The following is a 72,089-nucleotide window of genomic DNA, read 5'->3' as shown; positions in this document are numbered from 1 at the left end:
CCCTTTATATATAAAAGCAATGTTTATGGTCATTCAAAGATGCATATTCCAGATCAAGTGCCCATTTCACCAAGTAAATCTCAAACTTTTAGAAAACATTTGTCAACAAAATTCACACTGAAAAAAATGTTTTAATGGCTTTAAATGAATTATATAACATTAACAAATATTTGAAAAATACTAAGGAGTGTCACGTATCCAGTCCATAGGCTCTGCTCGGTATGAATAAGAATTCAAAAACATTGGTGGTAACTCTACGGCACCCAGGCACTGATCCAATCTACATCAAGGGAACATCCTTAGTCCCTTAAAGTTTCATGAACAATATTACATAATCAATTTCCACCTGAACTTTTCAAAGAATTAGAAGAGTCTTGATATCATTCGATATGGTGGCCTCCAAAATGGATCATTCAACAGGAATGTATATATTCTACTGGCCTTCTTATAATTATTAGAAAGTAATAGGGGCGCCTGGGTGGCTCAGTTGGTTAAGCGGCCGACTTCGGCTCAGGTCATGATCTCGCGGTCCGTGAGTTCGAGCCCCGCGTCGGGCTCTGTGTTGACAGCTCAGAGCCTGGAGCCTGTTTCAGATTCTGTGTCTCCCTCTCTCTCTGACCCTCCCCCGTTCATGCTCTGTCTCTCTCTGTCTCAAAAATAAATAAATGTTAAAAAAAAAATTAAAAAAAAGTAATAAACAAATAAATAAATAAATGATATATATAAATAATAATAAATTAATAAAACTAAAATAAAATAAGAAAAATATTAGACAAGGAGATAAGACAGAATATTCAGTCCACCATCCTTTTTCTAAGGGTGATAAATCTACAATTCTACTAATTACTGAAAGATGTCAGAGAAATTCTTCTTTTCCATTACGTATGCCCCTGTATTCATTATGGAAAGGAAGATCTTGCTGATAAAGGTCAGTACTTTCTTTTATGAATATATCACATGACTATCAAAGATTGAAATGTGGTCTGGCTGTCATATTTTTATAAACCATTTGTACAATAAATCTTCATAGACAATTTTGTTGCAACAAAATAATTACTACCTAGAACTATCTCCACGCAAACTTTTTTTTTTTTAATTGGAGACAGTGGGGGAGAAGGGCAATGGAAGAGAGAGGGAATCTTAGGCATGTTCTACACGTGCTCCCATGACCCTGGGGTCATGACCTGAGCCCAAACCAAGGGTTGGATGCTGAACCCACTGAGCCACCCAGGCACCCCTCTCGACACAAACTTTTACATCAAATGTATAGCTCCCTTCACTCTTTAAGAATAAAACAAGCGATAAAGTATATATGGGGGCACCTGGGTGGCGCAGTTGGTTAAGCATCCAACTCTTGATTTCGGCTCAGGTCATGATCTCACAGTTGATGAGTTCAAGCCCCTTGTTAGGCTCTGTGCTGACAGCGCGAAGTCTGCTTAGGATTTTCTCTCTCCCTCTCTCTCTGCCCCTCTGCCACTCATTCTCTCTCTCTCTCTCTCTCTCTCTCTCTCTCTCTCTTTCTTTCTCTCTCCGTCTCCCTCCCTCTCTCCCACCCCTAATAAATAAATAAATAAATAAATAAACTTAAAAAAAACCCTATATAATGAGGACTAAATAGGGGAAGACTTTGTTCTATGTTTAACCTTATTTATAATATTCTTACCATCCTAGATTTGTATGGATTTGTAAAAGCTGTGAGTAGAGAGATAATTCTGTTCTATCTGCTTTATAAATGTGGAAATTAAGGCCAAGAGAAGTCAAATGATGTGACAGAAAGACTCCAGAATTTAGACAATGTAAGAAGCATATCATATATGTATATGTACTTCAATCTCATAAATGACCCACATTATTATCTCTATTGTACAGATAAGACATACTGAGGCTGGGAGAGGTTAGGTAAATATCAAAAGGCCAGAAAATCAGCAAGTGGCAGACATAGGGTTCAATCCCAGGTTTAATTCCAGGGTCTGAGCTTTGAACCCTTATGCTATCTGATTGCTAATTTCCTGACTTCGATTAATGTTCAAGATTCAGTAATAGGAATAGCATCTCTTTACCCTCAGTTTAAAAGTTTTCTGGGCTTCTGGGTGAAGACAGCAGATTGAACATATGCATCTAACTGTGCTCCCTCTCCAAACCCTACTAAAATAACAGTAGAAAGATTTTTTTTTTGAGACATAAAGCCATAAGGATGAGGAGAATCAAATGGAAAAAAAAGCAGCAAATAAATTTCAGAAGCTGTAAAGCAAAAGGATGGGTGTAACCAATTTAGCAAAGCTAAGAAAGCTGAATCCTAAACTGGTAGTAGGAAAAGCCAAGAGCCGAGCCAATCTAGATGCTACAGATTGGTGGCGGTGGGGCTCAAAAGTGCGGTGGCTAAAATAAGGAGAATTCTCTGAGAGGGTTTCAAGAAATTGTCAGGTGCCAAGATCTGTTCCTCACTCCCCCGGCCTTGGCACAGCCAACAACTGCTCTTCCCCCACCCAGGCAGAAGGCTGGAGTTTATTCCCTGGAGAGAGTCTCTGGATTAAGAAGCTGCAGGCACAGTTAAAGAAGTATCCTGTTCACAGGGGAGATTTAAACGAACGCACATCAGTATGGTGAACCCATCTCCCCACCAAGTCCTCTTCTCCTGTTCAGGTTCCAGAAGAGTGGAAACTAACACTGCACATGAAGCGCCAGGCAAATGATTAGAGAACCTTCTCTGAGGACTCTGAGCAGCCCACGGAGAAAGGATGCTGATATTGGAATTCCTCAGTGACAAGGCCTCAAAACAATGGAACAGAATAGAAAAGCCAGGAATAAACCTACAACTATATGGTCAATTAATCTTCAGGAAAGCAGGGAAGAATATCCAATGGGCCAGAGACAGTCTCTTCAACAAATGGTGGTGGGAAAACCAGACAGCAGCATGCAAAAGAACGAAACTGGACCACTTTCTTACACCATACACAAAGACACACTCAAAGTGGATCAAAGCCCTAAATGTGAGACAGAAAATCATGAAAATCCTAGGAGAGAACACAGGCAGTAACTTCTCTGACATCAGCCGCATCAACTTCTTACTAGATACGTCTCCCGAGGCAAGGGAAACAAAAGCAGAAATACACAACAAGATAAAAAGCACAGCAAAGGAAATGACCAACAAAACTAAAAGGTGACCATTGGAATGGGAGAAGATATTTGCAAATGACATAGCTGATTAAGGGTTAGTATCCAAATCTATAAAGCACTTACCAAACACAACATCCCCAAAACAAATAATCCAGTTTAAAAATGGGCAAAACACATGACCAGATATTTCTCCAAAGAAGGCATCCAGATGGCCCACAGACACATGAAAAGATGTTCATCACCACTTACTATCAGGGAAATACAAATCAAAACTATAATAAAGTATCACCTCACACTTTTCAGAAGAGCTAACATCAAAACCTCAAGAAACAACAGGTGTTGGTGAGGACACAGAGCAAGGGGAACCCTCTTGTTCTGTTGGTGGGAATGAAAACTGCTGCAGCCACTTTGGAAAACAGTATGAAGGTTCTCAAAAAGTTAAAAATAAACTATGACCCAGCAATCGCACTACTAGGTATTTCCCTCCAAAAATACAAAAACACTAATTCAAAGGGATACACACAACCCCTTTGTTTATGGCAGCATTATTTACAATAGTGAAATTATGGAAGCAGCCCAAGTGTCCATCGACTGATAAATGGATGCAGAATGTATATATATATATACCATGAAATACTACTCAGCCGTCAAAAAGAATGAAATCTTGTCATTTGCAACGACACGGGTGGAGCTAGAGAGTATTATGCTAAGTGAAACAAGTCAAAGAAGGACAAATACACTATGATTTCACTCATATGTGGGATTTAAGAAACAAAACAAATTAGCAAAGGGAAAAGAGAGAGAGAAAAAGAGAGAAGCCAAGAAACAGACTCTTAACTACAGAGAACACACTGATGGGTACCAGAGGGGAGGTGGGTGGGGGATGAGGAGTCGAAGGAGTGCACTTGTCGTGATGAGCACAGGGTGATGTACGGAAGTGTTGAATCACTACATCGTACACCTGAAACTAACGTAACACTGTATACTAACGAACTAGAATTAAAATAAAAACTCAGGGGCACACCTGGCTGGCTTAGTTGGTGGAGCCTGCAACTCTTAATCTCAGGGTTGTGAGTTCAGGCCCCACATTGGGTGTGGAGTCCACTTAAAATAAAATAAAATAAAATAAAATAAAATAAAATAAAACTTGTTTTAAATAAAATAAAATAAAAACTTAAAAAGCCAAAAAAGAAGAGAAAAGAGGTGTCAATAGCTCATACTACAGAGAACTGCATAATCCGAAGCCTGACTCATGTACTCTAAGAGTCTTAGCAGTTTTTAGTCCACATACTTAAATATTAGCAAAAAATGTAGAAGTTAGAGCCCAAAATAAACAGAAGAAAAACAATATGCAGGAAACAGAAATTATATGGGGAGAAAACATGCAAAGAAGAAATCAGATTGGTGTCCAACTTCTCACCAGCAACACCGGAAGCTGGTAGGCAATGGAGCAATTACCTCAAAATTCAGGGTTTTTTAAATAGAAAAACCATATCCAACTGAGAATTTTATCCCCAGTCAACGATCCATCAAGTGAAAGGGTAAAGATATTTTCGGACACGCTTGGCTTCAAATAATTCACCCCTCATAAAATCAGTCCCAGATGATGTGCTCCACAGAAAGGAGGGGGTTACCCATCAAGAGGAAAAGGGATCCAAGAAACTGCAGAGTCCAAGGGGACACCGAGATAATCGTAAATGGATGCGGCAAAGTGACATCCGTACCTTGGAATAAAGGGCCATCTGTCCACACTGGAGTAGGTCAGGCAGCCGCAGGAGACTCCTGGAAAATGCCAACCACCAGGAAGCCTGATGCGTCTGAACATCTCAAAAGGAGTTTTGGAGAATCAGAGCAAAATTTGGGGTTGAATAAGTGGTAAGTGTAAGAAAAGCAAGCAAGCGGACAAAAAGATGTGAATTCTAACTGCCAGGAAAAAATTAAATTTCATACAGAAAATGGAAAAGTAGTCACAGTTTATTACATGGTATTACATGGCTCAACTATGAATAGCATTTCCATAACACTAATACAAAAGAATGAATATTACGCTAAATAACATTAAAATATAACTCTATTGGGGGGCACCTGGGTGGCTCAGTCAGTTGAGCATCCGACTTCGGCCAAGGTCGTGATCTCGCAGTTTGTACATTTGAACCCCACACGGGGCTCTCGGCGGTCAGCCTGTCAGCACAGAGCCTGCTTCAGATCTTCTGTCCCCCTCTTCCTGCCCCTCCCCTGCTTGCTCTCTCCCCCAAAATAAATAAATATTTTAAAAAATTATAATATATAGCTATATATTACTCTATTGGAACATGGTGGGGGTGGGGGGAGGGGAGTAAAAAGAAACAAACTTTTTCTACCCCACTAAGAAGTCAACATAATGCTTAAAACTAAAAACTCAAGGAATAATACAAACACTTTATTTAAAAACATGTAAGTAAACGTGAAATGAATCAGCAAAAAGGAGGAGAGGACTGGCTTCGGAGCACGGAGATGTGCAGTGAGAGCAGGATCCCTGTGGTGCATGGTGAAGCCAATCGTCACCTCACACTAGGGCACATATAACTTAAAAGACTAAAATGTAGATAAATGTTTTTAAATGGTATAATATGTTCATTCTCCCCCCCTCTCTTTCTCTCTCTCTCCTCGCCACTCCCCTCCCCTCTCTTCCATCTCTGTCTTTCTCTTGTTATAAACCTTATGTCAACCCTGCCAGCCAATCAGATGGAAAAGAGGGTTGGTTTTAAATACCAAGTTGATTTACTCTGGTAAATCAGTAGAACTCCAGTAGACAAAAAAGATCGCTTCCTTTCTGGCACTCTGTATACATGGGCCCCAACTTTGCTGGAAATGGAAATTCTAGTTTTATCATAAAACAGCTCCTTTAATGATTTATCTTTCACCCCTGTCTGCAGCCTCCTGTATTTCTTTCCACCGATCTTCTCCATAGAAACACTGCACAATCACATACGTTGAGTTATGACACTTCTTCCAGACTTTATTCCATTTATATTTCTTCTCACTTTGTTCTTTCCCTTTAGCAGATGCCTGTGTTCATATTTGACCTACGCAAGGGGTGTGCGGCCAAAGATAGTCCTCGGTCGCACTGTGGCCGGAGACAGATGGTGGGTGCCTTAGGGGACTCAGGTTACATTTCCAAGGCGTTCTCATGTAACAGTGTGTGCCTTTGATCAAAACACTGGGAAACACAAACCCTCACGTCCTCCTCAGCACAAACGCAGCCAGGACCCTGTTCTCTTGGCCCAAGGAAAGGAAGGTCCGCCCTTACTCCATGGGACGCCATATGCGGTAAACACTCACGTTGTCAGGAGACCCGCGGAGGCACAGGAGGACTTGGGCCGGACAGACAAGGGTCTCTGCAGGAGGCGGGCAGGGACCCCCGGAGGGCTATTTCCCTAGTGTGTGCTATCCCCACGGCAGCTGCAGCAGGGCCTGGCACACAGTAGGCTTTCATCAGATACGTGTGTGGAGTAAATTGCTGAGTAAACTTGCCGCTGCTCTGCCTGGCATGCCCTTGACTTTTCTCAGATTAACACATTCGTGCTCATCCTTCAAGATTCAGTTCACTTATCTCTTGTACAGCTTTCTTTGGCCCACTAAACCCTTTCCTCTCAGTTTATCCGCACTTTGAACAGATTCCTGTTGCTTGTAGTTATACCACGGCACTGCAGTTACTTGTGTGCCTGTCTGTCCTCCCTGTAAGACTTTTAGTGCCTTGAGAGCTAAGGTTTTGCCTTATTTATTTCCGTATCCATGATGCCTAGTGGAGTGCCTGTATATTCATCCGTTCGTTCAACAGGATTTCAGGACTTGTTCTGTTCCAGGCGCTAGGATGGGCTCTGGGGATACAGCGGTGGAGAAGACAGAGCCTCCCATGCCCCCCAGGCTTCCACCGTATTCAGGGCTGCAGACAATTACAATCAGTGTGGCCAGTGCAATGACAAGGGTTGTGAGCGCGCCGTGGGATCCCACGGGAAGAGCGTCACGACCAAAATCTGAGGGATCGGGAAAAGCTCCAAGGGGAGGCTCCCCAGAAAAACAAAGAACATCTCAAGAAAGAGCAGGAATTAGCCAGGAAGGGTGGGAGTGAGTGTTCCAGGAAGTGCCGCAGGTGTGGGGAATGGAAGAAAGCAAAGAAGAAAGGAGGGAGGAAAGGACGGAAGGGAGGAAGGAAGGAACGGGAGCAATGGCAGGAAGCAGGAAGGGCTACTGGATTACTCATTTGCCTCGTCATATCCCTTATTCTGCAAGGTGGCCTTACCAAGAGTCCTAAGTCACCAGAGGCCACCTGCCACCGCATCTGATTTGGACAGTCTGCTTTCACTCCCAGTCACAGAAATCACTGGCTCCTGTAGAGCCAAAAAGGACCTTCAGACCTGGTTGTGTAACTCTTGTAGTACAGATACGAAAACCGAAGCCCACAGAGGAGAGTCATAACAACGTTTTGCTTTTTCTTCTCTTCTTACAAAGCATCTTCACCCCTATCCGGCCCTGTGAGGCAGCACCAGTGTTCTTCACGCCTCAGGAAACTGAGGCTCGAAGGGAGCGAGCGGCGGAGCTAGGAGCCAGGTCTTCTGGCGTCACACTCGGCGCTCATTCTGCCACACCTCAGCTCCTCTACCAAAGTCACACCATTAAGAACAGGGCCAGCGGTAGACTGGACTCCTCATCCAAAGCTCCTTCCAGAAGGCAAGAGTGTCCTGACATCCGATACGGACTGACCACTGCTAACTATCACGGTGTGTCCCATTACAAGAATACTTGTGCCGAACGTCTCGTTCACCAGCAGCCTGAAGGACGCTGAGATGACTGGGGTTTTTACCTCATCTTGCCTTGATTTGGTGTGAGGTTATAGGTCAGCCTTGTTACAAATGAAAAAGACGGTTAATTTTCACTATATAAAACTGTAAAATTTCTGTAAAAGCAAGACTATAAACAAAGTTAAAAGATAAGCCAAAGACTGGGGCAGGGGGCGGGGATATGAACTGCACATAAAAACAAAGTAATAACATCCAGAGTTTGGGAAATTCCTGAAAGCCAGTAAGAAAAAGACTTATAAACCAATAAAAAAAAATGGGCAGAGGATATCAATAGGCAATTCACAACAAACAGGAAACGTCAATGGCCAATGTACACATGGAAAGTGCTCACTGTTAATGAAGAGAGGCACAGTAAAACACTAAGATAACAAACCTTCTACCCCAATCAGATTTATTTTTAAAAAATTATTTTTTATTTAAACATTTTTTTAAGGTTTATTTATTTTTGAGAGAGAGAGCATGAGCAGGGGAGAAGCAGAGAGAGAGGGAGAGAGGGTCTGAAGCGGGCTCCACGTTGACAGCAGTGAGCCCGCAGGGCTCAAACTCATGAACTGTTAGATCATGGCCTGAGCCGAAGTAGGAGGCTCAACCGACTAAGCCACCCAGGTGCCCCCAGATTTATAAAAATGTCCAGGCCTAACAACGATGACGATGGAACAGCCAAGAATTTTGCTCTGGGAAGGAATAAAACAATATACACAAAAGCAGCAAATGCTCTATGGCTGAGCAACTAATTCCATTTCTAGATACACAGTCAGATAGATGGGTGACAGATGATAACAGATAGCTAAATTGATTGATTGATTGATTGATATTAAAGAAACACGCACACGTACAGAGGTATGTATTAGGGGGGTTCAAAGAAGTGTTGTTTGACATCAAAATGTTTAGAAAGCAAATTTCATAATGCTATATACTATATTACCATTTCTATAAATTAAAATAATTATATAACATTTAATACATATATGAGCAAAAGTGCAAAGTCCAGACTGAACCTATACCAAATTTATAATGGTTTCCTCTGGGGAAGGACAGGAATATGGTTAAGAAGGGAACACGGGGGCGCCTGGGTGGCTCAGTCGGTTAAGTGTCTGACTATGGCTCAGGTCATTATCTCATGGTTCCTGAGTTCAAGCCCCACATCAGGCTCCGGGCTGTGGAGCCTGCTTCGGATTCTGTGTCTCCCTCTCTCTCTTTCTCTGCCCCTCCCCTGCTTGCTCTCTCTCTCTCTCTCTCTCTCTCTCTCTCTTAGAAAATGAATAAAACATTAAAAGGAAGAAGAAGAAGAAGAAGAAGAAGAAGAAGAAAGAAAGGGGAAGGAGAAGAAGGAGAAGAAGGAGAAGAAGGAGAAGAAGAAGAAGAAGAAGAAGAAGAAGAAGAAGAAAGAAAGGGGAAGGAGAAGAAGGAGAAGAAGAAGAAGAAGAAGAAGAAGAAGAAGAAAGAAAGGGGAAGGAGAAGAAGGAGAAGAAGAAGAAGAAGAAGAAGAAGAAGAAGAAGAAGAAGAAAGAAAGAAAGAAAGGGGAAGGAGAAGAAGGAGAAGGAGAAGAAGAAGAAGAAGAAGAAGAAGAAGAAGAAGAAGAAAAAGGAGGAAAGGGGAAGGAGAAGAAGGAGAAGAAGGAGAAGAAGGAGAAGGAGAAGGAGAAGGAGAAGGAGAAGGAGAAGAAGGGAACACGGAGGGGGTGACTGGGTAGCTCCATTCACAGAGCATGTGACTCTTGATCTCAGTGTCATGAGCTCAAGCACCACATTGGGTGAGGAGCCTACTTAAAAAAAGAGGGGAGGGGGGACCATAAGGGACTTCAACTTTGTTGGGCTTTTTTATTTTTGCCTTCTTTTTATTTGAGTAGAGTCGACACACAATGTTACATTAGTCTCAAGGGTACAACATAGTGATTTAACTTCTCTACGTGGGATGCTATACTTCTGGGCTTTTGTTTCCCATAAAAATAATTTTTAAAAATCTCAATCTAAAACTTAACAGTATTTTATAATTCTTTGTTCATTTCGCACCAAAATTATTTTCCCAAACATTTTAAATAAGCCTGACATTTCACAGGCAATTCTCAAATACTTGCCCTGACAACTCAGTCCTCATCTGCTAAAGAAAGAAAAGGTGTATTAGACCACTTCTAGTATCGCTTTCAGCCCTGACACTTAACCTCCTACAAAGCCTCAGAGGCTTTAAAGAGATTGTGGATGAGTGACCTTTTGTCTGAGTAAATTCTGGAAAGGGGCTAGGAATATACTGTCAGCTGTTACAAGGGAAGGAAGCCCTGGAACTTTTTTTTTTTAATTATGGAAGCTGCTTCTTTTCTCAGCGGCATCACCCGAGAGGCATTCCCCAGTCAGTGTTTTATCTATTTATATTCTGGGAACCCTATCTAAATTAAGCTTCCACACTAGGTTTAAACGGTGATGGGTCTGAGCGTTCCGGTGCTATTTCTTTCCCCCTACCCCTAGCCAAATGCCTTGATATGAAACTTCATTATCACCAATTCTGGTATAAAACACTAAGCTCTGGGGCACCTGGGTGGCTCAGTCTGTTAAGTGGCCAACTTCGGCTCAGGTCATGATCTCATGGTTTGTGGTTTTAAGCCCCGCGTGGGGCTCTGTGCTGTCAGCCCAGAGCCTGGAGCCTGCTTTGAATTCTGTGTCTTCCTCTCTCTCTTTGCCCCTCCCCTGTTCATGCTCTGTCTCTCAAAAATAAATAAACATTAAACATTTTTTTAATAAAAAAATTTAAAACACTAAACTTAAAGGTTTGGTGACCATGTGTTGAACCCCAAAGGAGAACTTGTGATTTGACACAGGTCTGATGATGGGACAGGATATTTGCCATCAGCATGATCCCAGCAAGTTGCCAGGCTTGTGGGAGACGAAAGGAACCAGGTAGCAGGTATGACAGGAAGCCTGGCAGAACCAAGGATTTTATACCTTCAGATGCACACAAACACTTCTGGAGAAACCCACTAGGGATAAGTTTCATTCAACCAAGAGAGAACTAAGAAAACTTTAGCAAGAGGTCTGATGATGAGCATTTAACGTATTTCATTGTAGAGCTAGGAATAAACCAAAGCTTGGGAAATAAGCAGAATAGTATGTGAACAAAATAAAAACAATGTAACTAAAATAACAAGAGGAGGGATGCCTGGGTGGCTCAGTCGGTTGAGCGCCCGACTCTCGAGGTTAGCTCAGGTCATGATTCCAGTCATGGGATCCTCAACACGGAGCCTGCTTGAGATTCTCTCTCTCTCTCTCTCTCTCTCTCTCTCTCTCTGCCCCCTTTCTCCTGCTTGCACAGTCTCTCTCTCTAAAAAAAAAAAAAAAAAAAAGAAAAAAAGAAAAAACAGGAGAAGAGACAGAGGAGAAAATAGAGAAAAGATAACTGACTGAAAAAAGAAGATGCTTTTTCAAACTGAAACATTATTTGTTTTAAAAAGAGGAACTAGGGTTGTTAGAAAGGATTTTAGAACAAAGATAACTGTTATATGCGCCCACGTCCATTGCAGTATTATTTACAAATAGCCAAGATGTGGAGGCAACTTAAGTGTCCATCAATAGATGAATGGATATGAGTGCCTGAGGGTCTCAGTGGTTGAGCATCTGACTTCAGCTCAGGTCATGATCTCACGGTTCATGGGTTCGAGCCCCTTGTTAGGCTCTGTGCTCTCAGCTCAGAGCCTGAAGCCTGTTTCCGATTCTGTGTCTCCCTCTCTCTCTCTCTGCCCCTCCCCTGCTCGTGCTGTCTGTCTCTCTCTCTCTCTCTCTCTCTCTCTCTCTCTCTCTCTCAAAAATAAAAAAACATTAAAAATAAATAAATAAATAAACATTTTAAAAAAACCAGATGAATGGATAAAAAAAGTGTGGTGTATATGTACATACATACAATGGAATGTTATTCAGCCATAAAAAGGAAGGAAATCTTGCTATCTGCAGCAACGTGGATGGACATTGAGAGCATTAGGCTAAGTGAAATTAAGTCAGACATAGAAAGGCAAATGCCATCTGAACTCATTCACATGTGGAAGCTGAAGCCAGCAACCAAACAAATGGAACTCATAGATCCAGAGGATAGACGGGTAGTTGCCAGAGGCAGGGGGGAGGGCATGGACAAATGGATGAAGGGGATCAGAAGGTATAAACTTCCAATTACAAAAATAAGTCATGGGGATGTACAGCATGGTGACTATAGGCAAGTTCTCATCACAATAAAAAAAACTGTAACAGTGTGTGGTGATCATTTCACAATATATAGAAATATCGAATCTTTATGTCATACACCTGAAATTAATATATTACATGTCAATTATATCTCAATTAAAAAACAAAGGTAACTATTACAGTGAATAATACGTTCCAAATACCAAAAGAAATGTCTTCATTTTTATTTATTTTTTATGTTTATTTATTTTGAGAAAGAGAGAACATGGGCATACGAATGGGGGAAGGGCAGAGACAGAGGAAAAGTGAGAATCCCAAGCAGGCTCTGTGCTGACAGTGCAGAGCCCGATGCAGGGCTCGAACCCACAACCGTGAGATCATGACCTGAACCAAAATCAAGAGTCGTAGCTTAACTGACTGAGCCACCCAGGAGCCCTGAAGCAGGTTAATATTCTGCATATTCAAACAATGAAACTAAATCAGCAGGAGTGGGGAATACCGAAAGCTGAGTGTAAGCAGAATCAAATCAACTCAACTGTATTTCAAATGAATGAATGAGAAAGAGAGACAGAACAGCAAACAAATCCCAAACTCCTTTTTTGGTAGGTTTGTTTTCATCATGATATGGATGCAACTATTCTGAATCTACTTATTGTAAGAGAGAGTAAATGTGATTAAAGGAGAGACAGAATCCCAAGGAGGCTCCATGCCATCAGCACAGAACCCAATTCGGGGCTCAAACTCATGAACTGTGAGATCCTGACCTGAGCCAAGGTCAAGAAAGAGTAGGATGCTTAACCAACTACGCCACCCAGGCACCCCCTCACCTTACATCATTAATCAAGGTAAATCCCAGGTGTGTTAAATAACTATATGTGAGAGGTAGACCCACAAGGCAAACGAGAAAAAAATGTCAGAAAATAGCTTATAAAGTTAGGGAAGGACTTCTTAAACAAGACCCAGAAAGCAAAACCATAAGGAGAAAAGTTGATGAGATGTGACTACACCAAAATTAAGGATTTCTGTTCAACAACGCACACCAAACATTAGAAAATGTCTGCCACTTATAAAACCAACAAGGAATTAATTTCCAGGTTGTACCAGGAACATCTGAAAGCATACAAGAAAAAGAAATGGCATCCAATTTTTTAAGTTGAAAAAAATGAATAAATAATATGATTCCCAAAATAGAAAACACACACACACACACACACACACACGCACAAATGAGTAGCAAATATCTGCCCCTCAAGTCAAGATCTTCCTGTTCCTCCAACACACCCAATATTATTGTTCTGGCTATTGAGTCTCTGCACCAGCCACTGCCTCAGTCTTCCGTGTTTTCTACTAAAATTTCCTCTGAATGACTCTGTCTTGCTATTCAGATTCCACCCCCCTGCACCTAACATAGCCTTCCCACTACCTCCCCGTCATTATTTGTTTACTCACCCTGTTCATTACATCTTCATTACATCATTGCATACTGATTATTCCCTGACATATTCTTCTTTGTGTTTTTTTTAAGTTTATTTATTTATTTTGAAAGAAACAGAGACGGCACAAGTGGGGAAGGGGCAGAGAGAGAGGGGGGAAGAGAGAATCCTAAGCAGGGATTGCTGCCAGACCTGGGGCTTGAACTCATGAAACCTCAAGATCACGACGTGAGCTGAAACCAAGAGTCATACGCTTAACTGACTGGGCCACCGAGGCGCCCCACTGACATATTCTTCATCTGTATGCTGATTCCTCTCTCTAGCCAGATGGTAAGCCCCATGGAGTAGAAAGTTTGTGTATCTTGTTCAATCTTGCATGCCCAGTACTTGGCACAGAGTTGGTATTCAATAAATTTTTGTCAATAAATATGTGAATGTATTAAAAGGGTAACACAATCCCTATTGCTGGCTTAATGAGCTTTCCAGACAAGGATGTTCAATCATAATTAAATGACTAATTAATGGAATTTTGCTAAGCACTGTTAAGCATCACATGAAGAACTGGACGGGACAACCATTTAATAGGCTCCTTCTAAAAATATTTTATGACTCAAAGGAACACAGTTCCCTTGGATACTTTTGTTTTGACCACACTGCCTAGACCTCATTATTTTAGCCAAATGGATTAAGCCAATTGAAACTCAACCCTCTTTAGGACTGTGCACTTTCTAAACACCATCACCCAGAGGGGCCTTGATGTGAATTCCATCAACAGGAGGTGGTATTTGTGCAGAATATTCCATGAGGCAGACATATTCTAACCACAAATCTTTGTGACTCAAGGTCACTGACAGCTGCTTCCCACTCTACATTCTGTGGAGTGACAATCACCACGTGATGGTGGAAAACTCCTACTCTTTGCTACCAGGTTTCATAGGAGAAGATCCAGTGAGTTTTTGATGATCAGGTCTCAGAAAGGTGTGGGATAGCACGGTACCACACCTTTTGTGAAGGCACAGAGACCTTGATTTAACAAGTTGCTGAATTTATTTCAACAAAATACTTACATGCTTAGAAAATCTGTCATACAGTTTCTCAACATGCCGTGCAATTTCTAACGATCCATTTTAGTAACCTTTGCTTGCCTGGTGTAACATGAGTCACGTCCCTGGGGATTTGCAGGAAGTCTATTTATGAGGTTTGGTTTTGTTTGTTTTCTTTTACCTTAGATGAAGAGTTAGCAGAATCCTAATTCTTAACACAGTGTCGTAACAGCCCATGCAAATACCACCCTTTATATCTATTAATTCTTTTCTTTTCTTTTATTTCTATTTTCTTTAACCTCCTTATTCTTTTCCTTCATTCCTCACCCCCGGTCACAAACCATAATGTATTTTACATAATGTTCTCAACCAGGTATATATCTCTCATGAAATTTGTGCTTTTAAAATAACTTCAATCTTTTTCTTACTTCTGTCACTTCAGCACCATTTTTAAGAAATATCCATTCCTGCACGAATATCCAATTTAAAACTTCTGTTTCAGTTTGTAGCCACTATATTTTAATTACCTATCCTCTTGTGCAAGTTTTATTGCTACTGTCGTCAGATTCTTATTTTCTCTATTATTTTAAAGTGTGTTGTTGCTGACCTAGAGAAACAGTGTTGACTTTTACTATTATTTGACCTTGTAGCCAACAATTTCACCAAATATTTGGATTAGTTCTGATATATTTGCTTTTGTTTGTTTCTTCATGTTTATTTTTTATTTATTTCAAGAGGGAGATCATGAGCAGTGAAGGGGCAGAGACAGAGGGAGAGAAAATCCCAAGCAGGCTCCATACTATCAGTGCAGACTCCAACACGGGGCTCAAACCCACAAACCATAAGATCATGACCCGAGCTGAAATCAAGAGTCGGACACTTAACCTACCGAGCCACCCAAGCACCCCTAATTCTGATATATTTGAATGTTGAATAGCTTGGTTTTACCTTGTCTGTTGAGGAGTAAGAATGCCTTATCCCCTTCAAGGTCCTTCTAGCTGGACTAAGAATCAAAATGACACGAGACAGACTAAGAGGAGAAAATCAGATTTAATTTTGTGCCTACAAGGAATCCACACAGACATGAAATTCCAAAGTCAGTCAGGCAAAATGAGGAATATGTGTCATTCTGAACTACTAAGCAAGGAGGTAGGGGTCTGGGACCGCAAAGGGAAGGAATACAATTTGCAGAAATATGAAAAAGAGTAAATATGAAAAAAAAAAAAAAAAACAGGACACAGAGGATTTTGACCAACAAGGCTTGCTAGGTTCCTCCCTGTCCAGCATACCGAGCTCCTAGTGTGATGTGCTTGTCTGTGGTGATGGCTCCCTTCCTGGAGCAGGTCCTCTATCTAAATTCTTTTTAGACAGCTGTGGGGGGACATAAGGAGCTTTTCCTGAATCTGCTGGGGTTTCGGTTGCCGTTTAACTCAAAATAAGCTTCATGTCAAAGGGACCCTCTCGGGGTGGACTGCCATTGGCCTCCACATTTTGAGTGTTTATACCTCTCATGCTATTGTTTGTTTGTTTCGGCACTGGCCAGGACTTCCCTTACTATATTACAATGTAGCTGGGTCCCAAACTGGCCCTGTACACAGAAGGCAAGGAGAGACCACAGAAAGAGGCAGGCCACTCCAAGTGGGCAGGTGACCCTTTTAATAGTTAAGAGTACTTACAGTACAGGTAGGCCTCCACACCTACCCGCCTTATCTTAAAATTTTGCATAGAAGCCTTACCTGGGGGCGACTTGGTGGCTCAGTCAGTTCAGTGTCTGACTTTGGCTTAGGTCATAAGTTCAGAGTTTGTGGGTTTGAGCCCCACATTGGGATCCCAGCTATCAGGGCAGAGCCTGATTGATTCTCTGTCCCCTTCTCTCTCTGCCCCTCCCTTGCTCTTTCTCTAAAATAAATAAACATTAAAAAAAAATGCGTTAAAAAAAAAGAAGCCTCAACTGGGTTCACTCATGGATACCATCCAGATGATCTTAACAGTGTATTGCTCTCTAGAGGCCGTGTCCTTGAAAATGGCGCCCACTGTGGGAATGGTAGGCAGAAGGTACATCCCAAGGAAAGGAGAGGGGGTGAGGTGCTTCTGATTTCCCAAGCCCAGCTCTTGGGTCATCCAGAGGTCACATCTTCTGGATTACCTCCTCCAACATGAACAAGGTTAATCATTGCAGTAAAAGACTGGAAAGAATTCAAATGCCCTTCAAGAAGGAACTATTTGGATAAACTATAACACATCCACATCATTTTGTAGAACACGATACAACTATAAAAGGAAATAAGGGGGGTGCCTGGGTGGCTCAATTGGTTAAGTGCCGACTTCAGCTCAGGTCATAATCTCGAGGTCTGTGGGTTCGGGCCCCACGTCAGGCTCTGTGCTGACAGCTCAGAGCCTGGAGCCTGCTTCAGGTTCTGTGTCTCCCTCTCTCTCTCTGCTCCTCCTCCATTCACGCTCTGTTTCTCTCTCTCTCTCAAAAATAAATAAACATTAAAAAAAATTTTTTTAAGGATATAATGAATAATGTTATAGTCTATGCTATGGAATAATCTCTGGGATGTACTGTTAAGTGAAAACACAAGACTCAAAACAGAGTGCATGGTGCACTTCCTTTTACTTAAGGAAGAGATGAATTACAAATGAGACCGAGAGAAAGAGGGAGAAGTTGCCCCTACATACTGTTAAGAATGATTAACGAAGACAATTTAGGTGATACAAACAAACTCTACTTAGCACTTTATGAAGCGGGCAGTCTCCCTCTTCAAAGTCCTGGAAAACTGCAAAACAGGGTGGAAGGCAGGACTCCTTTATAGGATGAAAAATAAGAAACAAAGATGTAATGACAGAGCCCAGCGTTGGCTTGGCCATTGAGGATTGGCTGAGCACATAAGCTGTGTTTTGGTCAAGCAGAACACTTGCAGGGAAAGGAAAGTTCTCTAAGTTTCTGTCTGCTGACGTGGCAACCCCAGGGCAGAAGAGCTCCATCTCAGGCCTAGAAATTTATTTCAACCAAACTCTCCAGGATTTGGGGCAAACCAGAGTACAGCCAGGGCCTCCACTCTTCATACTTGTAGTCTCTTGACCTGCCCTTCCAACTCGGTAATTCCTGCCTGAATTCATTCTGCTTAGTGCCACAGCTGTTGAATCCAGTCTTCAACGACTGTATTTTTACACTCATGACATCTACGTGGTTCTTAGTTGCTTTTTGTCCCTGATTCATATTACCAATATCACTTCCTATTTCTTTGAGGATATTTATTTTATTTTTAAAAAATTTTAAACATTCACTGTTGAGAGAGTGTGAGCGGGGGAGGGGCAGAGAGAGAGGGAGACACAGAGTCCGAAGCAGGCTCCAGGCTCCGAGCCGTCAGCGCAGAGCCCGATGCAGGGTTCAAACTCACAAGCTGTGAGATCATGACCTGAGCCGAAATCAAGAGTTGGGACACCCAACCTACTGAGCCACCCAGGAGCCCCTAAGCTTATTTCATTTTAAAATCTTAGTCCAAGTTTTACATTAATTCTGTTTCCTCTAATATAGGTCATTTGGGTGGTGTTCTTTCTTCCTCTCTTCCTTCCTTTCTTTCTTTTTTAAGTTTATTTATTTTGAGAGATAGAGAGAGCACAAGTTGGGGAGGAATAGAGAGAGAGCAAGAGAGAGAATCCCAAGCGGGCTCTGCACTCACAGTGCAGAGCCCCAAGTGGGGCTCAAACCCACCAACCGTGAGATCATGATCTGAGCCAAAATCAAGAGTCTGACCCTTAACCAACTGGGCCATCCAAGCATCCCTGGGTGGTGTTCTTTCAAACACACGAGACTCCTCTGTTACCATGATACTGTGGCCTCTGAGAAGTTAAGGCCCAGGCTCTTGCTTGTCTCATTCCCGGGGAGTTAGGGGGATGGTTCTATTTCTTGTACCTTCACCAGGTGACTCTGACCTGATTTCCCGCTTATTGGAGAAGCTACATAAACCCCTCCAATATCTCCCCTGAAAGACGTCTTTTCTCTCTACATTGTAATTATCCAGCCCCAGATGTGTGGGGTGTGATAATTGTGACTGATAATAATTAATATATATTTGGTTTTTGTCCCCCTCCTAAGCACCTGAGCTCTTAAAATTCTTGTTATTTCCTAAGTCATGAGGGTGATAAAGGGGAGAGGACATCTTTTGTGATGCATACAGGTCCCTCTCAACCACACTGTGTTTATACTAATGAGATCACTCTTGGGGGTGGATTGGGGTATGGCGTGCAGGTGATGGCAAGGACCCACCAGATGGAACCACCGGTGATGAGAGTGGTGAGACTGAAAGTTCCTGACCTCTAGGGAGGGGAGAGGCACTGGAGATGGAATTCAACCACCATTGGCCAATGATTCAATCACTCGGGACTACGTAATGAAGGTACCGTTAAAAAAAAAAAAAAAAGAAAATGAACTGAAGGGGTTCGGGGAGCTTTCGGGTTGGTGAACACCCGGAGGTGCTGGGAGGGTGTCCCCTCAACCGAGAAGCTCTGCACCCCTTCTCACATAGCCTTATGCACTTCTTCCATCTTGGCTGTTCCCGAGTTCTCTCTTTTTATGAAAAACCAGTAATCTAGTAAGTAAATGGTTTTCCTGACTTCTATGAGCCCTTTTAGCAGATTATGAAACCCGAGGAGGTGGTCCTGGGAACACCCGACTTCCAGCTGGACGGTCAGAAGTACACAACCTAGGACTTAGGGCTGGTGTCTGAGAGGAAGTGGGGCAGTCTGGGAGACCGAGCCCTTTAAGCTGGGCGATCTGATACTAGGTAGATGGTGTCAGAAGAGAGGTGTGAGTGTGGTAGGAGAGAAGAACGCTGCATTTGCCTTTAGGAGGAGGTGGGAGGCTCCATCATCGGACCGCATCCTTGTTAACTGTGCCTCCCCCAGGTCCGTCACCCTGCTGATATCCCACTGTCCTCCCCCTGGACTGGAGCTGCCATCGTTCTGTTCTATGATACGAGACCCCTCAATGATCCACGCAAGCAACAGACGAGATCATAACCAAGTTTCCCTCCGCCATCCTACCTGAGCCCGGTCTCCTTTACTCCTTGCGGAGTTTTCCTTTCCACCCCAGGTCACCATCACTCTGCAGCTCCCCAAGGCTCTCTGGTGGAGTTCTTATGCCTTATGCTTCAGTGCGCCAAACCCAGGGCTTTCTTCTCATTTTGGTGGCATGTCTGTGGTTCAGTTAGGAGAGCCTGCAGCCTGCCGGTTCACCAGCGTGTCTAGAACCAGAAGTAGCCTCCGTTCCTTAGCAGCATTAGGGTGAAGTCTTCTCTGACCCGTGATTTTTGAAACTACACGTTTTAATCCTGGTTTTTTTTCCGATTAGCGATTTGATCTTGGGCAACTTCTAAAATCTCTGCTTCTTAAAAATCTCATCTCAGGTAGTAACTCTGAGACTACATGCAAAATCATTTATGAAATGTGTCCTACGGTGTAAGCAACAGAGCCAGAAGCAGCATAGTTTCTACTCACCTATCTATTAGCTTTTGTTGCTTAACAAGCTATCCCAAATCTGAGGGCTTAAAACAACCACAATTTCTTTAGGTCCCGATCTGTGGATCGGTGATCTGGGCTGGGATCAGCTGGGAGTTTCCGGGAACGGGCTATTGTCAGCTTGAACAAAGGAGGTCATGGAGTCACCCGTCTCTCATCGACCAGCGGGCAAGTCTCCTACACGCGACTGAAGCCAATGTGGTCTCAGCTTGGAATCGGTATAGTGTTGCCTTTGCTGCATGTGGCTGACCAAAGGAAGTCACACATTCAGTCCAGACTCAAGGGGTTAGAGAAAGTCAACCCTACTTCCAAAGCCTTGGCTACACAGAGAAAAGCAATCTCCACTGAATTTGCAATTCACAAGCGCGTGAGGACACAACCTCCAGAGACCGACTGCCTGGGTTGGAATGCTGTTCCCGTCACTCGGTGGTCTGACCTTGGACATGACTCGACTTTTCTGTATCTCAGTTTCCTCATCTGTGAGAGGAGGTAATTACAGCACATCTCATAGGCATGTGGTGTGGTTCAGAGTCCCCGCTGATGAAGTGCTTAAAGCAGAACCTGCCACAGGAAGCCTAGGTGTGCAGTGTTTTGATGTGTATTGAAGTTTGTCTTGCCCTTGTCTCTCTACCTCCTTGCCTGTGCTCCTTGAGTTCCATCCCGTTCCCTCCTGGAACAAGAGAGCAGTCGCTGTGCCCCCCCCCCCCCCCGCTCCCTCCAAAATGCCACCCATCCCTAAGGGTCTCTAAATGCCTCCTTTCCTCCGTCTCCCTTTCTCCCTTTTTCCTTTTAATCCATGTTCCAACATCACACTTTCTCTCTTTGATAGCAGCTGTCACATTCCACCTTGCATGGATTACATGTTTATTCATCCGAAAACAACGAGCTCCTCCTATGTTCCAAGCAGAGGATACAGGACCATGAACAGAGATACACAAAGTATCTGGACTGCAGTGGAGAACAGAGTTGTGCACATGTCTGTCTCTTCTAGATTATGCCTCCTGAAGGCAGGGATGAAGTCACACCCGCTTCATCTTCCACATTCCCTAGTCACAGTAGCCACACAAGAAGCTTTAAGTGGATGGGGCACCTGGGTGGCTCAGTCGATTAAGCGGCTGACTTCAGCTCAGGTCATGATCTCACGGTTCAGGAGTTCGGGCCCCATGTTGGGCTCTGTGCTGACAGCTCAAACCCTGAAGCCTGCTTCAGATTCTGTGTCTCCCCCTCTCTCTCTGCCCCTACCCTGTTTGTGCTCTCTTTTTCAAAAAATAAACATTAAAAAATTTTTTTCAAGCTGTTAAGTGGATTGAAATATATTTCATTGAATTAAATTGAACATAATGTGATCACATTGGCAATGCCTCATTTGGGTCACTAGTTAACCCTCTTTTTTTTTTTTTTTTTTTTTTTTTTAAGGTAGGATCCACACCAACCCATGGAACCCATGGAACCCAGCAAGGGGCTTGAACTCACAACCCTGAGATAGAGACCTGAACTGAGATCAAGAGTGATGCTCAACTGACTGATCCAGCCAGGTGCCCCAACCCTCTTTTTGGTTGCTTGTGACCAGAAGGACAGCTAGATTGCCCTTACATTTTCAACAATGTCCTTTCCCAAACCATTTCCTCAAGCTTTCTCTATTCGGGCTGTGCAATTAAGACAGATACTTTCTCCAGCCAAAGCCAGAAGGGTCTGCTTCCAGAGCAAGTGACTTACAGCTTTTCATAGAGTCTGTGTGAACAAAGCCTCTCCTTGCCTTGTGCCACTTCCCGTAAGAAGAAATTTATGTCAGTGACTCAGTGCTATAATAGACACATGGGGTTACTGTCAGTGAATGTGACAGGACTGAGCTCTGACTCTGAAAATACCGTCACGTCCCGAATCACAGAGTATTTGGATGGTACTAAGCCTGTAGGAGCCTCTACCATGGAGTGATTTGAAGTCGGCGTAGTACAAAATAAAAATGAACTGAATCATAAAATAAAGGTAAAGGAACTCACAAAGGACCGTTTTTTCCCATGACGGCTATTCTTAAAAATAGAAATTACCAAATTCAGAATGTTTTTTCTAATTTACGGGGGTGGCTGGCAGGGTCCTAAGCGTGTGCATCGTCTACATATTTAATACGCCAGAATGGGACCAGCTGTTAGTACTCATGTAATACACAAAAGTTCAAGTGAGGAAATTTGAAGATCTAATTGGCCTTATTAGGCTGTTCATGATGAGGTAGCATCTCAACCAGCAAGTAGGGGGGAACTCCCAGTTGTATAAAATTTAAGGTTTTCAAAGGAAGGAGGGTGGGACAAGGAAGTTAGTAGCAAAAGAAAAGACTGTTCCCCTCTGAGGGCACCGTCCCTCAGGGGGACGGCAGGAGGTCTCATTAGGCAGATTACCTCATTTTCCTTTGGGGGATGGAGAGGATCCAAGTGATACATTACATCATGGGTGCTGACCAGAAAATTCCTGACTGACCAGTTAAGACTACATTTCTGGGGCGCCTGGCTGGCTCAGTCGGTGGAGCCTGTAACTCTTGATCCCGGGGTTGTGGGTTCGAGCCCCACACTGGGTGTAGAGATTACTTAAACATAAAATCTCAAAGACAACAACAATACTACACCTCTGGGGGAGTTTGGAAATGCAATCGGGTTAGGTATTAAGCGCCATCTTGGTGACGTGGCCTGGCGTAAGTGACTCCATCTTGGACCTGTGGTTTTCTGATACTCCTATTTCACAAAACCAAGATGGAGAAGTAGGGTAAGGGATTTAACCAATGTCGTAAAATTGGACCTGAAACTCCTGATTTGCATCTTGCACTCTTCTCAATAGAGCATACTGCACAAATATCAAAGGTGTGTGTGTGTGTGTGTGTGTGTTGGCATCTGAAGTGGAAAGTCTCCACAGAAAACCAGGTGGCTCCAAGGTGGCTAGGCTTCTGAAGGTCTAGGCTGACCTGCTATCTCTGTGGACGCACTTGATGGGAGTCTGGGGATCTAGGCCCTTAGGACTTGGCTCTCAGAGTCGAGCATCACCCACAGTACCCTGGGCCAGTCAGGGAGCTGGTTCTGGCCTCACTGCCGTGGAGCTGGGCTTCTGCTGCCATGGACAGAAATCCAGAATCAGGCTTGCTTTTCAGGGTCAACAGGAAGCAAGAGTGCTCGTCCCTCTGCTGTGTCCGGATTGGAGGCTGGGAAGAGAGTGTGAAGGGGAGGCCAGTTGTTCACTCCTCCCGTTAGAGGGCAGATTTCAGTCTCACAGATCGGCAATAAAACAGCTCTGAAGGCAGCCTTACCAATCTTTTAAGAGTCTTAGTTGCTGATGCTTGCTGGGGGAATATGAAGCCTCCAAAGTAATACAATCTCAGTCAGATAAATATCCTTTTACCAGTTATTAATTATCAGAACATCAATGGCAGGATTCAGCTCAACAAAGTCCCAGGGGCCTCCCATTCCTGTGTAACTCCGGTATTTATTTTCCGAATTTTTCATCATCTCAACACCACCACCTAGTGTCCACTTCTTTGATTTACCAGGTGCCTCCTTACCGGTTCAAGCATCAAACTCTGGTTTTTTCGGTTTGGGGGTTTTGGTTTTTAAGATTTATGTATCTTTGACAGAGAGAGCACAAATGGGGAAGGGGGGGGGGCGGACATACGATCCGAAGCAGGTGGTGAGCTTGATGCGGGGCTCGAACCCACGAGCTGTGAGATCGTGACCTGAGCCCAAGTCGGAGGGCTCAACTGACTGAGCCACCCAGGCACCCCTCAAGCATTCAACTCTTAAGACAGGAAGAGCAATATTCTCTGCTTGGGGAGATGTCTATGACATCTTGTTGAGTGAAAAAGAAAGAAAGAAAGAAAGAAAGAAAGAAAGAAAGAAAGAAAGAAAGAAAGAAAGAAAATCACAAGGTGTTATGTACCATATAGTTCCATACATGTAGACTTGTATGTGTGTATATGTGTGCAAATTTTATTCATGTGAGTACATGCATAAAAATCTGGAAAGACGTTCTCCAAATTACTGATGGTGACTATCCCGATCTGGAGGAATTTTTGTTACCTTCTTATTCTTACCTGTATTTCTTCAGTTTTTCGTAACATTAACCATTTGTGTAAACAGGGGGAAAACAATTTTTCGAAGACCACATGAGCTCCCTAGATGAGAATCCACCCAAATTATTATTTTCTGAAATGATATATTCAGGAGAAACTTACTGAGCATGTACTATGTACACTCTTCTGATTGTGAGGTACACCGGAAAAGTCGGGTGACATCCTTCTACCAAAACACTAGCCACGTTTTAACGAGCATTTACTCCCTGCGAGGCGCTGTGCTGAGCATTTAAACAATCCTGTAGGTAAAACTATTGAGGTTAAGAACACTGAGCTCAGAGAGCTTAAGGAACTTACCCCAAGTCACCAAGTTATAGGAGATTCAAATTTTAGGTCTTTCTCCAAAGCCCAAACACTCAACTGGTACCCAACTCCCCTCCAAGTTTCTAAGAAATTCCCCCATGCTATCCACAAGCATGGATACAAAAGGGAGTTCGTATTTTTGAACACTAAGTACCAGGCACTTCTTTAATCCTCATAGGAATCTATGAAGAAGACATTTCTTAGAGTACAACCACATTACAAATAAGCAAAAGGTCATCCTTATATGATAACTTTACCTAAGGTCAGAGATAATGGCCCCAACAATGAGTGTGTCAAGCACTTGTTAAATGCCAGGCTGTGTTCTGAGTCTGTAACATGTACTGAGTGGTTAAAGCTTCCATGGGGCAGGAGGCATGATTACCCTTTTCATTTTGCAGATGAAGAAAAGGCTCAGGGAGGTTAAATGACTCGCCCAAGACTGCACCTAGTAAATAAAAGAGCTGAAGTTTGAACATAGGTTAGGTTTGGCAAACTGCATAGCCCAGATCCTGCCCTCTATTGGATGCTTCCCCGGGCTCAGGGTACGACCAACCCATATTTGAGAAAAATAATGGAAACATGAGCCTGCCGTCATCCCCATTTAACAGAAGAGGATCTGGGGCCCAATGACTTGAACACTATCACTGTCCACAGTCCCTCAGCTAGTTGAAAAGATTAGAGTCCAAAATGGCTCTGGTACCCCTGTTCCACCTTACGCCTGGATGTAAGTGTTTGTTAACCACAGACCGTTGGTGTATTAGTGTCCTATGTACTGTGTAACAAACAGCCACAAACTTAGTGACTTGACACAACACGAATTTATTATCTTCCAATTCTAGAGATCGTAAGTCTGAAATGGTTCTTGCTGGGTCAAAATTAAGGTGTGGGCAAGGCTATGTTCCTTTATGGAGTCTCCAGGGGGAATCTATTTTCTTGCTTTTTCCAATTTCTAGAGGCTGCCCATCCCCCGTACTTCATGGTCCTGTTTCCGTCTTGTCCCATCACTCTGACTCTGTTTCAGTATCTTCCCTGACCCTTCTACTTTCCACTGTCACTTATAAGGACCCTTGTGATTACATTGGACCCACCCAGTAATCCAGGATATTCTCTCCATCTCAAGATTGCAACTTGATCACATCTGTAACATGTAGGGTAACATATTCACAGGACTTGAACTTCTTTGGGGAGTCATTATTCTGCCTACCAGAAAGTACTGATCTTTAGAGATTTTATTTATTTGAAATTACAATTTAAAAAATTCATACTTATACTAGGCTGTTTTTATCACAGCAACGATAAGTCCTTGAGGAAGTTGCTATTTGGAGTGCCAAGGTCTCTTCTCACAGAGAGCAGACCCAAATTTCCTGGTGGGTTTGGCAGAGAATCCTAATCCCCTGGGAGAATGAATTCTAAGGGTTGCAGGTCACATCCCACAGCCACACTTCTGGACTGTAAGCTGCTCACCTCCGTATCAGGGTCCACGTGGAGCTTGCATGCCACCCCTTTTGCGCAGGACCCCCTCCACAAGCCTTGTGGTTTCCCATCCCGAGGTACCAGGACAGGTCACAGCTGGACAGTGGAAGGGAGAATTGGGTGGATCAAACGGAACAAGGAACAGTGCAAGATGAGGTAGGTCTGAGTGAAAGGAGTCAATGGGCATAAAGATTATTGGACACCCATTAACCAATATTACCAGGCACGGCAGAGAATGTTTTCACCACCCTAGAAAGTTCCTTCATGCACTTTTCCAAGGACCCTTGCGCTACCCGGCAGCAATTAACATTCTGATTTCTATTTCCTGTCAATTTTTCCCCATTCTCTTTTTTTTTTTTTTAATTTTTTTAATGTTTACTTATTTTTGAGACAGAGAGAGACAGAGCATGAACAGGGTAGGGTCAGAGAGAGAGGGAGACACAGAATCCGAAGCAGGCTCCAGGCTCTGAGCTGTGAGCACACAGCCCGAAGCGGGGCTCGAACCCACAGACCGTGAGATCATGACCTGAGCCGAAGTCGGACGCTTAACCGACTGAGCCACCCAGGCACCCCTTTCCCCATTCTCTATAAATGAGTTTTTCCTGTCTTTGAACTTTACATAAAAGGAATCATACAATATGTACTCTTTTCTTCTTCATTTCTTTCACTCAATATGATGTTTTTGAGACTTATTTACATCATCACATGTATCATAAGCACATTCTTTTTATCAGTGAGCGGCATTACATTTGTGAATACACCAAAATTTATTGATCCTTTCTGCTGATGCACCAACGTTTTCAAATTTTTGCTATTATAATTAAAGTTGCAACAACCAATCTTGTAGAAGGCTGTTGGACAGACAACTTTCACTGTCTCAGAGGGCCCTAGGCAGTAGCCCCCATGTTAGCACAGCAGGGCAGTATATAAGTAATGGGGGAGACCTGGTATATGTGTCACTTGAACAGTCGTACCTGAGGTCTGGTACTTATAAGCAAACTTCTTGAACCAGTGCTTGGCTTGTCAGAAGGCAGGGAAATAACGGCAGGACAACAGGACATTCCAAATGGAAGGATGTAGCTGCAGGGCGCCTCGGTGGCTCGGTCAGTTGAGCGTCTACCTCTTGATTTCAACTCATGATCTCATGGTTTGTGGGATAGAGCACCACGTCAAGCTCCACACTGAGCATGAAGCCTTCTTGAGATTCCCTCCGCCCCCCTCTGCCCCTCCCGTGTGCGCAAGAGCCCTCTCTCTTAAATAAGTAAATAAACTAGTAAATTTCCTATTTAAAAAAGTGAGGAATGAACCAATACCAAGAGAAACCAAAGAACGAAGGATGAAGTTGATAGGGAGGCCTTCCACTACAAACCTGCTGATACCTTATCCATGTAACCCCCTTGACTGGATAGAAGAATAACCTAGACTCTCAACCCTAGGGATTCTCCAACGCATACTTCCTAAGTTAGACCAGAGGTGATGTTAATTAAGCAGGTAGTTGAGTGATGCCCGGATCATGGGCTAGGAATGTCAGGTTGGGACAAATCTGTATCTCTCAATCTAGGAAGTCACGAAAGGTACTGTATCACACCACCCATCCAGCATTGGGGTTTTGCTGGGCAGGATGTGGGGGCAAGGAAATGAAGAATGTAGGTGAGGAGGGACGAAATCCAAGCAATCAATCACAGACTCTGGGCAGAATAGGGAGAAGAATATTCTAGAAGGGGTGAAATGAAAGCAACCAAAGAACGAGAGTTCAGAAGGGCTGGAAAAACAAACAGGTATGCTGGGTTTAGGGATGTAAATTGTGCTCAGAATATAAAATATGGGAATACACGAAGCACTTCTAAGTGATAACAAGACACAGATGTATCACGAGAGCAGCAGAGAAATTAAGGTAACAGTCATTGGCATGGAGGCCATAAATAAACTGTGCGATTCAAGTGTGGGCAAGTCGTCCACATGGGCACAGATCATCCAAGTTATGGAGGAAGTTGGGTGGGAAGATAGTAGCCAGTGTCAAAATCCTTAGTGAGGGCTTATGAGTGACGGGGAGGCAGGAGTTGGCTGACCAGATGGAGAGAGAGAGAGAGAGAGAGAGAGAGAGACTAAAACGAAATATGGGGGCACCTCAGTGGCTCAGTTAAGCGTCTGACTCTTGGTTTTGGCTCAGGTCACGATCTCATGGTTTTGTGAGTTCGAGCCCCACGTTGGGCTCTGCACTGGCAACACGGAGCCTGCTTGGGATTCTCTCTCTCCCTGTCTGTCTGTCCCTCCGTCACCTGCACTGTCTCCGTGTCTCTCAAAATAAATTAATAAAAACTTTGGCGAGGGGGGGGAATGCTAAATAATGAAATGGGAAGATAATAAAATGTACAGTTGCTTTGTTGGAAATAAATTTTATTGCTCTGAGAAAAATCACAAAGTAATCATTCTAGTGGGCCAAAAATAAAAACAATACTGTTGGCAACAAATTTTACTGCTATGTCAATAAAGCACAAGTAGTTATTAATCCCCATCAGAGAAATGATTACTAGTAAATGTTATACTTCAAAAGGAAAATCGCTAGATTTTTCAAAGTTGATGGTTTATTCTTAAATGTAAGTCATACTAAATTTAATATAGTGGAGTGACTGTGCAGATGACAAATCTGTGGGTTTTTTTTTTTTTCTTTTTCAGCCAGGAAGGCACCAGAAAACTGCTCTACCTACCTTTATTGACAGCAGCTTCCCTTCCAAAGGGGATGGGATAGCATAGACTGAACATAGTTATTGCCCCCGAATTTGGTGTGGACACAATGGAATACCTTGGAGAATCGTCTCTAAAAAGGTGAGTTACTTTCATGTCTTTTGAAGTAGCAAGGGATACATCCCTTAGGAGGACCTGATGGTCTACTTGGGGGAATATTCTGTGTTTTGAGGATTGAAAATTTAAAACTGCTTGATCCCTGAAAGTGTAGACCCCTAGACAGGAAATAAAGTCAGTAGCTTTGGGCAAGAGATATATATTAAGTGCATGAGCTCAGCTGACACCTTACGAGATGACTGTTTGAATTTGAATGCTAAGTATTAAGGACTGTGAGCCAGATGGCCAGGCTTCAGCAGGTTCAGGTCGTTCCCTGGAGAACCACAACGCACCATATCAAGTCTGGGCCCACCTGGATCGGCACAGGCCCCACCCAGAAAGGAATCCAGAGATTCCTTTGTCATCCCTTTGTCATCCAGAGAACCATCTTCTCCATGGTAATACCGTATATTTGGGAAGAAAATCAACAGAGCCTCACAAAGCAGAAACCAGTGCTCCTGCCTATGTAAGTTGGACAAAAGCACCCTTCGACCATCACGAATGTGGTGCCATCCACAGTCCCAGGGGCATAGGACTCTCACCTTCCCTAGTCTCTTCTTGTCCCATGCATCCCTGTCTTGGGGATCTCTGTGGGTATCCTCCCATAACCCAGCCAAACTTCTTCCTAGATTAGCATGTCATCCCTGAACTTCAGGCAACTAGAAAGTGCCCTTCTGTCTACAAACAAGTCTCCCAGCCAGGGGCTCTGCCTGACCTAGAGTCTTCCTGCTCTACTCCCCACAAAGAGATGGGGCATAACCTAAGTTCGTGTATCATGACCCAAGAGTTCTTGGGAAGTACACTATGCTCCCCAGCCAGCTGTGGCTCTCAACTGGGCCACACACCCCTGTTCTGGCATGGCTCACACTGTAGTGAGCAGATCAAGAATCAGGCCCTGGCCCTCCCCGTCTTGTCAAATCCTCCGAATTACCGTATGCCAGTTGTGGCCAATGAAGGTACCATTTACACTCAACCCAACAGGTGGACCGGAAATTGAAGTTCTACAGGAATGCCTCTAGCTGTGTGTCACGGGTGGGGGCAGACTTCCTGGGGCAGCTGCTATCAGTCCTACGGACAAAGCAGTTTCTGGAGAAATAAGATGTTGGAGGGTAAGGCTGGGGAGGAGCTGCTGACGGAGGGGACGATGGTCTGTGTCCCTCCGCACCCCCATTTAAGGTGCACGCATTCACCTGCCAGCCTTTTCACAAAGACCAAACTGGGTAAGCTCTCACGTGGGCTCACAAGACCGAGTGAGAATAGACATCCCAAAGAATGGGAAAACGTGAAATACTTGGGCCGGAGCGGGAGAGCACGGTCACTTCGCAGAAACAAAGTACCATGTGTGGTCGGGGAAGGTGGGACTCCACGTGGTAACTCCAGACACTAGCACCGCTAGCCCCCTCCATCACACCTGGTGTGCAGAATCTGGCCTCCCCACTGGGCAGGCCACAGGCAGTCACTGCTCACCGTGGGTTGGTTGTATGGCACCATCTGTATGCTTGTTAAGGTCACTTGGAGCCAGTAATTGTTCAAACGACTTCCCTTCCAACCTAAATTCCTTCTCCAAAAGTATCTGCACTTCAGGATTGCTTGAAGAGGACAGTATTTCAACCAAGGAGTGAAGTGCATGACAAAAGCCATCAGGAGCAGGAAGTCTGGGACATTAAATCCTACAAGTAAAATTCTGCTCTTCTGGAGAGCCTTTACTCCCCTTGAGATACCATTTCTAGATTGCCAGACGTCTCCGAACGCCCTAGGACTGTGGGAGAACTGCACGTTCAGCATTACCTAATTTCCTCATAAATCACTCGCCTTTTAATCAGCTAAGTGGCTATCTGCTGAAGTTCCCTGATTTATGCGTATCTTTTGAGGGCTGAGGATGCGTCCAGATACTAAGTGATTAAATGTGGATGAAAATGGCACATCACCATAATAATGACAGAAAAGAGAGTCGTGACTAGGCAGACAGAAGACCTCAGAGCCCATGCAGACGGCGTCGTTAAAGGGCAGGCTCCAGAGCTGCAGGGAAAACGGCACGATCAGGCTGGCTTTTACATGAAAATCTTCCCAGCTCCTCTCACTAGACACGCACCTGCTGGCTCAGCAGCTCCAGGGGAACCGTAGCCCCTCAGAATTCAGTGTTTCAAGAGCCATGGGGGCTGCAAGCTGCCAAGCTGAAAGAAATCTTGGCATCTGTGTTCCCGCAAGCCACCAAACTCTGCCCTGCAAGAGAGGCTTCCACTTCTCTGAGAATTCTATCCTTCACCTGCTCATCAAAGCCAATCCCTGCTGAAGGCAGTCATCAGAATACCCTCTTTCAAAACAAAACACTTCGATTTAATAGGATATTACGGAGGTACTATAAAATGACAATGGTTTATGTCACAGGTCTCTGTAAGGAACACCTGTTAAAGCGCCACCTGCTGGGCACACCACAGATAACACATACAAATTCTCCACGAGCCACTGGTCCCAGAAGGGTGAGAAATGTTAACCGCCTGTCCACAAGAGAACCTACTTTCAGAGCGCAAACAGTGAAAATGGCACCAGCAAAGACCGCTCTCCTTCCAGTGTTACCACAGTCCAACTGCACAATTTATTACTTCTGTACGACACTAGAGAACAACCTAGCAGCCCTATTGTAACATTCAGGAGGGTTTTTTTAATGGTATGAATATCTACAAAAAAAAGATCGAAACATCAATACTGTTCTAATAGGCTGGAAAAGTAATTACAGGAGGTTCTCAATGTAAGAACGTATTGTGTTTCAAAAGCTTGTGTGTGAGCCGGATATCTGAAGACACATTTTCCATGGAAGTGTTATTATGGAGACCGGGAAGTGACAGTCTTCATGAACTAAATATTGAAGCCAGGACGCACAGCTTTGTGGTACCATTATTCAATTGCTGAATGTCATTCACAGCATTGCATCTCTGGAAGACCGAATTCTAAGGTTTAATTCAGGATGCTAACACGGGAATTCCTTTGCCCCTGCCTCTCCAGAGGGAGCAGGAGATGAGAAAAAACACCAGGTTTAGGGGGATGGGTGGAAAGGGCAGGGCAGGGCAGGGTAAGATAATACTGCCTAAAAGTATCTGCATAAAAACCCTTACTTTAGATCAGTCTCCCCTTAAATTCTCTGAACTGGGACCAAAGACAAAGTTCACTTAACAAATGCCCAAGAGGTGAGATGACCAAGGTCTAGAAAGATGAACAAAAGCCACAGTGGACCTGAAAGAGCTCAGCCCGTGGTGAAGAAGGGCAGGTAAACAGCAAGCGCTCAGTAAGTGCTACAAGAAGATATGAACAAGGGCCCCGGTAGCCTACAGGAGCAGAGGCCCGGCCTGGATGGCCTGAAGAAGGCTTCAGAGAAAGAGATGACAGTTGAGCTAAACCTTAACAGACACGTGGGATGCTGTCACCGGAGATTCTCCATTTCACTGTCCCTACATACAGGTTTATGCCAAAGCAAGATATTTTTAAAAGTTTTTTTTATGTTTACTTATTTTTTTAAAAAGTTTATTTATTTTTGACAGAGAAAGAGAGACAGACAGAGCATGAGTGGGGAAGGGGCAGAGAGAGGGAGACACAGAATCTGAAGCAGGCTCCAGGCTCTGAGCTGTTAGCACAGAGCCCGACACGGGGCTTGAACTCACAAACTGCGAGATCATGACCTGAGCTGAAGTCAGACGCTCAACCGACTGAGCCACCCAGGCGCCCCTGTTTATTTACTTATTTTGAGAGACAGAGAGAGAGAAAGAGAGAGAGACAGAGAGAATCCAAGCAGGCTCCATGCTGTCAGCGCTGAGTCTGATGCAGGGCTCGAACCCACAACCCGCGGTATCATAACGTGAGCCGAAATCAAGAGTCAGATGCTTAACCGACTGAGCCACCCAGGCACCCCCCACAGAAGGATATTTTAAGAAATAATGTACTAATCAAACTGAAAGTCTTCCCCAAAGGGCCAAACACTGTAACCTAAACTTGTCCACTCATTGGTAGCTGTGAACGGTACAGAGCAAAAACCAACCATTAGTTTTAATCAGCTGCAGAGAATAAAAGTTTATTTCACTCAAAAAAGTAAAAAAAAAAAAAAAAAAAAATTAGAGGTGTCTGGGTGGCTCAGTCAGTTAAGCATCTGACTTTGGCTCAGGTCATGATCTTGAGGTTCACAGGTTCAAGCCCCATGTCGGGCTCTACGGTAGTACTACAGAGCTGCCTTGGGATTCTCTCTCCCTTCTCCATTTGCACTCGCTCTCTCAAAATAAATAAATACATTTTAAAAATACATATTTAAAAAATTTTTAATTAAGATAATTCAATTTTAAAAAGATTATTCTGGCAAATAATGATCTGTGGGTTCACTCTGAACTTCCCTCCATCCCAACACAGCCCCAGACAGGTCTGCCACCTTACAGAAAGACATGATCCTAAAATGTTAGATATGGAGAAATCTGGAATATATAAAGTTATTAAAAAAAATTTTAACATTTACTCATTTTGGAGAGACACAGAGAACAGAGCGTGAGTGGGGGAGTGGCAGAGAGAGAGGGAGACAGAATCCAAAGCAGGCTCCAGGCTCTGAGCTGTCAGCACAGAGACCGACGCGGGGCTCAAACCCACTGACGGTGAGATCATGACCCGAGCCGAAGTCGGACGCTCAACAGACTGAGCCACCCAGGCGCCCCTAATAAAGTCATTTAAAATCCAGAAGGGGAACTGGTTAATCAAAGAAACCACACAGTGAATGTATTTCCATGACATCAAAATCTTTTAATAACATGAACATTTACCCTCAATTTCTTTATTACATTAGAAAAAAGTTTACATACACAGTCTTTGTAAAGTGGCATAGTGATAGATGATGTCTCATGGCACGTTACAAACACTTGGTGAGAAGTAGTGTGGCACCCTCTTTGAACAACAGAGAGAGGGTTCCTCAGTCTACTGTATGGACCCTTCTTTCCTACATCTACGATACTCACACTTGTATCTCGGGATTTCTCAAGGGCTACCCCACCCATGCCGCCATATGCAATCACCAGACCTCACTGTGGTATAAAGGCCACAAGGCTTGTGGACAACGACTGTCTCAGCGAGACAAAACCCAGAAGCCTCTAACTGTGGAAACCTACCCCAAACCACACCGACTCCCCCAACTTCTGACTGCCCAGCCCCGCTGGACAGCCCACTTTCAGGCCCTGTCCTGAGGCTGGATCGTGCCTGGTTGTCTCCCCGCAATGCTCTCCCACCTGTGCCTCCGAGACCCCAGTACGGGGACACAGCTTGTCTCCCTGACACTAACAGGTATTGGTTCTCAAACAGAGACACGATCCAAGCCACCCTGTCTTCTGTTCTATTTTCATAGTTCTACTTTTGATACATTATTTTGTATTCCTTTGTAAAATTTAACCACTGGATCCAGTCCAATGCTACGGGGCTCACTCCCCACCTACCAATTTTCCAAGTGTCCCCTCGGTGCTCAGCGGGCTCTGCTTGCCCCCGGCGACGGCTCCCGGCTTCCCAGGAAGCCTCAGGCGTGTGCGCCCCTTCTTGTCCAGCTACAAGGCGGCCGAGGGGGTCTCCTGCAGGTTCTCCTCGAGCTTCAGTCCTAGGTTGTCGATTCCGATGCTGGTGATGGGCGGCACGCTGCTCTCTGCCGGCTCGGCTGTGCGCGTGGGGGTAGAGCAGTAGAGGACGAACCCCACCATGATGACGGTGAAGGACAGGAGGTAGAGCCCCGAAAACTAGGAGGAGAACAGGCTACGGGTCGTGGTCTCCGACAAACACACGATGGCTGCCGCCCTTTGCCAACTGTGCTTTCAGGGTGACCCTCTCACAATCCTTTTTTCCTGAAAGTTGCCTAAGGAGACACTCGCTCATGCCCCAAACCCTCCAGTACGGATGCCGGTGATCTTACGCACTCTGGTGTGGGGGGCCGGGCCCCGGTGCCAGGCTGAGACCGGGTCGAGCAATGTTCCCCGTTGACTCAAGCCAACCCGGTGGTCCCCCCTCCCATTCATGTGGGAGGCCGGGCCCCGGCGCCAGGCTGAGACCGGGTCGAGCAACGTTCCCTGTTGACTCAAGCCAACCCGGTGGTTCCCCCTCCCATTCCCCCACTTTCAAGGGCATACGAAAGCCTTGTCAAGGCTGAGAAAGTTAATTCCTGAAGCCTGTGGTCTGCAGGTGTTGGCAGTAATGCTACCTCCCTTTTTCTACCCCGAGTCAGATAGAAACAAACATGGGAATTGTGTTTTGCTAGCGATCTTATCAACAAGGTCTTGTGACCTGTCTAGAAAATGCACAAGAAACACAGAACTAAATGTTTTGGTGGGCAGCGATTATGTGAAACCTGTTTATTCTTAGAATGACCCAACCCATAAGAGTCTGGTTATAAAAGACTGTGTACAGCAACAATAAAGCCGTCACTTGGGCCATCAGCCCAGGGGACCCTCCTGTTCCCAAACTTTCTCTTCTCTCTTTTTTTCTTGCATTCCCCTACCCTCAGGACCCTGACCTCGGTGTTTGTCGCGCCGGCCGCGACACTCTGGCCACAGCAGCTGGCGCCTCAGCCAAGGGGACCCTTGGATCTCTAGAGAATGGAAATTTTGCCTCGCTCTGTGATAACCCAGCTGTACTCCCACCTTGCAACCAGTCCCACTCAGTGGAGAATCGAAAGTCAGCCTGGACACCATGAGAGAGTCAATTTCAGACCATAAGCACAATTTATAATACTGATGTGAAACAGAGGAAGATAGGACCTAAGATACAATGTGGATGTACAGATGTGACAAGTTCTCAACAACCCTTCATGTGTGAGAATGTGGTGAAATCCATTTTGGGGGCACCTGGGTGGCTCAGTCAGTTAAGCGTCTGACTCTTGATTTCGGCTCAGGTCACGACCTCATGGTTTATGGGTTCAAGCCCCACATCTGGCTTTGTATTAATAGCTCAGAGCCTGGAGCCTGCTTCCGATTCTGTGTCTCCCTTGCTCTCTGCCCCGCCCCTGCTCATCCTTTATCTCTCTCTCAAAAATAAGTAAAAATAAACTTTAAAAAATGAAATAAAATCCACTTTGTTAAAATATAATAAATTATCTTGTCCCTGCAGGCAAGTGTTACATAATCAAATTTATGGTGGACTGAGCAGATTCAGATTTTTAGAGCTCGAAAGACCATTTCTCAGCAACGCCTCCAACCCAAAGAAGTCACTGCTGTAAAGTGCAGGTGGACAAGCACAGGGAAGGGAGCCCCTACAGGAGGAATCCCCTACCCTCTCTGCTCCCAGAAGGACTGATTACAGCAAGAACCCGTTCTGACAGACACACCACCGAGACATGGAGTTCCTGGTGGCTTTCTCCAACCTGCCCCTCTCTGTTTAGGAAAACAACTACCCAGAGCAAAATGCAGTGAAGACACAACACTAATTCACTGTGTATTCTTACCAAAAATGGCCTGACATACCCCCAAAGTTTAAATAAATATGCACTCTGTATATTCACTCTCATTGGAGTTGAGGATCCATACAAAACGTCAAGTATTAAGGAAATTAACATTGTTTTTAACAGCACCAAAGATAAAACACAGAAAGAGAAAAGTTAAAGACTGACCAAGGATGGTGCAGTAAAACTTAGGGAAACTAGGCAGCACGATTTATGTGTAATTAAGTGCCTAGGACCATTTTTTTCCCTTGCAACAAGCGAACTCAACTTATGAATGGTCCTGCTAACCTGATTTTAAAGTTAAGAATGGGGTGTGCTATTTGCTCAAGCCAATAAATATTTTTAAACTAGCTGAGATTTCATAGTGTACCCCAAAGAGTTCTAATGTCTAAAAAGAGTTCTAATAAGGGGGTGACAAACAAAAACAATCAGAAAACACAACAGGTTGGGAAAGGAGATGAGGAGAAAGAATCTAGATACACTCCCAAAGGGGGAAGGAGGAACTAACCAGGGGTGTGAAATGAGCGTTAAGAGCATTGCTGCTCATCTCCAGCAGTGGGCTTCTGCCAGTCACCATTGGTTTCCACACGTTAATTTTTTAAAGGCTCTCGATTACTTCTTCCCCTAGAGACTTTAGAACTCTTTAAGGAATGGAACAGCCACAGCCCTCGGCAAAGTGCGGAAGCCTTCAAAGTCAATGACAATGATGCAAAGTCAGTGTTGATGTCAGGCTGAACAGCAGAACCTGGCTTTAGTTCTGGGATCAATACTCAGCACGATCCTCAACACACAGCCGGTATTTAATAAATATTTGTTGGGGAGAAAATATTCAGAATATATTAGGGAAAGTTAAAGCTATTTAGAGTACCCTAAACGTTTAAAGTCAGTGTTATAAAGCCAGTACTTATGTTCGCCTATAAAATGTTCACTGTTACTTGTGGGTAAATCTACATAACTTGGTCAAAACATGTCCTCTTTGGTTTGGTGGTTTTAAATGTTTAGAAGAAAAAATAACTTTTCCTTTTAAGAAGGAGGTGATCAAATGGAGACACTTCTCTTAGAGGGGAGAGACTCTGAGGAAACGGGGTTTCCTGAATTAGAGGCTCTTACCTTCACCTTTTTTCTTACTTTGAATTCTACCCTTTGTATCTGGATCTATGCAGGAAGTTTCTTGTAGCTCCTCTGGTCAGTAAGTATTTACTCAAGATCAATTCCAGAGGAGGCAAAATTTTTAAACTTTTTCAACTCTCTGATTTTTTAAAAAATCAGAGCCAAAGTGGGGCACCTGGGGCTCAGCTGGTTAAGCATACAACCTCAGCTCAGATCGTGATCTCATGGTTTGTGGGTCTGGGCCCCGTGTCGAGCTCTGTGCTGACAGCTGAGAGCCTGGAGCCTGCTTGCTATTCTGTGTCTCCCTCTCTCTCTGCCCCTCCCCCACTCATGTTCTGTCTCTCTCTGCTGCCCTCTCTCAAAAATAAACATTAAAAAAATTTTTTAATAAAAAATCAGAGCCAACATTATTTTAGATACTACAATTGTAAAAAAGTGGTAGTATATTGGGCTTATAATCCTGTCTTTAAAAACCGGTTCTACAACACTAGGTATCTTCTTGAAGCTCTGAATGGTTTTCCACCTCTGTAATTTACTCTGAAGATCACAGCAGATCTGCTCTTTGCTCTACAAGCCTCAAAACAGCCTTTGACCAAAACAACCAAGTCTGATCTAAGAGTGAGCTGCTAGACATGCAGGGACAAAGAAACATACAGCAAAAGAACTGGGAAGGAATTTTAAAGTCTGCATGCTCCAATTCTGAGAATAACAATTTAAAGGTATGTGGTCAAAAAAATGGCTTTTTCATATAAAGTTAAGAGCAGTGAAAGAGGAAATATCTGCATGAAGGGAGCTTATAATAAGTAGTGGCAGGTGTATTTTCACTTCAAAGCTTTTATTTCTTTAACCTTACTTCTTCCCACTTGGGTATTATTTTACTTAGAAAATTTTACTTACTAAAAAGAAAAAAGTACAGGTGAGTGAAGTTGTATGTAACACATAACCTGCCAACTGCTCAGTTTAACTGCAAAACAGAAACACCATCACCTCCTAGTGGTAGCTATGTGAAATGCAAGCACAGCATCAAACTTTCTTGCCTCCCTCCCCAACAACTCACTCACTTTGAAGGCCTACTTTGTAGCCCTTAGCAATTGTTCTCATTAAAAAAAAAAAATCTAGGCTTGTTAGATCACTTCTCCGATTCATTTTGACATGTTATTTTTTAATGATGCTGCCAAGAAGCTATAAATACCCTTTCAGTTTTAGTTCAGGAATACCTTAACCAGCAAGTTTGTAAAGATAACAGCTAGCTCCTATTACATGTAACCTTGCAGGGCAAAAATGGTTTATGCTTCTTTAAGCAGAAATTTCTGAGAACGCACGGAACTAGGCTTTGTGAGTTCACAGCCAATTCCTGGGAATAGTGTAAATCTGTGCCAAGCAATTTCTGCCTGGATACAAAATTCTACAAGGACAAAGGACTGTAGTTGTTGTTCCCAAATGAAACTAAAATTATCAAGCAACAGCCAACATTCTAACTATTTGTTCAAATCGCTTGCTGTGATGGCAAGCTTGTCAACAGGCATCTACTGAAGGTACAACTAAAGAAAGACGGGTTTCTGATGCAGCAGTTCTCAAGCTCCCAAGACCTTCGAGGGGACCCAAGACCCTTTCAGAAGTCTGTAACATCAAAAGTCTTCTTATAATACTAATAAGATGCTACTTGCCTGGAGCGCAGGGGGACTTTCCAGTGAAATTCTTTTTTTTTTATGTTGATTCACTTTTTGCGAGAGAAACAGACCGAGCACAAGCAGGAGAGGGGCAGAGAGAGAGGGAGACACAGAATCGGAAGCAGGTTCCAGGCCCTGAGCTGTCAGCACAGAGCCCGACGCGGGGCTCAAACTCATGAATGGTGAGATCATGACCTGAGCCGAAGTCGGACGCTTAACCGACTGAGCCACCCAGGCGCCCCTGTCAGTGAATTCTTGCCCCAAAAATGAGGTTTAATTTTGGATCTAAAATATTAAAGCAACCCATTACTTCTTTTAGACCAAACAAGTGTTCCTATTTGCTTACCTTATAGCCAAACAGAAAGAGTCCAAAGAAAAGACTGTAGAGGTCGGCTGTCAGGATGCCCAAGTTCACAGAAGTGGCACTAGTGACCTGAATCACCAGCGGCATAAAGCTGTACAGGCAAAACATACAGAGGGCAAACGCCACAAACAGCAGGGCTGTGGGGGGACACAAAAGTGGAATATCGAATATCACAGGAAGAAATCAGAAGTCAAAGACACTCTGAAGGCTTGGCTGCCGTATAAAATTCCCTAACTGTTTAACATACTATCTACAAAGTCTCTTGTTAACACTCAGCATTGCCAATGAGGCATAGAAAGCTCTCAGGAAAAATATAATAATAAGACATGACATAGAGGAAGGACTTCAAAACTCCAACAGGGTGTTAGAGGGGGAAGGGCACAGAAACTTGCTCACGGTGGGACTGGTTCAACAGCTCCAGCCGCCCCAGGCAGAGAGATCTTGTGATAAAAGGTCAATAAAAGCAGAATAACGATCAAGAAGAAACACCCATTATCTTTTGTTCATCTCATTAAATTCAGTGTTCCCAGAAAGCACAGTATAACCATCCTCTATTGGACAGTGTGGGTGCTCACTATTTAGCTTTGCAAACGCCTCTTCAATCTCACCCCTATACCCGACACACACCCACACACACCCACTCACACCCCAGCAATCGAAGTTATTTAACTGAACTAAATTATCCAAGCCTGGCAAATGAACACGGCATTTTACGTACTGCTTATAACTTCTTTCCACCCATCATTAAATAAGGTTGGAGTCTTTCCTGTTTCACCACTGTTTTCTTCTACATTATTGATTAGTGCAGATGCCCAGGAATACCAGAGAGAAGCAATGGAAGGTGGTGGGTGATTACGTGCCATCAGATGATTCGGGTTAATGTTTCACAAATTACATCAAGCAGACAACCTTCACAAGAGCTTTGAGGACTCGTGATACAGATCTAATTGACAGGGAGTGTGACCGAAGGTCAGTCTTGCTCAGAATTCCTAGGACAGCAAAGCTATTCCTGAAGGTTAAGGTTAAGAATTAACTCCTGTGGAAGGTTCATTTACAAGTTCTCACAGAAAGCTCCCTGTAGACCACTGGAGCCCTCTGTGTACTTAATTACTGTGTGATTTTACAAAAATGACTAAATATTATGTAAATGAAGGTATTTATTTCTTGATGCGTGTTTTTGTCACTTAGAGGAAAAGGATACTGACCAAAAAAAGGATGAACATTTATGAACATACCGATTTTCCAGTCCCACTGAATGCTGGCAATATCCTTACATTCAACGATCGATCTAAGATTAAAACAAGAGGTCACAGTGAGATCTTACTCATTTTCACTTGTTTATAAGCATTTTAGTTGCTATACATCAGCTAAGGTGAAGAATTATGTTGATTCTTTTTTGAGGATTACATTGATTTTTAAATTTTGGTAAGTATGTTTAATAAAAATGACATAGAGGGGCGCCTGGGTGGCTCAGTCGGTTGAGCGTCCGACTTCAGCCAGGTCACGATCTCGCGGTCCGTGAGTTCGAGCCCCGCGTCAGGCTCTGGGCTGATGGCTCAGAGCCTGGAGCCTGCTTCCGATTCTGTGTCTCCCTCTCCCTCTGCCCCTCCCCCGTTCATGCTCTGTCTCTCTCTGTCTCAAAAATAAATAAATGTTAAAAAAAAAAATTAAAAAAAAAAAAATGACATAGAATAAAATCAAAGGGGCCCATAAACATGTTTTATGCCTGTAGAAGCAGTTTTCAAATAGTGGTCAGCTATAGAAGGAAAACATGACAGTGTGTCTTCCATTTGAATAGGGAGATAATAGTTTCTGGAAATCATTGAAAAACAGTCTTTCTTGGTAATGCCCCAACCACACTGTAAGCAGAAATCCCAAACATCATGCACACGTAAGAAAATGAGGCATAGGGGCGCCTGGGTGGCTCAGTCAGTTAAGCGTCCGACTTCGGCTCAGGTCATGATCTCGCAGTGTGTGAGTTCGAGCCCCACGTCGGGCTCTGTGCTGACAGCTCAGAGCCTGGAGTCTGCTTTAGATACTGTGTCTCCCCCACTCTCTGCCCCTCCTCTGCTCATGCTCTGTCTCTCTCTGTCTCAAAAATAATTAAAAACATCTACAAAAAAGAAAGAAAATTAGACATATTTTTTGCCATTTCTAGAATCTTCTAGGGGTGCTGGGTGGCTCAGTTGGTTAAGCATCCAGCTCTTGGTTTCGGCTCAGGTCATGAACTCACAGTCTTGAGTTCAAGCCCCACATTGGCCTCTGTGCTGACAGTGCAGAGCCTGCTTGGGATTCTCTCTCTCTCCCCACCCCTCCACTCTCTCTGTCCCTCCCTACCTGCTCTCTCTCAAAACACATAAAAATAAACAAAAAACAAAACAAAACAAAAGAGCCTCCTCATAGATAGTTAGCAAGTCACCGATTTCAAATCGGAATCTGGGCCAAATCAACAATGAACAGTAGTAGCTAGAAAGTGATCATGTATGATAAATGTGCTTCTTTGGGGTTTTTTTGTTTGTTTTTTTGTTTAGTTTATTTTTGACAGAGACAGAGGGGGAACATGAGCTGGGGAGGGACAGAGAGAGAGGGAGACACAGAATCCGAAGCGGGCTCCAGGCTCCAAGCTGTCAGCACAGAACCCGACGCGAGGCTCGAACTCACGAAGCGTGAGATCATGACCTGGGCCGAAGTCGGACGCTCAACTGACTGAGCCACCCAGGCGCCCCTACTTCTTTGGTTTTTAAGGGAAATTTTAGACTCTTACAGCTGTATGCCACTGATAATGGTTCCAAATAGGCCCACCATTCCTAAAAACTCCTGCCTGCTCAGCTTCTTCACGATATACTCTTCACACACATTAGAAACAGCATAGAGAGAAGCTCCAAGAAGGACCAAGATGTCACCAATCAGCACGTCACTACCTGCAGGAAGACAAGGCACAAAACACAACACAGTGTCAATATAGGGGACCCTCGCTCGCTCGCTTCCAGCAGTTTATCTGGTTCACGTTCGTTTAAGTAAGTCTTTATGGAAGGACAAACCCTGATTTCTAAAAGTTTAAGGACCCTTCTTCTCCTCAATTTCTGGCACAATTCTGCCATGATTTTTCTCACAGTTCAACCCCTCAGGAGACTATAAGATCAGAAAATGGAGCCATAACATAAGGCCTCAGGAAATGATTCTATGACAGAGAAATTGATGGAATTTATGGCAGGGGATTAACTGAAAACTACAGGGAAGGAAGCTACCCAGTCAAGGTTATCTTCTCTCAAAGGGCACAATAAAGTCACTCGGAGGTTGGGTGAATTCGACACCATATTTAGATTTTATACCATCAATTGCCTGAACTTTGGCCCAAAGCATGTCCACGTCCACATGTTCTCATCCATGGAGCCACTGAAAAACAGGTCAGTCATCCAGTGGACATGAAACTTCCTTTTGATAAAAAAACCCAACAATCTACAGTAGCTTTTCCAGTAAACTAATCTCAACGTATGGGCCCAAAGATTAATTGTAAATATATCAACAACTGTCTCTCTCATGAGACGAAACAAAACTATTTATTGTGACAAAAAGGCACGAGCACCGTGCACAGGTAAGAACATAAAAAACTGCTTTGCAGGGGCACCTGGGTGGCTCAGTCGGTTAAGTGTCCGACTTGGCTCAGGTCATGACCTCAAGTTTATGGGTTCGAGCCCCACGTCAGGCTCTGTGCTGACAGCTCAGAGCCTGGAGCCTGCTTCAGATTCTGTGTCTCCCCCTCTCTCCGCCCCTACCCTGCTCATGCTCACTTGCTCGCTCTCTCTCTCTCTCAAAAATAAATAAACATTAAAAAAAAAAAAAGCTGCTTTGTGGAAGTGGTTACAACAGCAGAAGCAAATAGATCTCAAAATAAAAAACTTAAAAGACAGTTTATAACCAAGACACGTTTTCTGTCTTTTACCATATACCTTTGCAATATAAAAGCAAAAACACGAGGCGCCTGGGTGGCTCAGTTTAGAGTCCGGCTCTTGGTTTTGGCTCAGGTCATGATCCCACGGCTGTGGGATCGAGCCCCGCGTTGGGCTCCTCACGGAGCATGGGGCCTGCGTGGGTTTCTCTCTCCTCTCCCTCTGCCCCTGCCCCCTGCTCCCATTCTCTCTCTCAAAATAAATAAATTAAAAATTTTTTTAAAAAAAAGCAAAAATACAAGCAAAATTTTTTTCTGGGATGGAACCAGAAACAAAGTAGCACAGCCTCACCTGAATTGTCTTCTCTCCCTGCGAGTATGTCAGCACCGACCATCGTCCCCACGCCCAGCAGACAGACAGCTACAGCAATCAAGTGGATCACTCTGTATCTTGCATAAAGAACAAACCACGAGAGCGCCATCAACACAGGAATCCCAAAGCAGTCCAAAAGCTGCATGGAAGGAGAAACAAACAACTCAAACCATCTCTCCTCAGCTAAACGACGGAGTCAGCACCTAACTACTACCAGCTGTGTACATTTCGTGTGCATTTCACGGATTTACCCCATTGCCTGGACTCCCCAGTACCCGGGTTAGCTCATCTAACCTTCACGACTCTAGGAGACTGAAAATGCATTTCCCATTTCACAGAGCAGGAAAACCAAGCGCAGAGAGGTCACGTGAGCTGCCCCAAATCCCACAGTCAGAAGCGGGAGAACCGGTTGCTGCCCCCAGGAATTCCTCCCAGCAGCCGGTGCTACCTCGACACTCCCGCCTGTGTTTACCCGTAGGTCCAGGAGGCAGAGCTGCGGGCCCTAGTGCACCCTTGACCCGAGTCAACAAATACTTTCGCCCCTCCCAGGTGGGAGACGCAACAAGAGAAGCTGGAGACGAAGGTGTGAGACACGGCCCTCGCAGGTGGAATAAGTCGTCACACAACCAGATACTTCAGTGCCTTTGGGCCAAGAGCTGCAGAGAAGTAGCAGGGATTGTCAGAAGGCCCCGAGACACCAGCGCCCTGAGCAAGTGTGCGGCCCCACCGCGTGGGACAACACCTGCTCCCGGCAAATCCTCTGGCTCATCTCCATCGTCTACTCCTAAACACTTGCCACGCCTCTGATACTGCCGGGCGGAAAGGCAGGGGAGTGAACAGTGGCAAGATCCCAGCAAATCCAAAATCGGTGGCAAGATAAAGAAAAAATGGGGCATTTTATTCACTCGATTCTCGAGGTCACAGATTTTGCAGAGTGCATTCAAGGATAAAATACATGCCATACGCTAATAATACTCCTGAAACTGTTTTATTGCTCACTCTGTTTTTTGTTTTGTTTTTAACCTTGTCGCTGATTCGCTCTGTAGCTCTCTGGTTTGGGACAAGGCAGGCCCCTAAATCTCCAGCAGCCTGTTTCATGCTGTCCACCGCTGTTTAGTGATTGCCTTTCACCGCAATGTTGTTACTGGAGGCGGACGCGCCGACATGGGAATGGGCACTGCGCCTTGTTGTTTATTCCAGCTGCAGAACGCTAATCCCCTAAGTGCTTTACTGAGCCTGCCGGAACAACAAATCATTAAGCGATGCACATGGTAATAGCCCGTCCCAGAAGACACCAGCAGAATCCAGCCATGATGACTTAACAAAGTCTACACTAGAATTCCTTCAACAAAAAAAGTACAAAAGGTCACTCTCAAAAACTCTCACAGGAAACTCCCTATCCTGAAATCGTGTCTTCAAATCAAACTTATATTGGCTCTATTTTTTAACAATTTTTGGCGGCCATATAAGGGAGCTGCCCATGGGGTGCAGCCACTGACCAGCCGCGTGCTCCCCAGCTGGTCCCCCTCTGCGTCAAAATATGAGAGGAAGAGAGCAGACCCAGATGATCTCACGGGTCCCTTCTTACCATAACGTCCCATGACTTCTCATCTGATACCTAGCACATATGGCCTTCTAACTACATCGATTCTCCTTTTCACAATGTACTCTTGGTGATGGAAATCTTCTCTTTGCTTTTGGTCCCAAGAGCCTCCCTATTTAATTTAATCTTTAAAAATTATTGGACAGCCACAGTAGACAAGGCACTATAAGTAAGACGCTGGGGGAAGCAGAGGTACAAAAATGAGTTAGATTTTATTAGAAATACCTTATTAAAGACGGAGCACAGAGGAGAACATGAGATTGAATCAGACCTTAGAGAATGGAGGATGGGGGCTTCAAAAAGCACTGTGTTCTAGAAAGAATAGAGCTGCACAATGCAGGAGAAGCTGGCTGAGGGTGGGGAACCAGCAGAGGTGGCTGTAAAGTGAGAGGAAGCACGAGTACCAAACTAGCCCATGGGGTGTCCATGGCCACGTCGTGAGCACCATATTACATTACTGGTAATTACTACATTACTGGTCATAATTACAAAATCTTTTTAAATTTTTTTTAATGTTTATTTTTGAGAGAGAGAGAGAGCACAAGCAGGGGAGGGCAGAGAGAGAGGGAGACACAGAATCTGAAGCAGGCTCCAGGCTCCCAGCTGTCAGTACAGAGCTTGTGGTGGGGCTCGAGTTCACGAACTGGGAGATCATGACCTGAGCCAAAGTCAGACACTTAACTGACAGAGCCATCCAGGCACCCCCGTAATTACAGAATCTTTGAAGGAATCCTTGGGGGGAGGTTCAGAGACCATGTGGCCCAAACTCCCTTTCACCCAGGCCACAGATTTACTCAAGCAGAGACTTGGCTGGAAGGATCCCAGCGACACGCACCCTCCGCGGAGCTGGGAGCTGTAGCGGTCACATGCCCTTCTCGTACTATACTCCTTGCGAGCACCGAAAAGCAAACACCTTTTGACAACCAAATGCTTACATTTTCCTAAGAGGCTAGAAGTGAAAGAAATTCTTTTCAGTGGTAAAGGACATGAACTTCAGTCAAAAAGACCCAACTGTAAGAGTTCCACTTAGCTGTGTTTAGACCTTGTACCATTTCAAAACTTGTCATCGTCAGTCGTCAAGAGATCAAAGTTTCTGGGAGCTCTAATCAAGTAATTAAATTGTGCCTGAAATTATAAGGATAAACGTGACTAGAAAAATGCCATCTTCCACACTCTCATACCCTCATTACCCATAGCTGAAAGCACACATAATCCTATTCATGATGAATTTCATTCTTTCAGTAACTCCTGGTCTTAATTGTTATGAAATCCTGGGTTTTTTACGTGCCTCCTGTGGTATCCGTCTTAACCCATATTTCCCCAAGCCAGTCAAAAGCCAAAAAGTCTGCTGAAGACAATCCTTAGCACAATTAGTACAATGTTACAGAACAGAAAACACTTAATAAGATGCAGTCAGCATTTGGGGCGCCTGGGTGGCTCAGTCGGTTAAGCCTCCAACTTCAGCTCAGGTCACGATCTCGCGGTCCGTGAGTTCGAGCCCCGCATTGGGCTCTGGGCTGATGGCTCAGAGCCTGGAGCCTGCTTCCGATTCTGTGTCTCCCTCTCTCTCTGTCCCTCCCCCGTTCATGCTCTGTCTCTCTCTGTCTCAAAAACAAATAAACGTTAAAAAAAAAAAAAAATTAATGTATATTCACATGGGAAAAATACCAAATTTTCACCAATCCTTTTGTCTTCCAAGTGAAATAAGTCCAATTTCAGTTCAATGTTTTCCATGGTCCTAAAATGTGAAGACGAAATAAACACATCTCTGTATTTTAGGGGCACCTGGGTGGCTCAGTCAGCTAAGCTTCCGACTTGGACTCAGGTCGTGATCTCACAGTTGGTGGGTTCGAGCCCCACGTCGGGCTCTGCGCTGACAGCTCAGAACCTGGAGGCTGCTTCGCATTCTGTGTCTCCCTCTCTCTGCCACTCCCCCACTCACGCTCTGTGTGTGTGTCTCTCTCTCTCAAAAATAAACATTAAAAAAAAAAATCTCTGTATTTTAAATAGTGAGAAAACTGATGCATCAGAAAGTTATAAATCTAGGGGCACCTGGATGACTAAGTCAGTTGAGCATCTGGCTCAGGTCGTGATTTCACAGTCATGGCATCAAGCCCCACATCAGGTTCTGCAATGGGCATGGAAGCCACTTGGGACTGACTCTTTCCCTCTTTCTCCCTCTCTCTCTCTCTCTATATATATATATACCTCTGCCCTTCCCCCACTTGCATGCACTCTCTCTCTCTCTCTCTCTCTCAAAAAAAAAGTTACAAACCTATTAAACTGTGAAGCATAAACCTGACCCCGGAGTCTCCCTTTATAAACTGTGTTGTTGTTCCCACTAGTGAGTCGGTGCCATCACGCAGCCCGTAAGTCTGCTAACATTAAGACAACTGAATCAGTCTTCCTCAACCCCACCAAGTGAAAAAGTACTGCTCTGCAGGAACACACTTCTTTCAATCCATCAAGAGTCAACCTAAAAAAGGAATAAGGAGCTCGCTTTTGCCTTTGGCCACGCAGGACGCTGAGTCTCTACCCCATGTGTCTACGAGGTCCCTTCCAACAAGTCCAATGGCCCCTTTGTCTTGAATATCTACTTTACTAGCAAACCAGTTTTCTGTGACACACAAAAGTATACTCACTTTATGGGCCGTGTTCAAACAAACTTAAAACAACTCTTGTCAACATCACAGCATCAATTGCCAACTAAATATTTCTGCTTCCTTCGGTATCAACCGTTCTACTGGGGAGCAGCACTGGCAGGTTGGGAACTGATTAACTTGTATACGTTTTCACTGATTCCAGGAGATCTTACTCACTAGCACATATGCTCCCCTGAAAAACAGATAGCATCCACCCGTGTTTAGATTTCCTGCAAGGGAACAGGTTTTCGATAAAGTTGGCCTAGCAAACATGGCTTCAGCTTCTTTCCTTGAACGGAAAACTCCAAACCGGTCAGAGACTGCCTCTTACCTGGACACTGGTTAGAGTCGTATACTGGTACGCTCTGACAATCAGGTAATTGGCTTCCACGTCCGCTAGTCCAAGCAGGACGTACTTCCACCATTTTCTCTTCAAGATGTGCAGAAGGTTATCACTACCTGGTGGAAAGAAATCTCGGTTGGCACATGTTGCTTGAAAGCGATACCATGGGGATGCCTGGGTGGCTCAGTCGGTCAAGCGTCCGGCTCTCGACTTCGGCTCAGGTCATGATCTCGTGGTTCACGAGTTCGAGCCCCACAGTGGGGTCTGCACTGACCCCTGCTAGGGGTCTCAGTCTCCCGTCTGCACTGACAGTGTGGAGTCTGCTTGGGAGTCTCAGTCTCCCTCTCTCTCTCTGCCCCTCCCCTGTGTGTGTGCTCTGTTTCTCTCGGTCTCTCAAAATAAATAAATAATACTTTTTTAAAGAAAGAAAAGAGGGCCGCCTGGATGGCTCAGTCAATCAAGCTTCCAACTTCAGCTCAGATCATGATTTCATGGTTCATGAGTTCGAGCCCCATGTCGGGTTCTGTGCTGACAGCTCAGGGCCCGGAGCCTGCTTCAGATTCTGTGTCTCCCTCTCTCTGTCTCTGCTCCTCCCCGGCTTGTGCTCCCTCTCTTTCTCTCTCTCAGAAATGAATAAACATTAGAAAAAGAAAAGAAAAGGGGCGCCTGGGTGGCTCAGTCGGTTGGGCGGCCGACTTCGGCTCAGGTCGTGATCTCGCGGTCCATGAGTTCGAGCCCCGCGTCGGGCTCTGTGCTGACAGCTCAGAGCCTGGAGCCTGTTTCGGATTCTGTGTCTCCCTCTCTCTGACCCTCCCCTGTTCATGCTCTGTCTCTCTCTGTCTCGAAAATAAATGTTAAAAAAAAAAAAATTAAAAAGAAAAAGAAAAGAAAAGAAAATATTACTGTGCGTGTTCAATGTAGATAAAGAGTCGAAGCAAATGTTCATTATGTATTACGAATGTGGTGCTTCCTAATTTCCATTATTCATAACCTAAATGCCTACAGTAACTCAGCAGAGGCAGTTAGATTTTTTTCTGTTAGGAGACCCAGCCTAAGGTGTCATCATAGACAAGTGTTCAAAGAAAACACCAGAGAGAAAGTAAGTAGGAGAAAAGTGGTTAAATTTCCTTTCCTACTGTCACATAAATATAACATCCAGATATGGGCTTGGATGCTGCCATTGCTGATAAGCTACAGATTATCCTAGAAATGAGATGTTTTCTTATAAATCCATTTGGTCATTTAATCTCTGCACTTGGTCATTCTTTTGGAAGAGATGTGCTCTCAAGAGAAAATTAAGTCAGTGATAAGTCTGGAAAAAAGACTTACATCATTTAAGAAACACCTTTTATTGCCCAAATTCTACTTATTTAAGTTAACTGCAATTCACTTCTTTGGAGAATCTAGCAGGCAGGAGATACATAGTTAGCACATACAGGAGAAGGCTTTACGATAAGATAATCTATAAGTGAGAATCATAACCAAAGAATTATCACCGAAGTCCAATTCGCAGGAACATCCGGAAATCAAACAGTCAGTCCCACTCAACATGACATGGCTTGGAAGGTCCCTGCCATCACCCCTTGGGGGACCTCACTGACATATTTATGAATCATGCTAACTTCCTTCAAGAGTTCAGAACAGCTCACAGAGGAGCGGAGTCCGGGGCTAGTAACCATGTGTCCAATTGTGTTTCTAACTCCTAACATTCTTGCCAAATCTGGTGCTTTCCCCTTAAAATGTTTCCCCCCCACACACACACTGGCTTCCATTTTCTTTCAAAAATAAGTCACCTATCCCAACACAGGAATACCACTGACCTATTAAGGTTCATATTACAAGAGGATTAGCAAACACCAATGATTTCACGATGTGGCTTCAAATGCCAAAGACGGAAGGACAGCCCCCTCTTGGTCAGTCTGGGTTACCCCTCGTTTTCACATTCCTGGATTCAATTTCTTTTTGTTTTTTAGGTTTACTTATTTATTTTCAGAGAGACAGACACAGCACAAGTCGGGAAGGGCATAGAGAGAGGGAGAGAGAGAGAATCCCAAGCAGGCTCCACACTGTCAGCACAGAGCATGATGCAGGGCTCGAACCCACAAAACTGAGAGATCGTGACCCGAGGCGATCATGACTAAGACGCTTAACCAACTGAGCCACCCAGACACCCCTCACGCTCTCCTCTTACGGGAAGGACGTCTGTTACGACTAACAGCCCCTTGTGCACAGCATGGGCTCAGGGGCAGGCTGCCTGGCTCGGAATCCGGCTCCACCAGTCGCTACCTGTATGACTCACAACCAGCTCTGGTGGGCTGTGTGACTGTTTCCTCATCTGCAAAGTAGAGATAACGGTAATACTCACTTTGCTTCCTTGGGAGGACTTAGTGACATAAAATGTAACAAAATGAGGTAAACAATTCAAATGATATCCGGCACAATAGGTCAGTCAGAACCTTTCCCATTTTTTGCACAGCAGCTAGAAATCATAAATCTATAACGATTCTAAAACAACTTAACCAAGGGCACCTGCGTGGTTCAGTTGGTTAAGTGTCCGACTTCAGCTCAGGTCATGATCTCGTGGTTCATCGATTCGAGCCCTGCACTGGGCTCTGTGCTGACAGCTGAGAGCCTGCTTTGGATTCTGTGTCTCCCTCTCGCTACTCCTCCCCCTTGCACTTTATCTCTCTCTCAAAAATAAACATTAGGGGCGCCTGGGTGGCGCAGTCGGTTAAGCGTCCGACTTCAGCCAGGTCACGATCTCGCGGTCCGTGAGTTCGAGGCCCGCGTCAGGCTCTGGGCTGATGGCTCGGAGCCTGGAGCCTGTTTCCGATTCTGTGTCTCCCTCTCTCTCTGCCCCTCCCCCGTTCATGCTCTGTCTCTCTCTGTCCCAAAAATAAATAAAAAACGTTGAAAAAAAAATTTAAAAAAAATAAAAAAATAAAAAAACATTAAAAAAAAAAAAATAAAACAACTTAACCAGCCAGTAATAAGGATGTTAATTCCTTCTCTCCCTCTCCCTCTCTCTCTGCCCCTCCCCACTTGTGCTGTCTCTTTTTTAATATTATTAAAAAATAAATATTTTTTAAAAAGGGGGGCGGGCACCTGAGTGGCTCAGGAGGTTAAGTGTCTGACTCCTGATTTTGGCTCAGGTCATGATCTCATGGCTCATGAGATCAAGCCCTACATCAGGCTGTCTGTCAGCAGGGGATTCTCTCTCTCTCCCTCTCTCTGCCCCTCCCCTGCTCTACTCTCTCTCTCCCAAAATAAACAAACATTAAAACAAAAAAAGATGTTAACTCCTTGCCAATTCCTTTGTCTTTCTCACAACATAGACTTGATCTACACACAACCCGTGCTCCCTCTAACATTCTCCACTTGGCTGGAAATGTGTATTTTGGAGAGTGAGGCTCTTTTTAAGGGTTTTTTTTTTTTTATTTTTTTTAACGTTTATTTATTTTTGAGACAGAGAGAGGCAGAGCATGAACAGGGGAGGGGCAGAGAGAGAGGGAGACACAGAATCTGAAACAGGCTCCAGGCTCTGAGCTGTCAGCACAGAGCCCGACGCGGGGCTCGAACTCACGGACCATGAGATCATGACCTGAGCCGAAGTCGGACGCTTAACCGACCGAGCCACCCAGGCGCCCCTCTTTTTAAGGGTTTTTAATATTGTCTCTTAAATGTATCAACCACAGGAGAAAAAATAAAACCTGACTCTTAATGGAGCTTCCACTTTTTCGATTTTATTCATTTTTTTTTTTTAGTAATCTCTACCTCCAACGTGAGGCTCAAACTCACAACCCCGAGATCAAGAGTCCCATGCTTTACCAACTGAGCCAGTCAGATGTCCCAGCACTTTTTCAAATTCCTTGACAACTTCTACTGGTACCGTCTGGTGCTCCCTGTTCTTAACAATTTCACAGTTATACATAAATCTCCAATTGCTATTTGCATACCATTCAGAGGTGCCCTCCTTTTCTAATAACTTGGATGAAAAATAGTTTCCTGTTCTTGGTTTTACCTCGCATTTTATTTCTTAAGTAATTAGAAGCCCAACATTTTTATAAAGATAACTGGCTGCAAAGGCCACTCTCACGTTGTACCGACCTGACTGGAATGCCAGCATCACCGTATAAAACAGAAGCAGCAGGCAATAGTTGATAAAGCTCTGAAGCATGGGCGTGTTGACTCTGTATATTTCTGCCAGGTACTGGCTGGTAATGGCCGTCCCGCATATACACAAGGACAACATCTGACCCAATGCAACTGTCTTCAAGACGTTCCTGGAAAATAAAGGAGAAACTCAGAGTAACTTGCAAGTAAATTACACCTTATGTGCACGTACCCGCACACACACACATACTAAACACAAAGAAAAATGTGAATTATTCCAGGTGGCTCTTTATTTCACTTTTTTGCTTACTTCATGAACACAAAAACCAAAGTGTTGTATTTTAGGGGCGCCTGGGTGGCTCAGTCGGTTGAGCGCCTGACTTCAGCTCAGGTCATGATCTCACGGTCCGTGGGTTCGAGCCCCGTATCAGGCTCTGTGCTGACAGCTCAGAGCCTGGAGCCTGTTTTGGATTCTGTGTCTCCCTCGCTCTCTCCACCCCTCTCCTGCTTGTGCTCTTTCTCTCTCTCTCGAAAATAAATAAACATTAAAAAAAAAATTTTTTTTAATAATAAAGTGTTGTATTTTAACAAACTACATCTTTCACTGTTTGACATTTCTGATTTCCCACATTTCTCATTCCCACAAAGGTACATATTCCCAAACTTCACTGATCATTTTAATGTTTTTTGTTTGCTTGTTTTTTAGAGAGAAACAAAGCACAAACAGGAGAGGGGCAGAGAGAGACACACACAGCATCTGAAGCAGGCTCCAGGCTCGGAACTGTCAGCACAGAGCCTGACGTGGGACTCGAACTTGTGAACTGTGAGATGATAACCTGAGCTGAAGTCGGATACTTAACCTGCTGAGCCGCCCAGGTACCCCTTCACTGATCATTTTAGAGATCATTTTGATTACTTTGCTGTGTCACATTCTATCTGAAGGGTGTGTGATTTTTTTAATGCAACTTTAACTCCAGTTTTAAATTCTTCCTATTCATTAAATGTTTACCATTTTTTCCTCCTTTCATTCTCCCAGAGACTTGATTTCTTCAACTAAGGCTTTTACTGTTGCCTGCATGCTTGAATCACAGAGATTTAAAAAAAATTTTTTTCAATGTTTATTATTTTTGAGAGACAGAGAGCAAGCAGGGAAGGGGATGAGAGAGAGGGAGGCACAGAATCCGAAGCAGGCTCCAGGCTCTGAGCTGTCAGCACGGAGTCTGACACGGGGCTCGAACTCACAAACCGCGAGATCATGACCTGAGCCGAAGTCAGTCGCCCAACCAACTGAGCCACTCAGGAGCCCCCCACAGAGATTTTTTTTTTTTTTAAGTTTTATTATTTATTTTTGACAGACACAGGGTGCGAGCATGAGCTGGGGAGGGGCAGAGAGAGAGAGGGAGTGACAGAATCTGAAGCTGTCAGCACAGAGCCTGACGCGGGGCTCGAACTCATGAACTGAGATCATGACCTGGGCTGAAGTCGGAGGCTTAACTGACTGAGCCACCCAGGCGCCCCCCCCCCCCCACAGAGATTTTTAAAATGCCAACGTCCAGCTGCACCTGGGACCCACTCTGCCATCACGTCTGGCGGTGGGTCCCAGGCACCGGTGACATTCCAAGCTCCCTGAGTGATTCCAGGGTGCAGCCAAGACTCGGAATCACTGCTCTCGAGGCTGGCACTTTGGATCCACAGAATAAGACCAGGTCTCTGCCTTTTGGTATTTAAAAAAAAAGAGGAGGGGCGCCTGGGTGGCGCAGTCGGTTAAGCGTCCGACTTCAGCCAGGTCACGATCTCGCGGTCCGTGAGTTCGAGCCCCGCGTCAGGCTCTGGGCTGATGGCTCGGAGCCTGGAGCCTGTTTCCGATCCTGTGTCTCCCTCTCTCTCTGCCCCTCCCCCGTACATGCTCTGTCTCTCTCTGTCCCAAAAATAAATAAAAAAAAAAAAACGTTGAAAAAAAATAAAAAAAAAGAGGCATCGTCAACCAACTAAAGCCAGGTCAGTGTCGATGGAAAGTACAGAATGACATGAAAGGCGCCCCAGGGGGAGAACGTACAGAACCCAGGGGCCCGTTAAACCTCCAGGGGAAGCACTGAAAATGATCTCGGGGTTTCCTTTCCAGAGTAGATGACTGGACACATACAAGGTGGCTGACCAGGTCAAGGAATACAGGATGAGAAGCAGGTGTGGGCAAGGGAAGGGGACTGAGTTCCCTGGAAAAGCAGTAGACATGGAGGTGGCTGTACCATCCGAGGGAAAAACAGTAACAGGTTTGTGACAGGGGGACTCTTAAGAAGGCCCCTAGTGAGTCTCTGCTTCCTGGCAGTTTTGTCCCATGGAATCTCGTCTTGAGCGTGGGTAGGATCTGTGACTTGCTTCTAACCGTTAGAACACAGTAAAAGTAATGGGATATCATTTCCACCAACATATTCCACGAGGTCACAACTCCCACCTTGCAAGTCAACTCTTTTGCCCCTCCTCCTCACTAGCTCCGATGAAACGAGGTGCCACATACACAGACCCACGTGGCAAGGAGCTGAGGGTGCTGGGGCACCGAGGCCATCTGTCCACCGGTCTGCCATGAAAGGAATCCCGCCAACATGAACATGAGCCTGGAAGCGGACCCCTCTCCGCTGGAGGCTGCAGGGGGGTCCCCGGCCCCGGCCGACACCGTGACTGCAGGCTCGTGAGAGACCCCGGAACACAGGGCAGAGGTAAGCCACGCCCAGATGCCTGATCCACAAAAACTGTGACAGTAAGTGTATCTTATTTTAAGTCACTAAGTTTGTGGTAATTTGTTAAACAGTAATAGATAACAAACACCAAGTTTAAACTCTGGACTTCAGAAAGTTAGACCATAATCTGTTTTGTTCTCCACTACACATCCAGTGCCTGGCACTTCATTGTCACCCGATAAATATTTGTTGAACACACGTCAGTGGATAAAGATAGAATCATATGTGCCGAAATAGATGAACTGCAAGATCAGAGAAAGACTAGAAATTGTAAGAGTACCGTGAGGGGTCCCGAGGTGGCTCAGGGGGTTAAGCATCTGACTCTTGATTTGGGCTCAGGTCATCATCTCACAGTCGTGGGATCGAGCCCTGTGTCTGGACACTGCAAAGCCTGCTTAGATTCTCTCTCTCTCTCCCTCTCTGCCCCTCCCCTGCTCATGTGCCCTCTCTAAATAAAAAACAAACAAACAAAATTTTTAAAAAAGAGTACCATGATACAGAAGTGAAGAGTGGAAAACATTTTTAAGAGGAAGAGATCATCAATACCATAGTATCAAAAACTACAGAGAGAAGAAGCAGCATCATAGTTAAAGAGACACAGCTGGATTGGCAAGCTGGAAGTCGCTTACACCTTTGAGAGAAAGCTTTTCCTCGTGGTAATGCCTACCGTCAGATTCCAGGGGGCAGAGTGAACAGAACATGAGCAAGTAAATGTACCAAGCATAAATAGCTGGGTTTTTTTAAATGATGAAAAGGAGAATAGGAATAAGGAAAGAGTTTGAAGAATAAGCAGCAATGTTGAAGAGACAGGTTTATCATCATCACCACCACCACCACCACCATCATCATCATCATCATCATCACCATCATCTTGCTAAAAGGACTGAGGAAGCTTAAATATGTCTGGCAGATGAGCAGAAGGCACTACGAGTAAAAACCTGAAGACTGACAAAAAAGAAACTGAAGACAGATCACGAAGATAGCTCCTGGAAAGGTCAGGAAGCAGGACTGAGAACACTGAAACTTTTGTTTAAAATGCACTCTATATAAATACTTCCTCCCAGAGTTGCTCTAAGTGAGGTAGCAAATACCAAAACTGCAGAAGATAGAATGTCTGTTCTAAGAGTTTACAATTACAATGTATTTTTTTCCTGTGGAATGTTTGTTTCAGTAATTTGCAACTCATCTCCAACAATCCTAGTACAGGGCAGAAAGAGAAAGGGGAGGTTTGCTGGGAGAGTCGACCCTAAACACACTAGCAGAGCCTTGGCAGTGTATCAGGACAGGAAGGTAAAAAGTGAGTGGGCTCTCTCTGTGCCTCAGAGGTTCAGAGTCTGCCGGAGATAAGCAGGCATGTAAACTAGGAATTAGGGCCCAGCAAGACCAGGGCTATCACGGGCTAGTTTTAAAGACTCGAAGAATTCACCAGACAAGCATGGTCAGAAAATGCATTCCAATTCTAAGCAGAAAGAGTGGTATATATACCAAGGCACCGAGCCCTAAAACAATATGGCACATTCAAGTGGGTTGACTGCAAAGAGTGTTGGGACAGAAAAATGGCAGCAAATGAGGATGAAAAGTCAATCGCAGCCAGATCCAGAAGGGCCTTAGATGTAATAATCCTCTGAAGTCGGCATCGTATCTTGCTGGTGGTGAGGTCACTGAAATCTTCTGACGAGGAGGGCAGTAAAGTGACTAGAAAGGAAGGAATTGAGCATTCTTGGGTCCCTAAACATGTCACAGCACAGAGCACCCAAGCCTTACCCTTCATCCCTAACGTGAAACCCAGTTACAGAGGGAAGTTGACAGAGAGAGGAGTCTGGAATCAGACCCGGTTTTCTAGATCAGACAACGGGATAGATCATAGTACAGTCAATCAAGACCCCAAACACAGCAGGAAAAGGCACATGTGGAAAGGAGAATAACTCCATTTCAAACATGCTGGATTCCGTTTCAACTATGAGACAGTCAAGGAAAAATATCCAGGAGGCAGTTTGGAGCTGGGAAAAAGGATGGGGTTGCAGAAATAAATGTGAGAACCAAGAGCATGGAGATGGTAACTGAAGGTGGGATATGAGTCATATTACTAAGACATGTCCCTAAAAAATGAAAACAGGGTGAAAAAAAAAAACACTCTGGGAAACAACAACACCAAGGGGCCAGAGGAAGAAGAGGAATTAGAGATGGGGATAAAAGGGCATGGCCAGAGAAGAGGGAGAGAAAAAGGAAGGAAGAACATTCTGGAAGCAGAAGACGGCATTTCAAGGAGGAGGTTCTCTACCGTTGGGGCCACGGCAAATTTCTCTTAACTGCTCCACTCTCCACAAATCCAGTCCCTACTGGGTAGCAGGAGTTAATGTTCCAGCTGCTAACCTGACGGGATCCCTCCCACGCGTCCTGACACCTTTCTGTGGATCCCCTTTGCCCTTAGACGAAAGCCAAACTTGAAAATGGCCCACAGAGACACCCACCATCTGACCCCTGGCTTGCTGGCCTGTCTCATCTTGGACTCCTCTCTCACAGCTTTCATTCACTCTATAGGGAAATCTCCATAGGATAGTTAACATAGAACAAAGTATACTGTAGAGCCAACATGTATTTATGGATCTACCAGGGAGCTTAAAAACTAAAATACTGGCAACGTCAACATAGCCCCCTTGGGTTCTCCCCAGTGTCAGCTCTCTGGGGTAACTTCTTATTCCAGAACTTGGAATTTATCATTCCATGCATTTACATATATTTTAATATTTCTGTAAATATCCCTAAGCAATAAATAGTGTTGTTTTGCTTGTTTTTAAATTTTATAGAGACAGCATGATACGTAGGTATACTTTTGCAACCCGCTATTTTGATCAACACTGTCTGAGCGTCATCCAAGTTGGTACGTTAGTTCTGGTTCAGTCCTTTCTACATGATCATATCACTTTATCCGTTCCCTTCCTGATATTTAGGTTGTATCCCTGTGTGTGTGTGTGTGTGTGTGTGTGTGTGTGTGTGTGCGCGCACGTATTTTTATTTAAAAAAAGCCTCTACAAACATTCTTGTATATGCCTCCTGACGTATATATCTAAGAGTTTTCCTGGCATTCAGCAAATTGGTGCAAGTGGGCTCGTTGATGTGCCAAGACAGAATCTCCTCAGGATCGGGGTGCCTGGGGGGCTCAGTCGGTTATGCATCAGACTCTTGATCTCGGCTCAGGTCATGATTCCAGGGTCGTGGGAAGGAGCACTGCGTGCTGGGCTCTGTGCTGACAGTGTGGAGCCTGCTTGGGATTCTCTCGCTCCCTCTCTCTGCTCCTCCCCCACTCTCGTTCATATGCTCTCACTCTCTCTCTCAAAATAAAGAAATAAACATTAAAAAAAAAAAAGGCTCCTCAGGGACACCTGGGTGGCTCAGTCGGTCAAGCGTCCGACTTTGGTTCAGGTCATGATCTCACGGTCTGTGAGTTCGAGCCCCATGTCTGTGCTGACAGCTCAGAGCCTGGAGCCTGCTTCGGATTCTGTCTCTCCCCCTCTCTCTGCCCCTCCCCCACTCGCACTCTGCCTCCGTCTCAAAAATAAATAAACATTAAAAAAAAAAAATCTCCTCAGGATGGCCCGATAGGAACTACTCAGAGTACGCTACAAATAGAATGACCTCCTTTGTTTCAGGAAGTTTAAAGGAATCATTTGCTCTGGAGAAATACCTCACAGTGGAATTGTTGCTCTTAGGGCAGAAGCATCTTCAGTTTTACTTGTTTTGCTTGAAGGTTCTTCAAAGGATTCTATTACTTCATGCAGAAATGTCGTCTATTCAGTTACTTTTCAGGTTAGGAACTGAAGGCACCCTCACCCTTTGAAGGGAAGAGTAAGATCAGTAACTGGCTAGATGGAAAGGCATCTTTTTTTTTTTTTTTTAACATTTTTATTTATTTTTGAGAGAGAGAGAGACAGAGCATGAGCAGGGGAGGGGCAGAGAGAGAGAGGGAGACACAGAATCCGAAGCAGGCTCCAGGCTCTGAGCTGTCGGCACAGAGCCCGACGTGGGGCTCGAACTCATGGACTGTGAGATCATGACCTGAGCCGAAGTCGGACACTTAACCGATGGAGCCACCCAGGTGCCCCTGGAAAGGCATCTTTTTAAGGCTACTGAAGGACCTTTTCATCCAGGTGAGTTCAGGACTTGCTCCCACAAAGGGCAGCATTCTTTCTAGGAAGACTCTCCCTGTCACAGGCACATGAGGCGAAATAGGTCCAGGGGTTCTGACCTCTCCCTCTTGGGCTCACTTCTTTCTAAAGGAGACGCTGATTCTACATTTGAGGCCGCTCTATCCAAGACAAAAGAAATTTGCCAGTTGGTCCGTATAGAACATTAGGAGTCTACAGAAGTTAAGGGGCCAAAGCCAAAATGAGGAAAAGTGTATGCATTTCGTGTCACTGTCCCCAGCCTCATACCTCCCCCTCTGGAATCATGTGAGGAAGGGTAGGTCAGCAAAGAAATGGTTCCAATTTTCCTGCGTTTCAGCGTTCAACTGGTATCACTGTAGCACACATTCTCAGCAGAATCCTTACAAGCCCGAGAAGAGGGACTACCCTCCTGTTCCAAACGAGGAAAATGACACGAATTCACCCACAGTCATACAGGGAATAGAAGGCAGAGGAAGTCAGGGCTCTCAGCTTTTAAGAGATTAGGGGTCCAGATGTGCTTAAAGAAAAAGACCCAGGGAAACCTCTCCTCCCCTCCCTGGAAGAAAGTCTCGGGAAGACAGGACTTTGGTGTTAATCCCTACTTTTTCTTACAGGGAAGAGACTGTGACCCAGAAGAAGGAAGTGTTTTGCCCCAGATGATACAGAAGCAGAATGGATGCCCAACTTTTCTGGTCATTAAATATCTGCTGTTCCCCCTGCAGCGCACAGGTCTCGGGATAATACGTGAGATCATCCCTCATAGTTGGTATCTTCTTATTTTCTGTATCTCTCTCTCCTCGCTCTCCTTCCCCCACATCCCTCTCTTCACCCTCCTTCACATCTCCATTATGATTTCAGAACAGAGCTTTTATTAGGAAACCCCGTCTCTGAAGGATCGCTGCACCCACCTTGCTGTCGGGAAAGGAGTGTAGCCCGATCTCTCTCCTACCAGTACGAACCCTCCTTCCCTGCACATCAGCGGGGAGCCGGGTGTCCAAAGTACAGGGCGCCAGAAAGCTAGTGAGTGGCCCATAACCTAACCAAAGCCAGAACATTTTTCACGTCCCACAATGGACTCAAAAGCAATTATAAATTTGAAATAAGTGAGAATAAGAAGTCTGGAAGCACTAAGCCCTGTTCACAAATTGACAGAATTCCTCTAGGAAGCTCACATCTGCGATCTAAAATAGCACAATTAAGCAAGCTGTCCTCCAACTATAAAGTATCACCATTTTCTAAAAAAAAAAAAAAAAAGAAAAGAAAGAAAAAGTCACAAATTGAGTACAGAGATTTAACGTTACAGGAATGCACTCCTCTTGGCTCCAAATCATAATGACCTCATCTATAATGGGAAAGCAAGAGAACGAGAGAGAGAGACAAGGAGGGAGAGGGAGAGAGATAGAGAGAGAGGCTGAAATGGGTGGAGGTTGAACAAAGGGGGAAAGAAGAGAAAAATACTCTGACTTGCAGAGAGATAGCAAAGGCCCCAAGACAAGTGCTGCTATGCCTTCACGCTGAATTGTCTGCGTTTCCCCACAAGGTCCTCGTTCACATGAATTCTGAACTGAGCACAGGGACTCTCCAACCGGTAACAAAACCTGTTCCGTTCTGAGGGAAGCTGCCAGAAGCAACGTGCCTCTAACCATGGGATATGTCCTGTCACGAGTTTTCAAACGGAACCCCTCCTGTGGTGAACGTCAATGGCAGGATATGGTCCAACTCTAAGACATGTTTCCCCAGGTGGCTTCCGCGGTGGGAGCCAGGCCTCCAGAAAGCAGAGCAAACACGGGCTCTCGATCCTTGGGGCGCAGGCGCGGGAAAGTGGGTGGATGGTCCCTGCTGACCACATTACCATTTGAATGTATTGTGTGAATTTAAGAATACAAGGATTGAAAGAAAAGAAGAGTTTTAAAGTATTTTATTTCCCCTCTTCCTTCTTGCAGAAGACATAAGAACGCTTATCTTTATATTCCTCCCATTCCAAAATACAGACTCACGCACACACATGCTACTGACACTGTATCTTCTGTCTCCTCTTATTCATTTATTCAGTCAGTAAGCTCGTCAGTCATGGATTCACCAAAGTCTGTTGGGTGCCTAACACCTGCCAAGCAAAAGGGATTTAGAATTGAAAGGGCCAAGTGTTTCCTGGTCCCAGACCCTATCCTATCTTGACCAGGTCAGCGGGCTCACGCTCTGTGCCCTGAACAGACACCACATCCCTCTATTGTAGCACCTGCCACACTGTTTCTGATTCTTCTCCAACCAACACCATACTCCGACAGAACACGGACAGCGCATCCTCCATGGTTAACACAGTGCTTAATGGACATCCGCCATTTTTAAACATGCTAAGGAGCTTTTTGTCTGGTCCAGGAGCTAGACCTCCCAACACAACAACATGAGGAAGCGTCAGTGCCGAGCTGGGTGTGTGGCCAATGGGAAGAAAGGGTCCAGACTGCCCAGAGAAGGTTCACAGGGGATGAAACACTTGATTACGGACCAGAAAAGTGAGCAATTTCCAGGAAGATTCAGGAATGAAGAAAAAGCTATACGAGTTCTTGCCTACTTCAAACACCAGTTTTACATCAAATATACATGAGATGCAATGATTGGATTGATTCATTTCTTTAGCTCTTCTTGACTTGCAAAGTCAGACCAGTAGTCCTCCACTTGTGTATATTAAAAAAAAAAAAAAAAAATCATTGGAGGATTAAAAACAAAACAAACAAACAAAAAAAGAAACACAACAAAAACCCTGACCTCAAACCAGCTGAATCAGATTCTCAGGAGGTGGGGTCCAGATATCCTCCTTGCAGAGCCCCCTCAGTGAGTCTAACATGCAAGGAGGATTACAAACCGCTGAGTTAGTCTCTCCCTTTTATTTGAAGAAAAAGAAGAATTCTTGGGGCGCCTGGGTGGCTCAGTCGGTTGAGTATCCGACTTCGGCTCAGGTCATGCATGGTCTCACAGCTCGTGAGTTCGAGCCCTGGGTCGGGCTCCATGCTGACAGCTCAGGGCCTGGAGCCTGCTTCAGATTCTGTGTCTCCCTCTCTCTCTGCCCCTCACCTACTCGCATTCTCTGTCTCTCTCAAAAATAAACAAACATTTAAAAACATTTTTTAATAAAATAAAATTTAATTTAATTTAAAAAAAGAAGAGCTCCAAACGACTCATAAAATGCATTGTTGGAATGCAAATGTCACGTTTTCCTTCACTTTATGTCTCAATCAATCTCTGCTGCTGCACTGCACATTGTCAGCTAAAGGCCGGATTTCATGAACAGGGCTAAAAGACTTGCACGGAGCACAGCTTCCTTGGGGAGATTTTAAAACCCACCCCTCTGTATTTACCTGCCATCTGGTATTTACCTGCCACCTTGTACCATATTTACCTAGTACAGAACAGTAACTTCCAGCCCTTCTATAAAACTCCTGTTGCACATCTGAAAAGAAATACTCGTTCAGACCAAATATTCTCATTTAGCATCTAGATTAGCCAGTGTCTATTACGAGAGCATTTTAAAGTATACTGCAGCAGGCTAGAAAATTAGTAAGAAGTCGTTATTTACACAGCCTCAATGACAGGTTATATTCTTCCTATGTCTACATTTCTATGATTCAAAAATTTAGCCATTTGTGTATCGTCTAATTCTAATTAAGGCACAAGGAGCCAGCGCTTTGGAAGAACCCCCGTTCTCGTGCGAAAAGGCATCACCAAGATCACAAAAGCCAAATTTCAAAGACTGGAAAGTGTACTAGTACACATCATTACCTCGAAGGCAAGCAAGGAACCACTAGATTACGTCCTACTTCAGGTAGCAGAGCTCTAGAATGGTGGGTGCTTCCCATTCTGAGGTCTCTCAGCTCTAGGAACCCAGGGAACGAATGGCAGTCGTCTGGTCGGAATCTGGTTTTGACACTTCAAAAGACTGAACGGTACTTCTGACCACTGCTGGCAAGAATGCAAAATGACTCGGTCGTTACTGGGGGACATGACAGGGAGGGCATTTCTAGCAGTTTCACTTCTAGGGGTCTGTCGCAAAGATACTCTGGCAAAAACACAAAAGGCGTGCATACAGGCTCTTCACTGTGGCGCTATCTGTAACGGTAAAAGACTAACGGAAAACCCTAAGTGTCTAACAACAGGGAGCCAGCCAATAAACACAAAGGAGTGGTGTATTGCTATAAAAAGTGAGGTAAGCATCTCTGTAAACTGTCATACACTGACCACCAGGACAGCCTTTAAAAAGAAGCAAATGTGGAGGACAAAGGGTATGGAATGCTAACGTTTACCTCTATCTGTTATTTTTAAGTGTAAAGATAAAACACAAACTGTTTTCAAAGCTATCTATAGGTCAGGAAAGACAGCAAACTAAAATATAATGTCTAATACACCTTGCTTTATAGATCTGTCTTAGGAGCCTTGTAAATGTTTTAGATTATAATCACAGAGCAAAAACTGAAGTTTCAAAAAGCCATACCTAAAATAAAAACCAAAATGTTACATGACTTAAGGATGTTTTAAGTTGATAGCAAAACCAAGTAGGGAGGAATTATTTCAACTGACTTAAAAAAAAAATTTTTTTTTTAAGTTTATATATTTTGAGAGAGAAACAGTGGGTGGAGGCAGAGAGAAAGAGGGAAAGAGAGAATCTCAGGCAGGCTCTGCACTTGTCAGCAAGGAGCCTGACACGGGGCTCAAACCCAAAAACCGTGAGATCGTGACCTGAGCTGAAATCAACAGTTGGACGCTTAACCTACTGAGGCACCCAGGTGCCCCTCAAGTGACTTTAAAACACACTGATTTGACAGTACATTCCTAATGGAATCTACCAAAGAAACAACAAGAACTCTAAAATATCTCAAACTGTTTGGAGGTACTACTGACATTAATTTGAGGTTGCGTGTATATACTATGAAATAAAGCAGGAAAAAATTATACTGGTGTATCGATTTATAGTATAGGAAAAAGGAGATGAAGATATAAGACTAAATAGGGTAGACTAAAAACCCTTATAGTTCTGAACTTTACTGAATGCCAGAATTAACTCATAAGGCATTTTATATTTTTTAAAAATGTGTAATCCTATCCCTGTCCCCGGAAAAGCCAGTCGAAAACAATGACCGACCAGCAACCATGAAAACTCTTAGAGCCTGGATATGGCAACTAGATAACTATTTCCCAGAAAAAAGAACTAGGAATCCCTGGAGAATGGTTGATTTCTGACCTGGGGCTAGAAATGTACAAAATCAGTCTGGAATACCTTGTCACACCAGATGTCAAGGTGGTGATCAAAAGACTACTGGAGTCGTGACAAAAAGACAATCTGTACATCAATAAAAACAGCTGCAAAGGATTGAGATGCCTCAAATATATTTAAACCCATGAGTCAGTAAGCAATGATTAAAATTTTTAAAAACAAAACTCACTGGTCATCTTTGAAGGATGCTAGGGAATCAACAGCCCATTATTTTGAAAACTGATACAGACAGAGGAAGCAAACATTCACCCCGCCCTTTCTACACAAATGATGCCTCAGGGTAATGAGTGGATGACTGTTTTTTTTGAAATATGTGGATAATTAAAAACAGAATGACAGAAATACAATGGCTTACAACTCCTAATAAAATAATGAATTGAGGCAATAAACATCAATAACTCCTCCCGATGGCAAGCTACAATACCTATGAAATATCCCTGCCAGAAAAAAACAGGACCACAAGGTTTTTAATGGGATCTGTGGACCAGGTCAATGAAAATATTATGGAGAATCTACGGATTTGGATGGGAAAAAAAATACATCCTGATTTTCAGTAGCATTTAACTGAAGGTTAACATTCCCTCCAATTATAAACACAGGCAACAAACTATAGTGGTATCTAAGACCGGGCTGCCAACGCATCACAAGCATTCACTGATCGTTCGACCACTGATGCTGAAATTCAAAATATCACTTACATTCATCACTACTCCAAAATTATTATAGTTAGATACCCATTGTGAGATCTCTTATTTAATGTGTTCTTTTCATTTTTTTATTTTATTTTACTTTTTTAAAGGGAACCCGAGCGGGGGATGGTAAAGAGAGAGAGAAAGAAAGGATCCCAAACAGATTCTGCACTGAGCGTGGAGCTCGATCCCACGACCCTGGGATCATGACCTGAGCCAAAATCAAGACTCAGCCACTCAACCAATGAGCCACCCAGGAACCCCTAGTGTGTTATTTAAAAGAAACATACAGAGGCACCTGGGTGGCTCAGTCGGTTAAGCGACCAACTTTGGTTCAGGTCATGATCTAAGCATCTTATGGGTTTGAGCCCCATGTCGGGCTCTGTGCTGACAGTTCAGTGCCTGGAACCTGCTTCAGATTCTGTGTCTCCCTCTCTCTGCCCCTCCCCTGCTGGCACTCTGTCTCTGTCTCTCTCTCTCTCCCAAAAAGAAACAAACATTTAAAAAAGTCTTTAAAAGAAATATATTTTTTTAATATATGAAATTTATTGTCAAATTAGTTTCCATACAACACCCAGTGCTCATCCCAAAAGATGCCCTCTTCAATACCCATCACCTACCCACCCCTCCCTCCCACCCCCCACCAACCCTCACTTGTTCTCAGTTTTTTGTTTTGTTTTGAATATATGAAATTTATCGTCAAATTGGTTTCCATACAACACCCAGTGCTCATCTCAAAAGATGCCCTCTCTTCAATACCCATCACCCACCCTCCCCTCCCACCCACCCCCCATCAACCCTCAGTTTGTTGTCAATTTTTAAGAGTCTCTTATGCTTTGGCTCTCTCCCACTCTAAGCTCTTTTTTTTTTTCCTTCCCTCCGCCATGGGTTTCTGTTAAGTTTCTCAGGATCCACATAAGAGTGAAAACATATAATATCTGTCTTTCTCTCTATGACTTATTTCACTTAGCATAAAAAAAAAATTTTTTAAAGAAACATTAACATATATCACAATGTGTTTTTATTTTTAATTTTTTAATGCTTTTATTTATTTTTGAGGAGAGAGAGAGAGAGAGCGAGAGAGAGCAAGAACAAGTGTAACAAGGGCAGAGAGAGGGGGAGACACAGAATCCAAAGCAGGCTCCAGGCTCTGAGCTGTCAGCACATAGCCTGATGTGGGGCTCGAAGCCAAGAACTCTGAGATCATGACCTGAGCCAAAGTTGGATGCTCAACCGACTGAGCCACCCAGGTGCCCCTCACGATGTGTTTTTAATAGTTTAATGCCCAAATAGATGTAACTGGTTTCCATTATAATCCTACATATGTTATTTTATGCATTTAACAACATTTTTATTTATTTACTTTAAATTTTTTAAATATTTATTTATTTTTGAAAAAGAGAGAGAGCATACAAACGCACACAGGTGAGTAGGGGAGGGACAGAGAGAGGCGGGGGAACAGAAGATCCCAAGCAGGATCTGTGCTGACAGCAGAAAGCCCGACACAGGGCTCAAACTCACAAACTGTGAGATCATGACCCGGACCAAAGTGGGATGTTCAAACAACCAAGCCACTCAGGAGTCCCTAAAAACATATTGAGAAGGAAATACTGTAAACCCACCAGAAAGATACAGTCAGCAAAACCCAGGATGTGGTCACCTCTACATGACAAACTGTTTCTCCAGAAATACACTGCAAGAAAAAAAGAGCAAGAGGAAGCCTACAGAAGAAAGAGATGTCAACAAAGCAACCTGTTGAGATGGATGGACTTACACGCATCTTGATGTGAAGAAACTATTTTAAAAATTATGTGATAGTTGGGGAAATTTGAACATGGACTACATATTGGATATTAAGGAGTTATTGTTAACTTTTAGGTGGAACAATATATGACTCTGCTTTTTAAGCCCTTATCTTTTAGACAGTAATACTGAAATATTTATGCATGAAGTTGTATGATGCCTGAGATTTACTTTCAGATAACCTAGAAGGGAGGAAGTGGAGAGGTATAAGTGAAAACAAGATGAGCTGATAAGTATCGCAAATGGGTGACAAGCAAAAACAAACTCAAAATGGATAAAAGATCTAAATATAAGACCTGAAACCATAAAAATCCTAGAGGAGGACATAGGCAATAAGCTCTCTGACACCAGCCTCAGCAACATTTTTCTAAATAGGCCTATATGTCTCTTCATGCAAAGGAAATAAAAGCAAAAATAAACTGTTGGTACTACAAAATAAAAGACTTCTACACAGCACAGGAAACAATCAACAAAACTAAAAGGTAACTTAATGAGAGAAAATATTTGCAAATAACATATCTGATAAAGGGTTAGTGTCCAAAACATATAAAGAACTTATACCATTCAACACCAAACAAACAAACAAAACAAATAATCTGATTTAAAAATGGGCAGAAGTGGGGTGCCTGGGTGGCTGAGTCAGTGGAGTGTCTGACTTTGGTTTAGGTCATGATCTCACAGTTCATGGGTTCGAGCCCCATGTTGGGCTCTGTGATGACAGCTCTGAGCCTGGAGCCTGCTTCAGATTCTATGTCTCCTTCTCTCTCTACCCCTCCCCCGCTCATGCTCTATCCCTCAAAAATAAACAAAACATTAAAGAAAAAATGGGCAGAAGACATGAACAGTCATTTCTCCGGAGAAGACATCCAGATGGCCAAGAGACACATGAAAAGATGCTCCACATCACTCATCACCAGGGAAATATAAATCAAAACCACAATGAGATACCACCTCACACCTGTCAGAATGGCTACAATCAAAAACACAAGAAATAACAAGTGTTATGGAGAGAAAGGAACCCTCTTGCCCTGTTGCTGGGAATGCAAACTGGTGCAGCCACTCTGGAAAACAGTATGGATGGTCCTCAAAAAGTTAGAAGTAGAACTACCCTACGATCCAGTAATTGCACTACTGGGTATTTGCCCCAAAAAATACAAAAACACAAATTCAAAGGGATACATGCACCCTTATGTTTATAGCAGCATTAGTCATAATAGCCAGGTTATGGAAGCAGCCCAAGTGTCCATCAATTGCTGAATGGATAAAGAAATTATACATATATATATATTTATATATATATATATATATATATATATATATTAGCCATAAAACAGAATGAAATCTTGCCATATGTAATAACACAGATGGAGCTAGAGAGTATAATACCAAGCGAAATAAAACACAGAAAAACAAATACTATACGATTTCACTCATATGTGGCATTTAAGACACAAAACAAATGAGCAAACGGGAAAAGAGAGAGAGAAAAACCAAAAAACAGACTCTCGACTATAGAGAACAAACTGACGGTTACCAGAAGGGCGGTAAGTCAGGGGATGGGTGAAGGAGGTGATAGGGATTAAGGAGAGCACTTGTCACGATGAGCACCAGGTGATATAACACTGTGTGTTAACCATACTGGAATTAAAAAGTAATTTAAAAAGGGGTGGCTCAGTGGATTAAATATCTGACTTCGGCTCAGGTCATGATCTCGCGGTTCATGGGTTTGAGCCCCATGTCAGGCTCTTTGCTGACAGTTCAGAGCCTGGAGCCTGCTTTGGATTCTGTGTCTCCCTCTCCCTCTCTCTGCCCCTCTCTGCTCCCACTCTCTCTCTCTCTCAAAAATAAACATTTAAAAATTTTTTAAAAAGTAATTAAAAAAAGAAAATAGGTAATAGGTACATCACAGCAGGCAATCATCTCTACTTCTATTTCAATGTTCCCATAATGAAGTTTTTTTCTAAGCATAACAGAAACCCTACATAATCCATGATAAGGCTATGCAGACTCACCAAAACATCACATGTATTTGCTTACAGCTATAATTACTCCAACCAAGGGTGCTAACACTCATTCTCTCTTGCTAACAGAAGCTTTGGTGTCTGATTAAAAGGGAAAGATAATAAACTCATTATTACTTTTAAAAGTGCAAACTAAAGGAGTTTCAAAAATCTTTCAAAATACAGAATTCGGGAAAAATAATAAGTTTATAATGGAGAAAAACCCTGAAGATTGCTGACCTAATAAAAAATATCTCATACTATATTCTATTTAGTATATGTGTTTGGCTCCCCGGGTAGGTTGTAGGCTCCTAAAAGGCAGAAACAATGATGTTTTCATTTTTATCGAGTATGTGAATCACTATGGGCTGGCTGAACTGTTACAGAGGTGAAAAAGGCCACCAGAGGAAGAGCCCTTTCTGAAGCCTCTCTCAGGCTCTCTGCAGCAGGGGGTGGGTGGGGAGGTGGGGACTATAATGGACTACAAAAAAAAAAAAAAAAAAAAAAAAAAAAAAGCAATCATTCTTCGATGTAACTTGGAAATGCATCAACCCAAGTATCAGCGGAAAGCATTCAACTTGAAAACGAAAATGTAAAATGAGCTGCAATGCATACTGAAATGGATGGAGTGATAGTGCTCGGTCCTGCTGGACGATATAAATTCTAGAAAAAGCAAGCTTGGCAAGTTATCCATTTCTCCAGTCCTGCAGAGGAGCAAGAGTGCCCTGATCTTTTAACAAGTCACTCATGGGGTGCGTGAGCGGCTCAGTCAGTTAAGCATCCGACTTTGGCTCAGGTCATGATCTCAAGGTTCATGGGTTTCAGCCCCGCATCGGGCTCTGTGCTGACAGCTCAGAGCCTGGAGCCTGCTTCAGATTCTGTCTCCCTCTCTCTCTCTGCCCCTCCCCTGGTCGTGCTCTGTCTCCCTTTCTCTCAGAAATAAAAGAACATTAAAAAAATTATTAACAAGTTGTTCATAATTGGAAGGCAGATGCCAAGAGTGTAAACAGAAGCATGGGTGTCACGAAGGTGGAGGGCGGTGGTTTGGCAGACAAGTAATTTCTTTTGTCGTTGTTCAAGATTCACCAAGCAACTTCAGACCTCCCATTTCCTAAGTAGACTTTTCTGTTGGGAGAGTCCTCCCGGCAGCAGCTATCCAAATGACAGCAACAATTCTCATGATAAGTTTAATACATTTATTTTCAGGCATAAATGTGAGTTTGAACAGCAAGAAACATTTTATGTAGAGCACGGTGACCACCCCTCCCCCCCAGTGATTTTCCAGACATAGAAAACTGGAATATTCCACCAAGGGACAGAGGTTCAGATGTCAGCTTTCTGATCTACAGTGCCAGAAGCATGTGCCAAAACCACAGTCTGGTACTTAATGAAGTAAAGAAGCAAGCTCTTCCAAAAATCGCCCCATAAATTATTGTAACACCCATCACATTTCTTATATTTATGATTATTATACAGAACAATGGAACAGGACACTTCTGAAATTACCAAAACATTTTCCCTCTACTTATCTTCACAGTGTGTCCTATGGAACGTCTTAGACTAGAGGGGAGGCGGGGCTAACTGATTCTCCAGTGTTCTGTAACGATTCAACAGAAGTTGAGAGAAGAACAAACCTAGTGTGGGTCTAAATGCAGCAAGGCACCCATCCAATTACACACAGTCACTTTATAATTCAGGACGGGGCGCTTGGGTGGCTCAGTCGGTCAAGCATCCTACTTCGGCTCAGGTCATGATCTCATGGTTTGTGAGTTCGAGCCCTGTATTGGGCTCTGTGCTGACTCTCTGTGCTTCAGAGTCTATGTCTCCCTCTCTGGCTGCCCCACCCTTGCTCATACTCTGTGTCTCACTCTCTCGAAAAATGAATAAATGTAAAAAAAAAATTTAATTGTAATTCAGGATGTTGTCACCCAGTATGAACTTCAACCTCTGGACCTCCCAACGCTGCTCATTCCCGGAACTGTTTCATTTTATTCTGACTCTGTGGGAACAAGGGCGGGATACTAGTGGAAGGGGTAAGAAGTCAGTGACTAGAATGATTGATGGGTCAAACTGCTTGGTTGAACCTTAAAATTAACAGAGAATGTAGGTAGGACTATGGGACGTTTTTTTGGTTTTTTCTTCTTTACCCCTTTTGTATGTATCGAATTTTCTAACAAGGAGAAATCTATTTTTTCAAATCTGTGTTCCTTCTTGAAAGAACCAGGAAAGTGAAGGGACCAGAAGCAAGCACCAAGAATAACATTAGAATACTTCTTGGGGGCACCTGAGTGGCTGAGTCAGTTAAGCATGTGACTTCAGCTCAGATCATGATCTCCAGGTTCGTAAGGTCAAGCCCCACGTCGGGCTCTTTGCTCACAGATCGGAGCCTGGAGCCTACTTCAGATTCTGTATCTCCCCCTCTCTCTCTGCCCCTCCCTGCTTGTGCTTTGTCTCTCTCCCTCTCTCAAACATAAACATTAAAAAAGGTTTGTTTTTTTTTTAATTTGGGAAAAAAAAAAAAAAGACTTCCTGACTCCTCGTTTTGAATCCTTGTGCTAATCTGGACCCAGAGCTCACCTTCTCTCTTTTGTTTCTCCCCCAACCTCCTCATGACCTGTGATTCTTTGTTGACAATTCAGGGTTTCCAAACTGCTGACTTAATGCTCCCTGGATTTGCCAACGGGGCATCCATCATTATCAAATATTATTTATTTATTACATTCATGCTAATGGACAGCATCCGAATACCTGACTGTATGCCTTCCACGGTGCCTCGCAATTTACAAACCTTTTCTGTACCCTATCGTATTTAATTGTTGATCCACCGGAAAGTGCTGTTGGGTTACAGATGAAGAAATGGAGGCTGGGAGAGGTGAAATGGGTCACCCAACAGATGTTGTCCAAAAGGGGCAGAATCAGGTACAAAATACAAACCCCCAGCATAAGTAAAGTGCATTTGCTAAGCCGACTATGTCCCCTTCTACATGATTCTGTTAAAATAACTTCAAAACAGAGGGCCCATTCCTTTTTTTTCCTCTC

General features: G+C 44.0%; 1 protein-coding gene across 2 annotated transcripts; it reads right to left on the bottom strand.

Annotated features, from left to right (window-relative positions):
- Window positions 1-33,598: 33,598 nt before the first annotated feature.
- SLC35F2 (solute carrier family 35 member F2) lies at window positions 33,599-52,848 on the bottom strand. 2 transcript variants are annotated; one of them, XM_049614117.1, is made up of 7 exons: window positions 52,389-52,846; window positions 48,270-48,397; window positions 43,673-43,832; window positions 42,196-42,352; window positions 40,667-40,719; window positions 39,414-39,568; window positions 34,313-34,593 (listed from the first exon to the last, which is right to left on the bottom strand). In XM_049614117.1, exons 1-7 carry the CDS (start codon window positions 52,531-52,533, stop codon window positions 34,408-34,410), a joined length of 984 nt encoding a protein of 327 aa, XP_049470074.1. In that variant the 5' UTR covers window positions 52,534-52,846; the 3' UTR covers window positions 34,313-34,407. The 2 variants fall into 2 exon arrangements, with proteins under 2 accessions (XP_049470069.1, XP_049470074.1); XM_049614112.1 differs by lacking the exon at window positions 39,414-39,568 and having other exon boundaries at window positions 33,599-34,593; window positions 52,389-52,848.
- Between the last annotated feature and the right edge of the window lie 19,241 nt (window positions 52,849-72,089).

Source organism: Panthera uncia, chromosome D1, assembly GCF_023721935.1.
Source record: "Panthera uncia isolate 11264 chromosome D1, Puncia_PCG_1.0, whole genome shotgun sequence".
Classification (NCBI taxonomy): Eukaryota; Metazoa; Chordata; class Mammalia; order Carnivora; family Felidae; genus Panthera; species Panthera uncia.
Note: the sequence above shows the minus strand (reverse complement) of the source record. Positions and strands in the feature narration are given on the sequence as shown.

What these genes read in the sequence shown, in the direction of transcription:
- SLC35F2 (XM_049614112.1), bottom strand. Translation starts at nt 52,533, where the DNA reads ATGTTGTCCTTGTGTATATGCGGGACGGCCATTACCAGCCAGTACCTG. An exon ending in CGACTCTAACCAGTGTCCAG is followed by an intron (nt 43,833 to 48,269) that starts GTAAGAGGCAGT and finishes CCTTCCATGCAG; the next exon opens with CTTTTGGACTGCTTTGGGAT. An exon ending in ATTATCAGTGGCATACAGCT is followed by an intron (nt 40,720 to 42,195) that starts GTAAGAGTCTAA and finishes TTTTAATCTTAG; the next exon opens with ATCGATCGTTGAATGTAAGG.